The sequence below is a fragment of the Equus caballus genome, chromosome 5 (assembly GCF_041296265.1).
Source record: "Equus caballus isolate H_3958 breed thoroughbred chromosome 5, TB-T2T, whole genome shotgun sequence".
Taxonomy (NCBI): domain Eukaryota; kingdom Metazoa; phylum Chordata; class Mammalia; order Perissodactyla; family Equidae; genus Equus; species Equus caballus.
The window spans coordinates 47486715-47558803 of NC_091688.1; positions in this window are offsets into that span (position 1 = coordinate 47486715).

The following is a 72089-nucleotide window of genomic DNA, read 5'->3' on the forward strand; positions in this document are numbered from 1 at the left end:
CTCACCCGGAGCTCCCCACCGCGTCCTGCAGCACTGGAGAGCAACCCGAGCGGACTAGAAAAGGCGGATGGGGGAAGGGCAGCGTGGAATTTGGCCATCTTTGACAGAAACGAATTGGGAGCTGCCGAAGGAGGGGGTCTTTCCCTTATACTTCGATCCCGGCCTAGTCCTCAGTCTTCAAGGGTACCACCTCACACCTCCAGGATGCAGTTCCACGCTGCCTCATCCCTTCTCCGGTCCCTTGTCTTCACCCCTCAATCTCTGCACTGTCTTTGCTGTTGCCAGCTTTCTCCCTCCCAAGGGAGCAGGCCCCTCTCGGGGTTGCACTCTCCTGCACCCTCTCCAAAGCAGATTCTCGCCAGGGTCCTGCAGACGCGGTGACCTGTGCAGGGTTTCCCCTTCCTTACCAGGCCCAGCCCAGCCACGCGCACGCATCGCTACCTAGTGCCCATAGAGGACCTTCTGCCCAGATCCTCGAATCGCTTCACAACCTCTTTTTAATCTCAGTATCGCTCCCCTGATTTCAGAAGGCCTCTGCTTTAGAGAGCTCAAAGCCCAGGCATCCCGGCAGGGTCCCCTGTGAAGTGAGAGGGTAACCCATTAGATTGCACTTTTTCTCAGAAGGAAAAATGACGGCATCATGGTGAGCGCATGTTGCTGAATAAAGCTCAAGATTCTAGCTACTCCTGTTTTATCTTTGTGGCCCTCGTTGCTGCCGTGACCAAGTGTTATTACAGACCCGTCTGTTCCACAGCCCTCCCCAGAACACACTGTTGTTACATCTCTGCGTTTGTGCTTTGTAGAGTTTTGATCTAAGATGTTTCTGCAACTATGTGCACTGGCCCCGCAGCTTTTCTGAATCAGTTAAGTGAAGACTCCCTATGTTACAATGTACTTCGTATTCTCCCCGAAGATTAGTTGGAGGCAAAAGGGCCAAGAGAAGTAGATAAATTTTCTTCTGCTTTTGCTTCCATCACCCATGGTTTTAACCAGGATACTTATTTCTGTGTCAGTTTCCTGTCTATAAAATAGGAAACCTTCCTTGGGGCAATCTTTTAACGAATGGCTCTGGTTGTAAAGAATGGTACAAGAGAGCCCTAAATGATAAAGCTTTCAAAACCATTTAAAACTCTTGACTGGTCATATGAGTTTCTATACCATGCCTCCCCAGCTTAGATCCTATAAAGAACTGTTTTTTCGTCGGAAAATGTTTTCTCTTTGTCTTTCATTATGACTGAGGATATGAATAAAGAAAAAAGACAATAGTAGGTATAAATAATATAAATCTAAGATCAATTGAAGGATTCTAAATGGGAACTAATTAAAATAAAATGCTTTTTTGTCGAGTTTTGACAATAGAATATTTGATGTAACATAGGTAATGACCTCTGTAAAAGAAGACATGAGGAAAAAGTCAGGTATGGACATACAAAAAGACAACTAAACCCAGGAATTTGAAAGAAACACTTGAGATTGCTAATGTAGGTGGAAAGAAAGGATTCACAGACCATATCTATAAGAGAAAACCACCATTAAAATAAGCTGTGGGCTGGGCTGGTCCAGACCACATCACCTCTACTCACAAAGCCCAAAAAACAAGCTCATTATAACGATAATACACATATAAAAAAGTCTTAACCAGGGTCTGGCCCCATGGCCGAGTGGTTAAGTTCATGCGCTCCGCTGCAGCGGCCCAGGGTTTCGCCAGTTTGGATCCTGGGCGCAGACATGGCACTGCTGGTCAGGCCATGTGGAGGCAGCGTCCCACATGCCACAACTAGAAGGACCCACAACTAAGATATATAACTATGTACTGGGGGGATTTGGGGAGATAAAGCAGGAAAAAAAAAAGTCAACCATTTTACTAGGTATTACACCCTCACTCAACTGTAGTGTCAAAGTTCAAAATTATTTACTGAACCAGAAGAAAATGTAAATGAATATTAAATGCATAACACTCGGGTAAAAGAGCATTAATGTTGAGAATTTAAGTATGCTAAAAGTCATGACATCTAAAGGTTAGAGTCTCCATAGTAATGTTAATTTAGCTACATTCCACATGGGATAGAAATGCGCTTTAAAATATTATTTATTCTATCAAATAGTTTATTTTGCTAGAATTTTTGTCCTCTGAATTTTCCAACTTCCATGCATTTCCATCTCACTTGAGAAGAATTCTATCTATTTTGCTGTATAAGAGTCTAGCACACTGTATATACATAAAAACTAGTGGATAATGATGAAATCATTTTTAAAAGCATCCTATAAATAAAAGTTTCAAACTGTTTATGCTCTAGAAATTCTTAACATAAATCTTTTTTTAAAATGCAAATGGTAAAATTGTTAAAAAGAAAGGCTTTTGAGACTAAAGAGACCTGGGTTTAATTTTGTTGCTTTCTGAAATTTGCTTCTCATAAATGATAATAAGCATTCACTGTGATGCTAACATGAATGATACAAAGTTGGCTTCTTAGTTCTTCAACTAATCACAACATCTGTTATTTAAATTTGCCTCCAGTCTTTTCTACCTGGAAACTCCTCTTTCAAATGCTTTTGTTCCCTCAGCTCTTGATAAACTCATACCTAAATTTTAGCTTTGGAAGGAACCCCCTCCTATTTTATAGATGAGAATTCTAAGACAGAGAAGTTTAATGACTTGCCAAGATTATGTCCATTTTTAGGGACTAGAATTTAAACCCAACACTCTACAGCACTGTTCTAATTTCCAAGGATTGTTCATTCCTAACTATTTATCATTGTGGGAGAGAACATGAGGTTCTACCTCAGGAATGATGAAATCAAGACTCGAAAAGTTTGAGGCCACTCAGCCAGCCAGTGCTAGGGTTTTAAGAGGCCCTAACAAATTCTTGCCTTAGTTAAAGCCCTCAGTTTGTCCACGATTTCCTGCTGTTTAAACTGTTTCTTACCAATTCATCTACCTCACTGTCCAAACCAAAACTGGTGAATTTCAACCCCAAAGGAATACTACCAAGAGAGTCATATATGACTGAAAATGAAGGATTAGAATGGGATGGCATCTTGACTCCGGTGGTGCCATGCCCAATGCTGTAATAAAATAGCCAGGAAACGATTTCTTCTTTCAGTTGCCCATGAAGGAGAAACAAATCTCCCTACCCCATCTTTCACCAGTCCATTTAAGTCAATGGGGAGTCCCAGAGTTTCATCCCTGCCAGGAAAATTTAGGGCTAAGTGTCTCTTTTGTAAGGAAGAAATCAATATTCCCACCTCCTTCCTTCCTGTAGCTTCACCTGGGGCCATTGGCACTCTGATATGAGCTTGGGTCTTGTTCTGTCACCATATATCTGCTTTCCATAATCTGGGAATTAGAGGCACCCTATATATGAAAGCTCTGACAGATCTGTGATGTGACATGCAGATCCTTTGAGAAGGTACCACCAATGCTTTCCTTTTATTTTCACATTCAAACCTACATGGTTGTGCCTCCTACATTCAATGTCTGCCTTCTGAAAGTCAACTTTTGTGACTTTCAGCCTGCTATTTCCTGAACCCTAAATGATGGATGTATAAATGCTGATCCCTGCTCCAGTTTTCCAAGGTAACCATAGTCCATCATGGCTTAACAAGAAACAACCTAAGTACTCCATGTGCTCTAACCATTTCTCCCCAAATCTCTTGATCTTCATGCCAGTTCTTCACATCTGTCCTTATAGTCCCATGTCCCTTTTCCTTTTCACTTTCCACTAATTCACTATTTCATTTCTTACTCTTCACCTCTTTCCCAAAATAATTTTGTGTATTTCGACTACTTCATTTCATTTTCTTTTCCTAGACTTTTCTCTAAGAATTTTGCCCTTCAGATACACTTATTTTATTTTTCCTGGGTTCTGCCTTCACTGCTGGACTCTTCCCACTTCCCACAATCAATCTCTTTCCAGCTTCTCTGGAATTGCTACCCAACCACCGCAGTTTTGACCTCATCTCCATGGTTTGCATCCAGGTTGCTCTCACTAGCCACATTACCTTTTTGGAATCCTTGATCACCTATCATTCCAGCCATGGAAATTCCTAATGCTGAGATGTACCCACATTTCTTTGTTTCCACTCCTGGGCTCCAGACATTACTGGAAAAAAACAAGAAACCAAGAAAATGGATCCCAACTAAAATTCAGTTGTGGAAACTTCAACTGAATTTATTACTTTTTACTTGGCAATCCTTTTATGTATCCTCACTGCCTCCTATATCATTTCCCACAGCAATTATTCCAAATTTTATCCACTACTTCTCCTACATTGCAAGATCAACCTTGTAAGCTCATCTCACCTCTGAAGGGTTTTGCTGTTATCTCTCTTCCATTTACGTATCCTTTGTTTTAGGATCTTCAGTAAAATCTCTCTTACACTAATACTCTTTTTTTCCCTTTCTTTTTATTCCCAATTTATCCAAAAGGTAACCTACATTTTCTGCCACAATTCATTTTCCTCCTCTGTAATTAACCCAACCATTCTACCAAAATTCTCTCTCCAATATGGCCAAACCTATTTGCCAAACCCATCCAATGAATACCCTTTCCTTCCTGAAGCTCTTATAGACTTTGAATTTCAAGATATGATGATATTCTGGTTTTGTCTTCTCTCCTCCCCCAATTTTATTGCGACATAATTGACATATAACATTGAATGAGTTTATAGTCTACAACCTAATGATTTGATATATGTATATATTGCAAAATGATTGTCACACTAAGTTTAGTTAACATCCATCGCCTCACATAGTTACAATTTTTGGGTGTGTGTGATGAGAACTTTTAAGATCTACTCTCTTAGCAACATTCAAATATATAATATAGTATTGTTGACTATAGCCACTACGCTGTACATTATATCCCCAGAATCTATTTATCTTATAACTGGAAATTTGTACCTTTTGAACACCTTCACTCATTCCCCCCTACCCTCTACCCCTGCCACTGGTAACCACCAACCTGTTCTCTCTGTGAGTTTTGGTTTTTTAGATTCCACATACAACAAGATCACACAGTATTTGTCTTTCTTGTCTGACTTATTCACTTAGCATAATGCCCTCAAGTTTCATTCATGTTATTGCAAATGGCAGGATTTCTTTCTTTTTATAGGGTGAATAATGTTCCACTATATGTATATATAGTGTATATATATAAATATATATATATGTATGTATATCACATATACAGATCACATTTTCTTTATCCATTCATCTATTGATAGACACTTAGTTGTTTCCATGTCTTGGCTATTGGAAATAAGGCTGCAATGAATGTGGGGGTGCAGATATCACTTCAAGACAGCGAATTCCTTTCCTTCAGAGAGATACATAGAAGTCTGTCTTCTTTATTGATTTAATTCTTCCTGTTGTCTCCTAATAGTGAATGTTCCTAAAAGTCCTTGGATCTTTGATCTTTTTTCTCTCCAATTCTCCCTCAGGTATCTCTCTCATTCTCCTAACTTCAGCTATCACCTCTTTGCAGATGACCAACACATCTACAGGTTTACCTCAGGCCTCCTTGAGCTTAAATCCTGCATTTCTATGTACTCAGCTTGCTCATCTAGAAGTCAACTTAACATGTTAAAAAACAAATTCAGCATCTTTTAAAATTAAGTCTCACCTCTGAATTCACTGTCTTTCACTTAGGCTCAAAACTTTGGAGTAATCCTGACTCAAAATCTCCATCTGTCAATGTATCTTCTCAGTCACCAGTGTCCACAAATTTCTCCTTAAATCAATCTCATGTTTTCTGTCCCCAAGTTGGGACTGTTGTAATAGCCTCCAAATAGATATTCCTGCCTCTAGCCTCTCCCCTCATCAGTCAATTCCCCATGCTCTTTCCAGATAGACCTTTCTGAACAACCTGTTTACATACATTATAGGTCACGCAGTGCCTACTCCTTTCTAATCACTGAAGCCTACAGGGTCTTCTGGGGCCATATAGGGCCCTTCTGCCCCCAGATCTCAACAATGTGGTATAAGAGGAACAATATTGGCTTCAGAGTCACCTGGACCTGGGTTTGAATATTGGACCGCATTTTACTAGTCAAGTAACTTCAAACAAAAGGAAAAAAATTATTATGTTCTTTCTCATTTATTTCAGCAGTAGATGTTTATATCACCAGTTTTAGAACATAGCCTAGTTATGCAAACTTTTAATATCACCACCTTTCACTGTAGTTCCAAGGCTTCTCCTATATCCTGAGAGCAAAATCTTACATCTCTCTGCATTCTGCAGACATTGCCATATTTATTGAACATCTACTAAGGGCAGGGCATCTTAGGGGTAGACAATATAAATCAGATATCCAATTTTGTCCTCAAAATGTAATCAGACATATATGGAAGATTCATTCATTAAAAAAAAAGCAGCAGCAGCAGCTTGGTAAGTGCCTAATTTGTGTCAGGTATTGTGCAAAGTACTGAAGATTCAAATAAGTATAAGACATGTCCCCTGATGTTGGGGTCTGGGATCTATTTAATTAGGAATCCTGACAAGTAAACATTTATAATCAATTATAATAAGTGCTATGATATGAATAAATACCAGGTGTTTGGGACACACAGAAGAGAGGTATCTAATCCAGACAGGAGAGTCAGGAAATGCAATAAGACCTGAGCAGAATCTTAAAGAATGTATAGGAGTCAGCCAGGCAAAGGACTCAGCAATGTGCAAAGGCTCAGCTATGTGACAATGTATATAAATAACCACAATAGAAGACAGAAAGTAATAAATAAATGGCAGAGCAGAGGCAGAAAGTAAAATGGCAATCAGAGGAGATACATATTTGGGGGTTGGGTGAGGCAAGCAGAAACTGCTTCATGGAAGTGGAGGCATCTGAGGCAACCTGAGGGGGTCAGAGGTTAGGTTGATTCAGACTTGCAGTGGGGCCAGATGCTTCCTGTCTTCTCAGTGTTCTGTGCAGTGTCCTGTAGACAAAGGCACAACACCTTGTCTGCTGTGATGATTTAGACAATGATGATATCTAGGTTTGTCTCATGAAGTTGGCTCTTCCATTTTCCCAGAATGCTTACAAGGGGAGACATGATTCAACAGAGCCATTCCTGGGTGGAGGGGCTCTTGATCAGACTGCCTGGCTTTGAATCCCAGCTCTGCCATTAGAGGGCTGTGTGACATTAGAAAAATTACTCAGGGCCAGCCCGGTGGCATAGTGGTTAAGTTTGTGCACTGGCTTCAGCAGTCTGGGGTTTGCACCTTGGGATTCCGGGCATGGACCTAGCACTGTTTGTCAAGCCACACTGTGGTGGCATCCCACATGAAATAGAGGAAGATTTGCACATATGTTAGCTCAGAGATAATTTTCCTCAAGCAAAAAAGAGGAAGACTGGCAACAGATGTTAACTCAGGGCCAATCTTCCTCACGATAAATAAATAAACAAATAAGGTTAAAAAAAATTACTTAACTTCTCTAGGGTTCATTTTTTTCTACCATAAAGTGGAGTAATGATAATATCTTCCTCACAGGGTAGCATGAGGAGTAAATGAACAACTGCATGTAGACATGTAGGAATAGTGCCTAGCACATATTAAGGGCCCAATAAAAGTTGGTTATCATTATTACATTTGGTTTTCTCTGGATTATCCACAATGGGATTGGCCTTAGGAGAGATTTCAGGAGCACTGAAAAGGCCACCTCCCCAGTACTTCCATTATTTTCACACCAAATCTCACTCACTAGTATCGCTTCAACTTTCTTAACAGACTCCTTTAAATTCTGCCATTAGAAATTCATACCTTTGGATTTACGATGTCACCTCCCCAAGCCCTTGGGAAAGGTAATACAATAAAAGGTTAGGTCTGTTTTACTTTAATAATTAATCTGTCCAGACTGCTATCATCCTTAACTCCTAACTGTGCTGAGGGAATATTGTAGGGAAGAAAGAAAAGGCTAATTCTGAAGGTTAGAGAACCTCCCCAGAAATTCAAGCTAGAAGTAGATACTCAGAGGGCTTTCTGAGGGAAGTAGGTCCTCTAGGATTAGAGGAAGGGTGAGGTTGGAGAGAGATGCCAAGAAGTGATGAGGAAAACAAAATCAAGGCCATCTATGCAGCAAAGACAAGCTTTACTAACTTAACAAACAGTGCTGACCTGGATTTTGGGACTTTTCATCTACCGCCCCTTTCTCTACTCCGTGCTCTGCTTCTGAATAAATAATTTTGCTCAGGATCAGTCTTAATTCTTATCAAGGAAGAAGACTATACAGGTGATCGAGAATTTAAATTTCATAATGACTTTTACATGTTTGCTTTCTTAGCTATTGTTTATCAATCAAAACTTAATAAGCACCTAATACGCGTCTAGCGCCAAATTAAGGAGAGTGAGAATTTCATTAGAAGCTGAAGAAATAGTCCTTGTCAGGAATCTTATAGTCCAGTTGATGAAACAAAAATGAAGTTTAATAAGAATCCATTCTTAAATTGTATTAGAGACACAACACAAACTCTGGACTTCCAGAAAAAAAAGCAACCGGTAGAGTCTAGAGTAATGAGTGATAACTTGAAGGATCAGAAGCTGAACTGGGCCTTGAAGAATAGGATTTGGGCAGTTCCAGAAGAAGATGACCCAGGAGGGAGAGACAAGGAGCCAAGCCAGATCCTGAGAGGAGAATAGCAGATGTGTGGATGGAAAATGATAATAGTAAAGGTGATTACAAATCATCAGAGTGACAGCTGCCATTTACTGGGTATTTAGTATGTGCACATACCAAGTACTATTCTAAGTCCTATGTTTATATTGTCTCATTTAATACACACAGTGACCCATGAGGTATGAACTGTTCTCGTTTACAGTTGAGGGGCCAGCTGCTTCCAGGGGTAGGTAACTGTCCTAAAGTCATGCAGCTAAGTGGGAGCTGAGACTGAAACCCAAGTCAGTCTGAGGGGAAAGCTCTTAACCACCCCAGGCTACAGCGTCTCTTCAGTGCAGGTGTTGGGACGCAGTGGGGAACACAGGTGGTTAAGTAAGATGGGAATTCATTACACAGAACATAATTTAGAGAAAGCATACAAGAAGGATATACTGTGAGCCAAAAAAAAAAAAAGCCACAGTTTATTGAACACCACTCATGGAGCAGCCACCCTCCCTACAGTATTATCCTGAATGTGATCTATAATTATACCCACTTTACAGATGAGAAAACCAAAATGAAGAGGTTAAATAACTTGCCCAAGCCTTACAACTGTTCGATAGCACAGTCCAGATTTGAACACTAGGCTGGCAGCAATGCCTGTATTCTTGCTGCTGTCTTGCACTGCCTCTCTCTCTCCTTGAGCAAGGGGAAAACTGTAAAAGTAACACCGCTGCAATTTGCATGGTATTCTTCAAAGCATTTTCATATTCACAGCCACATCTGATCTTTATGATAACCATGTGATAGGTTTGGAAGATACCTCCACTATAATGAATAATAGTAATAGTCATAATAAACATTAAAATAGTCATATTAGCCAGCACTGATTGAGTGCTCTCCATACACCTGGCACTGTGCTAAGGACTTTGCATGGACTGTATGGTTGGCTTATAACAAATCTGCAAGATAGGTTCTATCATTATTCCTACCTTGCACATGAGGGAACTGGGGCTCAGAGAGGTTAAGTAACTTAACAAAGGAGGCTGGGCTCAGGTAAGTTACAGAGCTAATTCAAGGTCATGTGACAATGAGTAGGATTGCTGGTCTAGAGCACAGATTCCCTGGTTCTATGTCCATGCTGCCCTTTTCATGCTAATATTCTAACAATTAATCTGCAGCTACACGAAGGAAGATTTGACGAAAGAACTACAACTGGCAGGAGAGGAGCTGGAAGACTGCAGAAGTTTAGGTGTGAGATGACACAGACCCAGGTAGGGTAGCGGAAGGGGCAGTGAAGAGGCAGCAAATCCAGGCGCTCCCTGAGGGAGGCTATAGCGGCTCATTTCTACAGCATGTAAATATAAGAGGAAGAAAGAATAGCTTAAGTTTCATTTCTAGCCATCAAATTGGTGGAAAGTGGGGGTGTTGTAGTCAGAAATGGGAATGGTTCAAAAATGACACTGGTCCACAGTGAAATAACACTACACACCAACTAGGGATCGTTATATTTAAAACGACAGACAATATCAAGTGTTGTGAGAATGGGGAGAAACTGAAACTCTCATTCATTGCTGGTGGGCTGTAAAACGGTGCAGCCACCTTTGAAAACAGGTTTTCTTAAAAAGTTAAACATAAGTTTACCATATGAGCCAGCAATTCCATTCCTAAGAGAAATAAAAACATATGTCCACGCAAAGACTTGGATGTGAATGTTCTATGGCAGCATTATTCCTAAGAGTCAAAAAGTGGAAACAATCCAAATGTCCATCAACTGATGAATGGATAAATAAAATGTGGTATATCCATATAATGGAACATACTCAGCAATAAAAAGGAATGAAGCACTGCTACAAGCTATAACATCGAGGTACCTCAAAATCACTATGCTGAGTGAAAGACGCCAGACACAAAAGACTGCATATAGATTGCATAATTTCATTTACATGAAATGTCCAGAGAAGGCAAATCTAAAGAGATAAAAAGCAGATTAGTGTGGGTGGGAATGGGTATCGACTGCAAATGAGTATAAGGGGTCTTTTTGGGGTGAAGCAAATGTTCTAAAATTTGATTTTGGTGATGGTTACACAACACTGTAAATTTATAAAAACATCATTGAATCATACACTTAAAATGGGTGATTTCATGGTATGTAAATTATATCTCAATAAAGCTATTTTTTAGAAAGGTGAAGCTGGTTTGTGAAGGAAGAAAGAGTTAAGTTTTAGAATTATAGGTGACCCTTGAACACTGAAGTGAGGATGTCCCCCCAGGTGAAAGGGCAGGCTGGAGGTGCAGAGGTGAGAGCTGAAGCAATAAAAATTAATGAGCTCACCCAATGAAAAGGCACCCAAGAGAAAAGGAAGATGTTAAGGGCAAAACCTGGTATTGCTACCATTAGGGGCAGGGATTATGGTTGGCCTGGGCTAATGTGGTCTTTACTCTGGTAGCAACGTCTGGCTAATATTCAGATTTACTTGTATTCTTTAAGCATGAACCCACTGAGAGCAGAGGTATGTGCCCCACAGCAGGGCCAACAGCAGGGTAAATCTGTCTGGGGGAATATTGCCTCTAAGTGAAAAAAATACACAAGGATAACTGGGAATGGACTGAATATGTTCCCTGTATTTTGATGTTAAGAAGAGAACAGCACAAACACTTTTTCCCAAATTAGAAATAACTTCAGCATTAGGGAATGCAGTGTTTCAAGAGCAACGATATTTCACTTAGTCACTAACCACCAAGAAGGATGGATACTATGCTGGACCACCCCTGGGACTGGGCTCTTTGGCCCCAATACTGACTTCTGAATTTAGAAGGAGCCAGCACAGATTCTCAGGTAAATTCTGCAACTGCTTCCCCACCTCAGAAGTGGGATCTCTTCTTCTTCCTGAGCCCACCCTACCCCCACTCCACGCTTAGAACATTGAGGAGGTGACCCTCCCAGGCTAGGGACTAAAGTCCCCTCTCTCCCCCAAGGCCTAACAATCCTTTTTCTTTCTCCTTCTTTCATCACATTTCTACTGTAAATGAAGCAAATTTAGACTACTGTCCTTGGTTGTGAAAATAAAGGGTAAAAAAAAAAAAAGAATTTGGGACCCAAGCAGAGGCAGTGGAGGATAGAAAAACAGCAGAGGCAGTGGCAGTGGCAGATCCTGGCTTCAGTGGCTTCAGGACCACCCACCACATGATCTGGGGAAGTGGGGGTCAGCTAAGCAGTTTTAATCCGGGGTCCATGGTGGAGACTAAGGCTAGAATTTGGATGCAGGAAAAAATTGAGCTTTACTTTCACTAACTTCTAACTGAAATTTATCTTTTCCTTCAATTATGAATGTAGGCAACAGATCAAGGTATGAACAGTCCATGACTTTTTCACCAACAGAAGCACTGATATTTTCATATCACCCTCCAGTTGTGGCAGATATCCCAAACATCGCTTACACTCATCGCCACGACAAAAATCACAGTAGTTATTAGATCTGCCAGTGGACCTTTCTATCAATGCTCTAACAAAGAAGCACATGTATTACTATATCACAGATTTGATGCTTTTAATATTTTGATCATATTTCACTGACTATTTTTGTAATGCTATGTATTTGATGTGTTTAAAATCATTATTCTGCCTCACCAGACTGCCCAAGGGGGTCCTTACCATAAAAACGTTGGAGGACTCCTGGTCTGGAAAGACTTTCCCCAGTGCCCAACAAGCACCACCAAAATGAGCCCCCCTCCAAGGCCTGCAATCCCACCATCACAGAACACTTCCTTCGGGTTTTTAAGATTCCTATTAAAATGCAAATGCCCCTAGAGGAGAAGAACTTCGCCGAGTGTTATTAGTTAACCCCTTAAATGGGGCTGTTTAGCAGCTAGCTGAGCACAACACCCTACAATTCAATTAAACAAACATTTATTGAGCTCCTGCCACGGATAAGGAACCAGGCTTGGGGATAGAGAGCGAAATCCTCCGAGGTTGCTCCCCTGAAGGGTGCTTGCCTTCTAGTAGGAGGAATAAAACAAGCACAGCAAAGACGGGGGAAGAGAAATGCGAAGGGAGAAATGCAAAGAGCAAGATCGTCCTGGGGAAGGGAAGGCTCAGGAGGAAAGAGACTCCATGCGTGCATTCCAGAAGGAATGACCGAGTATCGCCTTTGTGCGAGGTCCTCAGAATGCAACCTTGGCCAAGTTCACTGCTTGGGGTTAAATTGAACAGTAAACCACGAAGTAAGCTACTGTCTTGAGTTCTCTATTAGGTATAAAGGGCCGAGGAAGCACAGAGGAGGGAGTGACTTAGCACCGGTGGGGGCGGGGGAGAGTCTAGAAAGACTGTTGGTTGTGATGAATGTGGCATGGAGGAAGTGACATATGAGCTGAGCCTAGTAGGATAAGTTTAAAAAAAAGAGAGAGAGATGGGGGAAGGGAGGAGGGGGAGGGGCACCGCATTCCTGGCAGAGGTATGTGTAAAGGGCCTTTTCTAAGATTGCATTTCAGTGGGAGCTTAGGGATAGTGGAGGAACCAGGCTGGAGATGGGACAGGAATTGTAAAGCGGGGCTGTACTGTGCGAAAGGACCTTAAATTTAATGCTGAGGAGTTTGCATCCTATCCTTTTGGAACAATCAGAAAAGGCTTCATGAAGGAGGAGATATTTGAGCTGGGACTTAAAGCATGAGAAAAATTTCAACAGGTGGAGATGGGGCCGGGAGGGAAGTGTTACAGGCTAAAGCAACAGCATAGCCAGGCAAAGAGGCTGGAAGCGTAAGGCTTAGTAAGAGCCGCGCAGCAGCGGCGCCGGGTCCGGAGCATCCGGCACCGGCGCACCTGAGGGCGGGGCGGGGCGGGGCGGGGCGGGGCGGGGCGGCGTGGTAACCGCGCAGGTGCCGGGCCGCAGAGCGGACCCGCCAAATCTGAACCTCCTGGGGGCGGGCGCTTGTTTACCGAGCTCCCCAGGTGATCTTGATGCGCAATGAAGTTCTTTAGTGGCTGAGGAGAAGAGAAGGCTAAAAAGGAAGGTGGGCTTTGAGTGAAGGGTAAGAATCTGCACTTGAGTTGAAAGGCAATGGGGAGCTCCTGAGAATAGACTCAGAGGGAGAGTGGTATTTATCAAAGCCGTGCTTAAGGAAGATGTACGGGACAGAAGAATTTAGGATGGACAGTGTGAGGACCCAGGTAAGGGCTATTACAGTAGTCCAAGTAGGGAGTAGTGCGGGCCTGAATTATGGCAGTGGCAGGGGGAAGAGGAAGGAAGGGACAAATGTAAAGACATTTGGGTGACAGAATCTACATGGGTCACTGGGCAACTGGAGTGGATGGAGGGGCTGAGTCACGGATGGCTCCAGGGATTTGAGCCGGGCAGGGAGGCAAACAACAGGGCCTGTGGAAGAAAAGAGGCGAGTGCGGCGCCTTTGTGAGGAAGGCGATGTGTTTAGATGTAAAGTGCAGGCAGAGTCAGAGGCCAAGAACAGTGAAGATTCTTATTTTGAGGGAGGACCCATTGTGGTTAGTGGAATACGGGATGAGGCACACCAAGTCTGGGAGGGGGCCGAGGAAGGCTGCAGGGGCTGCCTTTCTCACCATTTTGTTGAGGATTCCCTAACAAGGGGCCTGGGAACTCAGAGCTGTAAACCCAGGCAAGTCCCTTCTCTTTTCAGGAGCTCCGGTTTCCTCCTCCCTCGGTGGGAAAGCAGGTGATAATAAAACTTATCACCCACTCATCTCAGGGGAGTGCTGCGGAGAGCAACCAATATACATACAGAAATAAGTGTAAGGCACTCGGCGAGAACAAAGTGTGCTAGAAATGCTAAACAATAATAAATTCAGCCACCTCCTTCCCCATGATAGTAAACAATGTGTCTTTTTTTAAAAGCAGATGTGGTTAACCAGATGCTAACTTTGAGGCTGTCTATATAACCTCTAACAACAGGTGATTAAACCTAAACTCTTGATTTTCAAGCATTCCTTCATTAGAGAGTCTCCGAGTGACCCTGATACCTCCATCAAACCACGGCCTGGACTAGAAAGCAATTAATCAACATGAAAATTACTTTATCAACCCGCCTCCAATTCTTAGTATCAATGTGTGACTAATATCAGCATCCAAACTACAGGCAGTCCCCACCCTCTCCCTAAGCTGTACTCTTTGTCACACCCCTGAGGTCCCTCTCTTGGCAGAATGGTGCCATATAAAATATTCAGATCCTAGGTAGGATGTGTGCAGCATACACGGAAAAGAAGGCTGTCAGACAGAAAAACTAAAAGAAAAATAGCACTCCTAAAATGACAAAGATTGCAAATCCATTTCAAAGAAACACTTCTCTAATTATATGTTCCATGCATAGCAAATCTCTTAATAAATCCCACCACAATCTCCGCTCCCCTAAAGAGCAGACCTGATAGGTAATAACTCCCCTCCTCGGTGGTAAAATCCAATTTTCACACCTGGTAAATGAAATAACTCCACTGTGAACCAGGGTCGACTTGGGGTGAGCCGTTAACAGAAGGTTAGGGGCCATGCATCATGTAACAGCTCTTCTGGGAGCCCCTTCCAGAGATTTGCTCTTTTTATGCCAGTTGATACTATTCAGCCAGAAAACCTCCAACCTCCTAGGTTACAAATGCTAAAGCCCTTGTCCCCTGGAGTGGTTATGAATGAGTACTGTGGTTCACGGGTCACATACGTGCGAGGCCTGGCCCTGGCCTTTATCTCTTGTTTGGTGGGAAGATTCCTTACTATTTGTGTACTTTTAGGAGATAAGTTTATACTGCATTCCTGACAAATTGACCACAAGAAGGGGTGATGTTACTGAAATTTACAATTGTAAAGGAGTAATATGCCGGAGGAACAAAAGAATATAAGTCCAAAAATCCAGCCAGGCTCTGTATACTGTACAAGCCTAATCAAGAGCAACAAAGCAGACATCCACAAAGAATTGACAATGAAACACACATGCGTGCACACACACGTGCCATTAGAGAGAACTGGAGTGTGGGCCAGGAACACATCTCAGGATACGTAAGAATTTAGCAAAGGTGACATCACAGATAAGTAGGGAGAGGAAGGATTACTCAAGAAATAATGTTGGAATAATTGTTCTACTGTTTGGAAAAAATTTAAGAGCCTCATCTCACATCATACGATAAAAACTTCCCGAAGGATTACAGAGATAAATATAAAAATGAATCAGTTAAAAAAAAAAACTAGAAGAAAATATAGATGAATATTATTCTGACCTTGGGGACGGAGAAACATATTCTTAGAATAAAATCAAAGGAAAAAATAAATAATTTGATAGATTTCACTACATAAAAATGTAAAATTCTGTATGTAAAAAAAATCATAATACTAAAAGGCCAACAATCTAATGAAAACAAAACATTTCCAACAAATAGGATTTCAACAAATATGATTGAAAAGAAGTTAATATTCTTAGCATATAAAGAGCTCATACAAAGCAATATGAAAAATATAAATACCTGAGTTAAAATTTAACATTTCACACACAGAAAATTAATAGAAAAAAAATCACTTGAACTTGTGAAAACATTCATTCTAACTGGTAATCAAAGAAATAATAAGTAGATTATATTTTCTATGAAGGCCTGGCTCATGGTAAACACTTGGTAAATACTTGTTGACTTGTTCAAATTAACAAAGAATAAGAAAATCCAGTGTTCAGTATGTGGCCAAATGAACACTCTTATGTGCAACTTGTAGGATTACATACTAAAGCAGAGGTCAGAAAACTATTTCTGTAAAGGGCAGACAGTAAATATTTTTGGGTTTGGGAGCCATCCAGTCTGTTGCAACAGCTCAGCCCTGCCATTGTAGGGTGAAAGCAGCCACAGACAAGTATGCAAATGAATGAACATGACTGTGTTCCAAAAATACATTATTTATGGAAACTGAAATGTGAATTCCATATAACTTTAATGTGTTATGAAATATTCTTCTTCTTTTGATTTTTTCCCCACCCATTTAAACATGTAAAAACCATTCTTAGCTCATGGGCTGTACAAAAACAGACATGGCACAGCTTTGGCTCATGGGCTGTAGTTTGCCCTGTACTAGAGCAACATTTCTGGAAATCAGTTTGGCACCATAAGTTGAGAGGTTTTAAAAAGACCATACCTAGGCTTGTCACTATTAAAATAATCAGGCACAAATACTTTTTTAAATAAAAAATGAAAAGTTTATACTCTTTTCCCTAATTGCCCTATAAGCCCCTTTCTAGGAATTATTGATAAGAAAAAAGGAAATGAGGAAACTCAGCAGAAATTTATACAAAGAAGCATCTAAACATCCAGCAGAATGGGAATGGTTAAATAAACGATTCATTCATACAATGAAATATTATGCAGCCATAAATCTTTCCCAAGAAATAATTTATAATGTGAAAAATGCTCATGATGTGAAGTAATGTGAGAAAAGCTCGATGTAAAATGTATACACTGTCCTATCCTAATTTTGCAAAACATATATGTACATACAAATTATAGAGATAGAAACGTTTATGTACAAAGAGAAAAAACTGAAGGAAATGCAATATAATGTGACTAGTGCCCTGGATGCTGGGTTCACGGGTGATTAATTTTTTTGTTCTAGTTATCTACAATGAATAGTTATTACTTTTGTAATTAAGGAAATACACTCATATTATATTTAAAATAAAATAAACTGGAAAAAAAAAATCCAGAATCTGAAGTTCACACAGAATAGTGAGAGAAGAAAAGCCTTTCAAATACAACATAGATTTAAAATCTTGACAAAATCTACAATGAAAAACAGACCCAAGAAACTGAAAGTCACCAGGGTCTAAAATTCATGCAAAATCACCACAGGAGGAAAAAAGAGTTCTGATCAAAAGCAGCTGAGACCCGGAATCTACGACTGACCCTACACTGAACATGTCCAGAAAAAGACGCATGAGATTAAAGGGCTGCCTTAGGTGCTTGTGCACAGTATGGCTGGGGGGGCTCAGAGGGCTTCTTTTTCCTACCCTCCCAACACCCCCACCTTCCCCCAAACAATAAACCAAAACCAAGCCATGTCTCAAGCTTTAGAAGGACAGAATTTGACATTAATGCAGGCTTCTTTTGTTTTATTTGAGAGGTCTGGCTTCTCTCTTCCAAGTGTTAACAGAGCCATGGACACCTGAATCTACCTTTGGGCAGAGAGTGAGAGTGAGGGGAGTTAGGGCAGTTTAAAGAAATGAAGGTTCCCTCAAGCAAACTTCAACTCCTTCACAGTTTGGTCTAGAACTGACCTATATGCAATTAGCGTGTGGTTTATCTTTTGGGGCATTTACTGTATGTCAGTCAATATGCTACACCTTTATATCAGTCACTTCATTTAATTCTAAGAAGCCAATAAGGAGGACTGTTCCCAACATTATCTAAGAATTGTCATACTAGTCAACACAAACCAGATAAGGCCTAGAGGGGTCAAATAATTTGCCCAGGGTGATCTAGGTAATAACGAGTAGAGCCAGGTTTCAAATCTTACTTCCAAGTTTGTGGCACTACTGGCTGAAATATTTCTAAAACCAGATTTTAAGGAGAGGCAGGGTCGAGCACAAGCGTGACCATCAAACACACCTGACTGAGTTCAAGCTTCAAGATCATAGCGCAAGTTGATTTTTCTTAGCCTCAATTTTCTCACCTATAAAAATGCGAATAATAAAATCCATCTTTCAGAACTTTTGGAAGTTCAGAGATTATATAAGGAAAATCCCTGTCACATAGCAAGTCCTCATGTTGCTATTAGGAGAACACAACTACTAATAATTTCCTTTGCTAACTCAAAGCTTAGTCAGAAGGTCTCATCCAGGAAAACAAAGGAGAATTAAAGTCAAGTAGAGAAATTGTTTAGGTCACTTGGGAAAATGCTTTTCCTTCTCTTCATTTCCCAGAGAGCTTTAATTCTTTGCTCTTCTATTTAAGATAAGGGAAGCATGTTTAGGACAACAGGTTTGGAAATAAGGGTAATTTATGGCATGTTTATGCTTTAAAAATCAAGTCTAAACTCTTTTAAGTCCACAAACCACTGTGTATGGTACTTTTCTAGAACGGTAGGAGCAGTAAACATATTCCTATAGGAAGACTCAGTCTCACGGAGCCTAGGAGATGAGCCAAAGGAGAATCGTCTACCCACAAAGAGGAAGGTGGTAACATCCTTCACTTCCTTTGCGGTTTTAATCTAAACCACAACTCCTCCCTTTTAGTTAGAAGTCTTTTCTTTACATGCATTCAGACGTGCGTTAGCTTTCTTCCCCCTAATATGTCACTCCCTTCTCTGCCACATTGAAAAATATCGTATGCTTCTCTTCCTCCAAAGAAGCTTCTCCAGCACACGGGAATGATTTTGAGCTGCTCTCACAACTCATCTATTCTATCCATAGCTGCCTGCATGAGAGTCTGTTCCCAGAAACTCCAGAGTTCTTCCAATACCCAGGCCTGTGGCTTGGAGGCAGGGAGGATGAATAAATGTACTGTACATCACTTAGGCAAAAGAGGAAAAGCTTTCTGCTCTGAAATGAATGAGAATGAGAACATCAGGGTTTCCAGTGGGAGACAATTGGAGGGAGTATAATGTCTTGTTTTGTTTTTCTTTTTCTTTTTAAGAGAGCAGAAAGAAGAATGAATGAAAGGGAAAATAAATGTAATGCTCAAGCCAAGGAAAGGAAAATCAGAAAATATCCCAAAAGCAGTAGGTTCAGGAAGGTGGGCAGACTGCTGTCTCCTCACTGCTGCTGTGGTTCCCGAGTTAATATTTGCCAGACTTAGCATTCCTGTGAGTGCCGTTGGGATAATGGGCCCCACTCAGCATCACGTGAGTTCTCCATCTCAGCCGAGGGACAGGATTTCAACCATATCACACACAGCTCTCATTACTTGTAAGGAAATGATCTTACGGAGGAAAGCAGCACAAACTATAAACATATTTACTTAAAAAGGCAAAGCTGTTAGGTGTACCCCTCTACTTCGTGACTAGTACAGTGTGCTCTTAGCTGCTGATATCCGAGTCCAGAAGAGCATTTCCCAGGGTGGATCCATGAGCCCCTTCAGGCCATGGGCTATGATATAAGAGGGGCACTCTTGGGTTTAACTGTCCTGCCAGAAGGGGTAGAACAGCAGTCATTTTCTAAGGAAGAATTTAAGCACCATCTACGTCAAGCAGTGTGTCTATTCCATATTGCAGCAAAAGGAAATTCTTTGCCTTTGAGAAGTTTACAATCTTGTTAGGGACCCACTGTGTCAAAAACCAAAATTCTAAGGCTAGAATCATTTGATCCATCTTCACCCTTTCCGTCCCTCCTTCTAGATTAAACAATAACAACATTGAAACCTAGGGAGGTTGAATAACTCTCCTTGGTCACTCAACTAGTAAATTGGCAGAGATAGAACCCAAGTTTTCTGACTCCAAGTCAGGGTACCTTTCCCTTATACTTCACTTACACTTCAAAAGGAATAACTAGAACAAATAGCTACGCAAGTTAATATGATACAAACAATTTGTACACAAGTATTATGGAATGCACATTAAGGGAATGCAAAGTCTGAATTGAGTTAGTCCAGAAAGGTTTCTGTGGAGGAAGGTCTGAAGGGTAGGATGGGTAGGAATTGTCAGAAATTCAGTTCAGGGGCTGGCCCTGTGGTGGAGTGGTTAAGTTCACGTGCTCCACTTCGGCAGCCCCGGGTTTCGCTGGTTCAGATCCTGGGTGCGGACATGGCACCATTCATCAGGCCGTGCTAAGGTGGCATCCCACATGCCACAACTAGAAGGACCCACAACTAAAAATATACAACTATGTTCTGGGGGGCTTTGGGGAGAAAAAGGAAAAAATAAAATCTTAAAAAAAAAGAAATTCAGTTCAATCCAACAACAATTTTCTGAATACCTAACATGTACAAAGCACTTGGCATAGACAGCAGAAAGCCCAACAAGATGGATATCACTTGGTCCCTGTCCTGAAACACAGCAGTACTAACTAAATTTATTAATGGCGCAAGGGGAATAACTGAAGTAAGTCACATAGATGGTTATTAGGCAGCAGGAGGAAAAAGGCAGATTCCTGGAAATATTCTGATGGCAAAGAAAAGCTAGCCAGGAGCCATGAGAGGATGTGCCTTGAGAAGGAGAACTCAAATTGTACTAAGGTCTCACAGAGGGGTAGGTTTTCTAAATTTAAGCTAGGTAAAAGGGAAGCAATCAATTAAGCTATATTTCAAAAATATTTAGAGTTTGTCTTTACAGGTATAATGTTTTGATTCATCATATTGATCATAGCCACATTCATTCAAAGCTTGATATCATGACGACGTTAAACAAAACCCACAAAAAAAGACAATTGGTAGAAAAACTTTGGAAGCACCACTCCAAAGCTCATACTGGTAAAATGCCAAAGGCGAAAGGAGTCTTAGAGATCAATTGCTCCATTTCATTATAAATGGAAAGATCAAGATCTAGAGAAACAAAGCAAAAACTTACCTTTCCAGAAAGAAAAGCAAAAAGACTTGGCTCTCCAAACTAGAGCCTCTTTGTTCCTGTTCTATTGCTTATATTTTCTAAGCCAAAAATTGGGACACAAACTACAAGTGCATTTACAGATATAATGGAACAGAATATTTAAAATAATGACAAAGTTTATTGTGGTCCAGAATATTCCACTGCATTGGTCCTTTTGTTCACCAGAGGTATGTTTCAGAAGAGAATCACACTCTGCTCAGAGTCATGAGAGCCTTCCACAGTCATAAAAGAAGCATCAGAGTCTATTGCCATCCAAGGGGAGCCCTTGATGAAAAGAAAAGCCACAGGGACTATAGGCAAGTCTTTGATAAACAAAATGAGATGATGAATAACTTAAGACTATCAATTCCCAGGGCACCAGGTTTTCTACAGAGCCTAGCATGTGCCGGGCTCAATAAATTCTAAATATAAACTATGGTAAGCTGACGATGACCTTGGCTAGTGCACTCTGTGGACATCATAAGATACTCAGACTGCAACTATTTTAACCTGGTTTATCTGTTACTTGTACAAATGCAAATCCAATTATTTTAGTATCATGGTTAGATCATTTCTGGTTATTCAAAAGCTAAAAAAAATATTCCCAGATATTAGTGTAATAACTGCAGGAAGCTTTGTGGATTTTTCTTACACTAAAATAGTCATCCAAGATATGCATCAAGCCCTGTCCACACAAAATAATGCAGTGATGATATCCTTTATATAAATAGACGTTTCTCTTTTGATGATACTAGATTTGCATGAATTCATCCTCACTTTCTCACCTAACCCCTGTAGTGACAGAGACCAGCAGTAAGTTGTTCGGTGAGTGGATCCCATAACTCTGCCTCATTATGCCGGTATTGAATAAACAGCTGTAGAGGAATATCATCCTCAGAGTTAGTCAGAACAGAAACCCCAGGAAGATTCAGGACTCATACTTGATCATGTCATTACTGTTGTAAGTCAAGCAGCATTTCTCACTCATTAGAACCACATTTCAAATTTCAATATAGCACCATGATGTTTAGTAATAGTTTCATGAGAAAATAGACTTACAGAGCTTGTGCTTTTGGTTTCTATGTATTGAATTTCTCATTCTCACTTCCTGTCTTTACCCAGCCAGACTAGGAAGTGAGCTAATTCATCTTTATGATTCAATGTGTACTATGGTGTTTTATCAAGAAATTATACCTTTTAGAACGTATATATTTGCATATGCATAGAATATCTCCAGAAAGATGTATGCAAAACTGGTTATCTCTGAAGTGGCTGGGGATGAGGCAAAGTGGAAGACAGCATTTTCATTTATACTTTTTGTGAATTTTATACTTCATGTTAAGTATTATCCACTCACTTAAAAATTTTTTTTAATGAATAAACAAATATCCTTGTTGAGCTTCTTAATCCCTAAATATGTTGCAGCAATGACCAAGATTAAATAGCAGTTGATTTTTGAAGTTTTAAAGGCATTGGCTCCATTCTGATCTAGCCTGCCTCTTATTCCTCCACAATGCATCATGTGGCACATTTTCTTTTAAACATCCAGCAAAATTGATTTGAGAAAACAATTCCTAAGAATTTTGTGTCACAGTTCAAAATAACTGGACATTCTTGGGTTGTGCCAAAACCATAGCTGGGAATCAATGAAACACAGATTCGGAGAGTTCTAGTTACATTTTAAAAAATTTGCAGAATCTAATCATATATACATACACATAAATTCTATCTGGTTTACTCCAATTCTCTTGGGCTTATTAGATTCAATTACCAATTATTTGAGTATGGGCAAAAATCTCTAAATTGTAGCATAGATTGAAGCACTAAATAGATAAATATGGTGAATGGTTAAGGGATCTATTACAAAATTGTAAAACAGCATTTTGAAATAAGAGGAAAGAAAATCTATTCCCATCCCTCCCCAAAAATACATATTCCTTATACTTGTACTACCTAGAAACTTAACTTTGGAATTTTAAACACTAAAAAAAGGAAGCATGGTGCAATGGAAAACACACAGACTACAGAACCACACCGAGCTGAGTTTGAGTCACTCAACCTATTAACTGGGTGACTTCTGACAATTCATTTAGCTCTTATTTGTTAAACACCTGCTACACTGCTGGCACTTAGCTAGGTGCTGGGCACGAGGCATAGTGTAGTGAACAAGGCAGAAATGAGTTTATCATTTGGTGGGGAAGATGGACAATAAAATTCTAATAAAGTGCGTGAGGGAAAATGACAAGGAGCTATGTGAGGAACTAACCTGGCTTAGGGGTCAGAGTGGTCTTTTGGAGGAGTATCATTCAAGGTGAGACCTGAAGGATGACCTGGAGTTAGCCTGGTGGGGCAACTCCTTCATCTTCAGGTCATTGTCGGTAAAATAGGGATTAAAATAGCTATTGCAGAAGTTTTCTCTGAAGATTTAATTTGTTTTGATATTTGAAGCATTTAGTGCAGGATCTGACACACAGTAAATGCTCAATAAATGATAGCTATTATTATTTGTTCTTTTTGTACAGTCTCCCCTGGATCATATATGAGGCAGCCCTCAAAAGTATAAAACTTACAAAATGACCCTTCAGCCAAATGCTTATGTTCTTCTGCACAAGCTACACGGGAGTGGAAGGGATGAGCAGACCAAGTACACATCCTCTCAGCAGGAATACCCTCGGCTCAGGGCTGCACACTCCCCATGACCATGAAGGCAGGTCCCCAAATCTTTTTTGTCACAGGGTTAGCATGTTATATGAGTCAGATATAAAGTCCTGGGCCCCTCAAAGGCTGCTGGGTCTCCCTGTTTAATCAGACATGAAACAAATCGCGTGCTGCGGCAGAGGCATACAAACACGCTTTAATTACAATATTGTAACACCAATTAGAGATCTATCTAATCGAGGACTCGGCACTTCCTGCTCGGATATTACTCCCATGTTGGGATAATTACTGCTAATTAAGCTTGGAACTAATTAGGCTAAATGATCTCATTTATACCAACAAAGATGACTTCTAGGAGTTCATAAGAAAAACTAGGGTGATTTTATCATTCCTGGACTATTTGGCATTTCACACTGGAAATAAAACACCATCCCCTGCCATCAAGGTGCACAGATAGTTTATGCCTCTGGAATTCTGGTCCCAGATGGCAGTTCTTCATTTGTCTACACAGATTCTCCTATACGGTGAAACAAATTTGGTGAAAACACTGTCCACTCAGATCTTACTGTGTCCTTCCACGAATGACAATCACAGTCTCATGAAAAGGCAGCACTGAGAGCAGTGACAGCGGTAAAGGGCGACCACTCACAGCGTTGTTCAGAGTCCCCTTTGCCTTGTACTGACGTTTAATATACCTCAATATTCTTCCCACAGTCTTCCCAGCATGGAGTAAGGCGTGGGTTTGCGGGTCAGTGACACAGACCTGGGTTTGGGTAAATTATTTACTCACCCTAAGCCTCACTTTTCCATCTCTAGCATAGGGATAATAATGATGTCATGTAGTGTTTCCGTGAAGATTAAGAAGATAACACATATGGAATGCAGGGTAGTACTCAGCACATAGCAGCCATCAATTAGTAATAGGGATTTTTTTCTCCTTCAAGGCACCATAATACTCACTTCTGAACTAAGCCCACATTTACCTGTCTTGCCACTCTTTCCTGGCATCGTGCTGTAGTAGCAGAAAAAAGCACATGACAGGGAGTTAGGAAACCTAGTTATTTTCAGGTTTATCTCTTGCTGTGTGACTTGAGCAAGTCACTTCTTCCTGGAAAAGAACGACATTTGCTGCGTGAACTGAGCCAGGCGCCGTGTTGACTGTTTTACATGAATTTTCTGACTTAACCTTTACAGCAATGCAGAGATGAGGAAACTGAGACCTAAATGAATGAGTAATTTTCAAAAACAGAAACAAAAAGCCCTCACTACTATTAAAGGAGGAGGTCGGGAACTGAGCCCAGGTCTCACTCCAGAGCTTACCCTCTGAATCACTGTCACACTGAATCGACTTTTTTTCCCTTTCCCATTTGTAACTGAAGGAACTGGAGAGACATCTCCAAGGTCCCTTTTGGTTCTGAGAATCTGTGGTTCTGACCCGTGGGGCGAGCCTCTCAACCATCTTCTTAGCCAGCAATATTCATCAAATACGAAGCCTTTGTTGCATCTCTAATACATGCTCCATCCTAGGGAGAATAAGATGCTCCCCGTCAACACAAACACCTTACGAACTTATATGCATTAGACTACCTCTCTTAGATTTCCTATGTTGTGACAAATATTTGTCCCGATCAGAATGATGTATCGTAACTCTTTTCACAATGATGGAAATAACTTCCATCTTGTGGAAAATCCTCACTTACACTGTCTTCTCTGGGCTCTAGCACTTGGGTTTTATTATTATCTTTTTTTCTGAGAAAAAAGTTGTAGGACTCATTGGTTCTTTCATCCTCAGAGTCTAACAAGAGACTCCATAAATGTATGGGCACACACACACACACACACGCACACAGATATTCTTTGCTGGAATATTCCATCAGAGGGAAACAAAAACCAATAAACCCAGCCCAAGCTTCTGTTCTTAAATATTACAGAAGATTGAAACCTTCAACCTGTGGACCTTTTCCTCTAGAGAGGTATTAAAGGAATCACAATGCAATACTGGCTGGCCACCTATGGTCAGCTCAGGTCAAGAGGTTCCTCAGCCACCTGAGCTACAGCGTATCCCAGAAGTGATTTCTATCAATGCCAGAAGAGGCTGGATTGCAAACACATTGGTCCCTTGCCTCTTAGGGTCCTTTGCAGCAAAAGTCTGCTCTAAACCTGGCCTCTAGTCTATCCCCCATTAGAATAGAAACTCCAGGAGGACAGAATTATTTTGTACGGTGTTTCATCTTCAGTATCATAAACAGGGCTAGCATATAGCAGATGTTGAATATGTATGTGGAGCAAATTAATAGAGCACTGGATCCCAGTGCAGGAGTTTGGGGCAAAACCAAGGAAACTTATACACTTCTTCAGACATGCAGAGGGCTGGAAAGGTGCATCCTTCCTTGTTTTTGGCGCATGCTTCCTGTGGCATCTCCTCAGGAGGTAACCCCCTCAGCAGTTCGGGCTGTTCTTTGATTTCTCTGTGGGAGGGCTGGCCATAGCCACGCCCTATGGCAAAGGCAGTCCCTGGGTCTGATTCCCATCACTCCAAGGTCTCTCTGTGGAGGAAAATGGGAGTGGGATGCAGGGAAGAGGGTGCTTTTTCACCTGTTGAGGAAGAACCCAGGGACCTCAACGTCACCCTGGGGAGGGGCTGGTGGTAAACTCTGCCCCAACGTCCAGATCACTGATCTCCTCCCAATCCAGGTGTTGATGGAAATGAGGGTCTCTGTCTGTAGCTAACTGTTTGAAGACTGAATAACACTGAAAACCCTACCTCTGTCTGAAATACACTGCTCAGGGGCAGTGTCAAGTTGGTCTGTCACCTGCAGGATGGGAGCATCAGTGATGGTTGGTCGGAAAGCACAAGGAGAAGGAAGGAACGATGGATTTGGAATAAAAAACTCAGGTCTGAGACCAGGCAGCTTCGCTTTCTTTCTATGTAAAATGGGGATAATAAGAACAATCCTCCCCACCTCAGAGTTGTAAGGACCCAAAGCGATAATGAATGTCACAACCACCTGCACACTGCAAATGCCATATAACAGTGAGTTATTACCTCTCGCCCACTAATTGTCTCTAATTGTAATGGGACATGCCTAGGAATGTTTGTGACCCACTATGTCCTCAGGGGCACCTAGGTGGGTCCCATGTTACAGTCTGGTGGAGGGGAGTGCACAGGCAGGTTCCCTGAGACCAAATGCAAGTCTGTCTTTGCCAGGGATTGGTTCCGGCTACTCGTCTGGCAGGATGGCTCAAGAGCTTTAGCCCTAAGCAGCGCATAACACACATATGGTCTTCCTGGCCTCCATCCCTTACTTTGCTGGGGGTGGATTTACAGGGATGTAGACCTATGAGAGCTAAGGAGTCCCTCCTCGTTTTCTATGGGTCACAAGAATTGGTTGCTTACCATTCCTAAGAGCATGGGCAGCCCTGGCAAGTGAGGGCCTCAGGGAAAGGCCTTGGTCACAGGGAACCCTGCTTTGACACATTAGAGAAGCACGCTTTTAAGGAGTCGTGAAAGAGAGTAGGAACCTGCCTCTTAATACAGGCCTTAAAATATAACAGGAGATTAATTTAAGAAGAAGAAAAACAAATAAATATATTAATGAATAAATAAGTCTTTTGGCAAAATGAAGAAACCTTTTATAAGAGGAATCTTTGTGCCGTTCTCCTGATTCTCACTTTGTCTTTGTGTGAATACAGAATTTCAATATATCATTTTGGTTTCCTTACTACAGCTGAGATAACTCGGCTTCCTGTGCTGCTAGGGCCTGCCAGACAGAGAGGTGAGGGCCTCTGTGGCCAGGGTGGTGAGGGAAATATTCTGAATTCCCAAATCACAGCATAGCAGGTCTAAGGGAGAATTTGGGTAAGTCAACCATCCCCTTCATTGGACAGATGAGAAAATTATAGCTCAGAAAGTTTCTACGATGTGCCTAAGTCCACACAACTATGCCCCTCTGAAGACAGCATGTTGGGATATTTGCCTCAGAAAACATACCAGCTTTCCTCATCCGAGGCAAAAGAAAAACAAAAATGTTTTATATTTGTTGCTTTAGGTGAAAAAAAGTCAATGAAGTTGCCAAAACACAAGGCCTCTCATTTAAAGGCGTCAGAGAAGTGGCTCAGTGAATACGGGACTCTGAGCAATCCAAGACTGACTCCTACAAATGACAGAGCTACTGGGAAGTCGCCCAAGGCCCTGGTGTCAAGGAGCCCATGTCTTGTCTATTCTTTTCCCCTCATTTGGCCAGGCTAAGCCCCAAAGGGACTGATGTTTTCAGGACTGTGTATGTCCATTCAGTCACCTTTAAGGAATATGCCTGTCCCTGAAAATATTATCCACTGTTATCTCAAGTATCTGTTAAAAAGAATAGGATCATACATTTCAGGGCTGAAGGGCTAGAATCTCCCTAGTGAGAACCTCACCTAAAGGCCCAGCTTTAAAACAGGTCTTCCTAAAAAGTCCTTAAAGCTAATCTTCCTTGGTGGTATGAAAGAGGTTCTCCTTTGAAGCTGGGAGTCTGATTTACATTTCTCCTCTGCATTCAAGCTTTTGCTTATTTATTTACTCATCCATTCAACTGGCACTTACTGGGTTCCTATTCTGAGCCACATAGTAGGGTAGCTGTGGGTAGATAGTATCCCTGCAAAGGAGTAATTACTCTCCAGTAATGACCCACATCTCTACCCCTTGAAGACTAGGTTATCTACCACCCTTCTTACACGAGAAATGTTTTCCTGTATTGGGGGGTGAAGAGGAGCAAATTCATAACTGCTTGGTTTAATGCATCTGATCTTCTTCGGGCAAAAGTCACATGCCACCCAACTAGAGTTAAAGTGAAGGAGGTAGGTAGGCAGGCAGATCAGGGAGCAGAACGGGCAGAACTACAGACGGAGAAAGGGTTCCAGAAGCTTCTGGACAGTAAAGCAAATGTCAAATATGAAAAAGTCTTGTTCATTTATTCATTCAATAAATATGTGTTGAGCGTCTGCCAGGTGCCAGGCACTGTACTAGGGGTGGGGTGATCAGATTAAATAAGGGAACAACCTGAAACTCAAGGAGCTCAGGATTTAGAGGAGGAAACATGAACACATACAAAATTATGATGAGATGAAATAAGTCCTAAAAGAAGTATGTCCACAGTGATAGACGGAGAAAGAAAATGCTGACTTGGGAGACATTTTTAAGGTGGAGTCAACAGATTCTCATAACTATTTGGATGTGGAAGGTAAGGGAGAAAAAGAATTCAATGAGTACAAGGTTTATAGCATAAGAGACTGGATGAAAGGTGGTATTATTTAACTAGGAAAAGGAATACAGGAGGAGATTCAGACTTTTTAGATGAAAGAGTTTTGTTTTCTTCAAGGTGCCCATGGAAGATCAAGGTTAAGGATCCATGGGTAGTTGAAAATGTGTCTGGAATTTAGGTGAGAAATCAGTCAATAATGCTGTATTGGAGGTGAGTGGGAAAGGGATAGGATGAGGAAGAGAAGCAAAAGTTAGAGACTATAAATATATAAGAATTTGAAAACAGGATCCCTGCCCCTAAGAAGATGATAATGCAAAGCTCCCACCAGCCCCACTTCATAGAACCTGCTTTCACCCAGGTCACAAATGGCTTCAAATTGTCAAATGCAGAAGGCACTTTCCAGCCTGCATCTTCCCTGACTCTGTGTGGGATTTGCACTATGGACTCCTCGGTGCCTCCTGCGGTGCTCTCTCTGGCGTGGCTTCTGTGATACCACTTTTCTAATTCTCTCAATTCTCGCTTTTCTTCAGCTTTCATCTACCTTTTCGTTAAGCATCAGGGATGCCCAGAGTTTCATCCCAAGACTTCTCTTTTCATTCAACATGCTCTTCCTGGGTGATTTTCCTCAGTTCCGATTGCTACTTACAAACAGATGGCTCTCAAACCAATATCTCTAGCCCAGACATCCTGTTGAACACAATAGTTGGCATATAGAAAGTACACAATAAAATTTTGTCTGCTGAAACGAACTGAGCTCTAGCCGGATTTTTCCAACCACGAGCTCCATTATACATAGCCATCAGGATGTCCCAGAGTCACCAGATTCAACACAAACAGAGCTAATCTTCTCCTGTGGCTGATCCTCCTTTTTTAACCTTATTTTTATTTTTTTCATTCAGGAAATGGTACCTTTAATACCCAGGTGCCTAAGCCAGAAACCAGAATCATCCTAGACTCCCTCACTCCCACATTGTCTTGCAGATTCTACTTCCAAAATGTTTTAAATACACCCCTTCCTCCTCATTCTCACTGTCAGTGGCCCTCACCACCTCTCTCCTGTTTCACTGTGACAGCCTGTTAGTTAACATCTATGTCTCGGGTCTTGCCTTATTCCAAAGTACTGTCAGAATCATCTTACAGGGTAAAGTTCAAATTCCTTGTCACGGGACAGATGCTTCCTCTTCTGGCCCCTTGATCATTTCCTTCTACTCTCCCCAAAGAGAATCCTTTTCAAGAAAATAATTATTTACTAAGGAGGCTTGGTTCTGAAATGGCTCCACGACCTTGCGTGTTCTGTTCCCTCTTACTGGGTGCCCTTCTTCCACTTGCCTCCCTTCCCCATTTGATCACCCAGAAGACTCCTCTAGAAACTGTCAAGCTCAGTCTGAGAGTTTTCTTCTTCCCCTGCTCCCCCAGCCACACGGTGGTCACTTTCCCTCCTCTAGGCTTCTATTAATAATTTTTGCCACTTTATATTGGACTATTTATTCAAAACTACATGACACAGTATGCTCCCTGCAGGAAAGACATTTATCCTAGGATTTCTAGGGATCCCTAGATCTGACACAGTGGTAGGTACTCAGGGAATGACTGAATAGGTAAACAAATGAATGAGAATGGTGGGAGAAACAGGATAGACATATAAAAAAGCCATGGGATAAAAACATAAGCATGTATACAATGATACACATAAAGAAATGCACCTCTTCTTGGAATGCCCTCTGCTCAGGGCCTAGACAGAAGGTGGCCTTTTTTCAAAGATGTCCTCAAGTCTAATTATTTCACTTACTATGTCTTTTAGGAAGATCTGTGGGAAAGAGGGAAGCAGGTAAGAGAAGACTGCTAATCGTCCTCTTGAATTTGCCCTCCTATTCCATCTGATCCTTTTCTATATTTGGAAAAAAGTAAAAGCCTCCCCCTCAGGTAAGTGTATAGAAATCACAGACTATTAATTAATTTGTTGGATCCAAGTGAAATGACTAAGAAACTGGTTTGTTTTTGCTTTTTTTTTCCAACAGCCTTTCTAGTTCAGCACTACCCAGTTAAGAAATGTAATAAGAGCAGGGATTTAAGCATTCAGTTAGAAATTGGACCACATGGTATATTGTGATTCCTTAAAACTCTGAAACTGTGATTCCTGAAGCCCAGCATTCTAGCTTGCGTGGGTCAACAGGGCATTTGTTAAGAAGAATTTGCTCTCTTAGGATTTAAAGCCTCTCAAGGCTGTGGAACTACATCTCTTTTGAGATAATTTGACCACAGTTTTGCCCTGAAGCACTTCAATCCTATGACAGAGCCCAAGTGGGAGAAGTAACATGAGCAGAACTTTCTTGGGATGAGTGGGTAGCTTGGATGTCTAGAAAGATCAGGCATTGGCTACAGAGGTAGGTGGGCTCGTTAGCATATCTAAAGCTTGATATGCAAGGGCTTCCATAAGAAAAGAGCATGCTTTGTCAAGGAGAGTGTGCTGGGTTTGCTAGTGTTTGTGTGTGCAAGTGAGTTGCAGGGCAGTATGCATGCAATTTGAAAGTGCGAATATTAGAGCTGAAATGGAACATAAAATTGGAAGTAGATAGCCAGCAGTTGAGCGGAAAGGCAGTCAGACCTGCTGGGTCACTAGCAATGCCACCTTCAAAGTAGATAAGGGGATCTCTGCATTAGGAGGAGAGATTGGTTCCTGAGATTGGGGTGGGGGTGGGGGTCCTAGGACAAGAACGGATTTAGGCTTCATTATGCAGAACACTACTTGCTTTCACTTCTTATGAGCTTGTTATTTCCTCATATATTTTCCTTCATCGCAGTTTGGCATTATTCTCAATGGAGGGTCAGTTATATGCCAAGTTTGATGCTTTAAAAAAACATTGATTTTTGTACCATTAATTGTTGAGTAATTAAAAAAATCTGATTTTTAAAAAATGAAATATTTTCTCCTTGCTTTTACTTGACTCAAAAATAAATGAATGGGTTCCATTTTGGTTTTCCCTCCTAAATTTCCCTTAGGCGTACACCAAGTATGTGTGAAATGTCAAAACTCAAAATAAGTTATCTATGATTGTGAAAAGCAGGCCAGAGTAGAATTCTCTTCCTAAATTTACTGATGACATTACTATTGTAATAGAATCATGTTAAGGAGACTTAAAAAAAATCTCTTCTAAAAGACTTAGTTTGATTTCCTAGTTTCTGTACAGTCCATGAATTCACTCTTACAAGAAATCATTATCAAAGCCAATGGGTTTATAAAATCTACTTGTTGGAGTTGTACATGTGTGCAGGAGACAGAGGGTTGGGATGGGGTTGCTTTCCTAGAAAACAAGAGAGGAAAACAGGATACAATATCCCTTCATTAAGTCAAATAACACTGCAAACAGATAATGCTAATATTGGAGCAGAACTCTCTTCCCTTCGTTGAAGAGGTTCTTGTCCCCCGCCACCCAGAATCTATTCTCCACAGGGTCTAATTCAACCTCTCTTTCCAGCTTCCACGTAAGATTAATTAATAAAAGATGCCTCATGCAATAACTGCACACATCCAGAATCCTACTACGATTAGCTTCTATCTAGCATCCACCTCCATACCTCCCACATGGGAGATCTTAAATGTAAAGAAATACAGTTTCTAAATCCATGCTTGGAAGACAAAAGCCAATGAAGCTTTCACTTTCACAGCCCCCTTTCAAGGTCCTGTACCTAAACAATTTTGAATATTCTTTTCTTCAAGAGGTCCCCCAACTGAATAAGCTTCAGGTTCCACAAAACCTGGACCTACCTCTGCCTATACATATATTTTGTCCTCAAGCACCCAGCTAACCTCTTTCCTGGTAAGATCCCAATGGCCATTTCACCTGAAGAATGGACTCCACAGTCACTCGGTCCCCACACATATATGGAGGGATAGAGCAACCACACAGTGCAGGTTTTCTGGCCCTTCCTACTTCAAAGCTACCCTGTTGGCTCTAGAAATACTTTTTATACCAACCAGATCCTTTATCTTAATGATAAATTTTAAAAATATGCACACCCCCAAACCTTTTCAACTGTTAATACACTGGGCCCTTGATTGTAGGCTCTCAATGAAGATTAATCAAAGAGATAAGAATTTTAAAAAACAGTAGTTTTGGGTTCTAACAACTTGGGAATTGCAAGTGTGTGTTGTTATCTAGGAAAGGGCTGGCAGCTGGTGAGAGGATAGAGGTGGAAATGGGTGGAGCTGGAGGGAAGGGAATTAAACATCTACTGGGCACCTACTATGTACCAAGAGCTGTTTAGCATTTTATGTCTATATTGCATGAAACCCTGGGGAACAACAATCCCTATTCTAAATTCCCTAGCAGTTTGCTTAAAGATCCAATATTTCATGATCTAAGTGAGGCCAATCTTAGGGAATTTGGGCTTGTCTAGGAAATTTATTCAAATTCTGAATCACGGAATACTCTGGTTTTCAAGGCAGCCAGCTTTCTAGGGCACTTGTAACTTAACAGAGGCAGCTGTGGAAGGGGTGCTCTCCAGTTTTCATTGTCTTCAATGTGACATAGTGAGGGCTCACAGCAGAACCTGGCCAGGCAGGAGGAAGGATGCCCAATGACAATAGCACATGACTTAGAAATTCTGTCTCAGGCATATTTCCTTCTGAAATGGATAGTATTAGCAGCCCTGCAAGAGGAATATAAACCTACTGTGTTACTCATGTGTTCATAGTCACATGGTGAAAAGAGCAATGGAAATCCATTGAGGAGTTGCATGGGCTCAAGCAAGTGATCTCACCTCTTTGGGGCTTAAATTTTCTCATGTATAAAATTAGGAAGTTGGAATAGACAATGCTAACATTCTTTCCATTTTTCATATTCTGTTATAGGCATTGGCAAGTACATTGGGTCTCAATTTTCCTCATTTGAAGAATAGCTATCCTGGTTTTATTGTAGCTACAGGATTACAAGAAAACATGGAAAAATGGAACTCAAGAAAATCAACAACAGTGTTATCCAAAAGAACTTCCTGCAAAGATGGAAATGTTCTCTATCTGCACTGTCCACTATGGTAGCCATTAGCTACATGTGGCTATTAAGTACTTGAAATGATTCTAATGTGACTGAAAAACTAAAATTTTAATCTTATTTAATTTTAATTCATTTAAATTTAAATGACCAGATGTGGATACTGGCTACCACACTGGATAGGGCAGATATCAAGTTCACTTAAGCCAGAACTGTAAGTATAAAGATAAAAGAATAAGGGAGTGGTTTGAAATTGTTTCAGCTGAAAAATAAAGGAAGGCATGGGTTTAATTTAGGCAATTTATAAATAGATCACTATTATTATTTTAGACCTTTTAAAAAGAAGGATGGACTCTCATTTTGTAATGATGGCAACGATAATAGTACCTTACAATTATATATAACTTTATGTTCTCCAAAATTCTTTCATGGCTATAATTTGATCCTGACAACAGCCCTGTGAGGTAGAAGACAGGTGATATTATCTCATTTTACAGATGAAGAAATTGAGACCCGGAAGCTTGCCCAAGCTCACAGACTTCAAGCAGTAATGTAGTAATTCGAATCAATCACGTCAGGCTTCATTTCTCCACTTTCTTTCACAGACAGTACAACCTCCAACCCTTCCTCTTGCTTAACGTCGTGTAAGTGATAACGAATTATACAACACTCCTAAATATGGTAAGAATAGGACAAGTGAGGAAAAGCGAGGGACTCGATACTCCACTAACTAGATAGTCAAACCTGAAACCTGAAAGAATCAAGAGTTAGTTGAATCTTTGATGAGAAAAAGGAGTGAAAAATTAAGTCCCACTATGTGCCAGGTGTTTTACAAATTGTACTTGACAAAACAATTCTATGAGACAGCATTCTCAGTAGCATTTTACTGTCGAGAAAGTTACTAGCTTGAGATCACACACCTATCGAGTGGCACAACCGAGATTCTGTTTTACTGCTTTACAAGGTTTTGAAATGGATTAAATGAGATAATGCATGAAGATGCTTAACACAGTGCCTGGCACAAGTGCTTAGTGAACGGTAGTTATTAATATTTTACATCATTCCTAAGGCACTGCAGACTCTGTGGGCAATTCCAAACAGGAATTCCAAAAGCTACTGCAGATGAGGTAGCATTTTTGCTAAAGTCTAGCAAATCTCCAGAGGACAAAAAAGACACTCACTTGGACACTGTAGGTTAAGTTGTAGACCAGGTTTAGGATCAGCGATTAAGGCAAAAGGAGTGAAGTGATGCCTTTGCTCAAAAAGGCCCAGGAGCGGTAATACTTTGCTGACTTTTAATCTCCTGTAAGACAGATATCAAACCTGGCCCTCTCTTGAGCTCTAATCCTACATCTCCAAGTCGTTGCCCATTTCTGCCTGAATGTTACACCTGCGTGAAAAGCCAACATTCCCCAAAGAGAACCCATTCATTCATTCAACAACTATTTATGAAGTACGTCATATGTGCTAGGCTTGGTTCTAATAATCGGGGTACAGCTATGAATGAGACACACTTTTAGAGCTTACTCTTGGTAGAGGGGAACAGATACAAACAAGGTAAACAAATAAGATCAATTCAGATTATGGTAAGTGCTGTGAAGAATGAAAAGTGGGATGATGTGATAAAGAGTGGCTGTGGGCATGGGGTATGGTAATTGATGGGTTAAGAAAGGGATCTCTGAGGGCTGGTGCGGTGGTATAGCAGTTAAATTCACATGTTCAGCTTCGGTGGCTCAGGGTTTGCTGGTTTGGATCACGGGTGTGGACATGGCACCGCTTGGCTAGCCATGCTGTGGAAGGCACCCCACATATAAAGTAGAGAAAGATGGGCATGGATGTTAGCTCAGGGCCAGTCTTCCTCAGCAAAAAAGAGGAGGATTGGTGGCAGATGTTAGCTCGGGGCTAATCTTCCTCAAAAAAAAAAAAAAAAATTCAAGAAAGAACAAAAAAGAAAGGGCTCTCTGAGACCAGACTGACAAGAAAGGGCCAGTTGTACAAGGATCTGAGGGCAGAGTGTTCTGGGCAGAGGGTACAGCAAATGCAAAGGCCCAAAGGCAGAAGTGAAGTTGGTGCATTTGAGGAACCAAAAGAAAGCCAGTGTGGCTAAAGCCAAACCAGAGGAGAGGGCTAAGAGAGGAGGTTAGAATAGAGTAGGGGCCAGATCGTGTAGAGCTTACTGTAGGTCGGGTAAGGAGTTTGGATTTTATTCTAAATGTATCGGAAAGCCATTTGGATATTATTAAGCAGGGGAGCAATGAGATCTGACTTGCTTTTTAAAAAGATTACGCCTCTAATTCTGCCATCCCTTTGCCCAAACATGTAAGTGTAAGTACACAAGTGCACGCAGCCCATTTCTATTAAGAGCATCATCATTTTGCCACTTATCTGTCATGCGTGAGTCTCTCCCCACCCCCATTTAATCTGTTGCCAAATCCTATCTAGTCTGCCTCTAATGTTTCTGACGCTCAGTCCCTCCTTTGCATTTCCACTGCCATCACCCTCATTTAAGTCTTCACCTCTTCTCACGGGAGTTACTTCAGGAGCTCTCTAACTGGTCTTCCACACTCCTGTCTCTCCCTTCCATCCCACATACCACTGCCAGATAAATCTTCCAAAAGTAAAGGTCTGCTTATGTCACTTTTCTGCTCAAGAACATTCAATGGTTCCCCACTGCCCAAGAAACTAAATTGTCATTTTCTAACCCAGCGTTTAATATCCTTCACTATGTATCCTCAACTGCTCTTCTCTCATGCTTGCCTGCATTTATCCTATGCTTTGGGTAAACTGGTCTACTTGCTTTTCTCAGAACACATCTTGCTTTTATTTACGCTGTTTTCTGGGTCTGCGTTGATGCCTCCTCCAACTACACCTGTGGAGAGCCCATACGGTTCAGTCCCTGGGGTCAAATGACGCCATCTCCACGATGCTTTCTCTGCTCTGTCTGACTAGATGTGACCCTCCCACAGGATTCAGTCTGAACATTTTTAAAGCATTTATTATACTGTTCTTTGTATTACAGTTATCTGTGTACATGTCTTACTCCTTTACTAAATTATTAGCTCCTTGAGGACGATGGCTGAATCTTATTCATTTTTTATGCTTGTTAGTCCCTAGCAGAGAACACAGTGTGCAGGAGGTGCTTGATAAATATTTGCTGAAGGAATGAATGAACAAATGAATGAACAGACAATTAGACCTAAAATTTATCTTTAGGCGGCATTGCTCAATAAGATCATTTTAGAAAATGAGGAATACTCCTAAGAGGGAATAAGAAAGGCCTAGTCCTTTAATCTTCACCATGGCATTTAAGGACTCCCGGGAAACACAAAGAAGCATGGAAATAGGTTTCCATTGTTTTACATGGAATGGACGTCAGAAAAAGTCACTTGGGAGTTGCTGGAAATTATGCACTGTGTTAACAGTGCCCTAGGACACAGATTCCGTGTCTGTGGCTCCCCACAGTCCTTCAGTCCCCAAGGTAGGTTTATGGGGAATAATGTAGAACCATTTCCCTTAGCAATTAATTTTGAGTTGAGCAGTTCCTTTTCAGAAAAAAAGATAAAAGTTTCAGCTAATTCCCTAATTCTTCACTGTACTATATTAGCATTCCAGAAAGACTGAATTAGTGTGCTGGGGTTTACCTCAATCAATTGTGTTGGTAAGTTCATTTATCTTAAGTGACTTTGCTTTGGAGTAAAAGTACTGAATGAACTTCCTCACTGAGCATAGGCTTCTGTTGATGTAGGAAATGGGTACAACCTTTGGTTGGGAAGCAAGAAGGCATCCTTTTCTCACTCGCTATCTTTTGCTTTGGCACTGACCTTGACTCTCTTTATGAACGAGGATAACGAGATGTCCCTGTTGTCATTTAAATTATACATATTGTTAATACATTGTTCAGTTGCAAACCATCTGTTATTAATTATGTCTGAGAATCATGAAGCTCGCATGAAGTAATGGTGCCTTGTTTTTACTACTTAATAGTTAAAAAGACTCCTCTAGACCCACCAAAGATCAGTTCCTCAGTGAGAGAGCAATGTGGCGATCGACACTTCCTCAGCATGGCTTACCTCACCCCGGACTGCCGGCCCTCATGAATCCCATCCATGCCCGTACACCTTCCTGCCTACCAACAAGCTGGGTACCAGTTGCGGTTTGAGTAGCAGGGCCGGTTCCCTGCATCATTTATGTTGTTTTTCTTTTCCTTTCTTTTTTAACTTTACAATAATAATTCATTCTGAAATATAGAGTTCTCAAAGCATGTCCTAAGGAATGGAGTGAAAGTAAGGCTTTCTAAGTCTGGTTTCTAGAATGTGTGCATAAGACTGTGTGTGTGTGTGTGTGTGTGTGTGTGACTTCATTACCAAGAGTCTAGGTAACTAGCTTTTACCAGCGTCTTAAAACCTCTGTTTTCTCTGGACCTAGGTCCTGGCCTTCAGGACCAACTACTGTTCCATTGCCCAGAGAGTGTAGGAAATAATCTTCTTTTTCAAACATTATTTTCGTATCTGTTTCTAAGAGAGGTCAATGGGAAGATAAGGGGGTGAGTCCTATCCTTAGAGAGAAGTGAGGTATCTACTCTCTTGCCGATGGTTCTCTGGGGGAAAGAGGAAGACAGTGCATTTCTATTATGACATTTGGCTCCTTAAGGTCAGAAGTACTGTAGTTCAGGAAAATGGGGTAAAAATGTCATCTCTGGATTTCAGCCAAGTAATTCACAATGGGTAGGGTCATGGTAGAGGAGCAGGGATGCAAAAACTTGGGTGCAAATCCTGATTCTGCTTCTAACTAACAGGTAATCCTGGGCAAGATACTTCACCTGTCTGAGACTCACTTTGCCTAACTGTAAGACAGGAACAATAATATCTGGTATGTAGAGGTTTTGCACAGGTAAAATGGGATGGCATATGCAAAGCCTGACATCCTTATGGACCAGATAGAGAATTATGGGGACATGACAGAAGTGGTGGATTGGCAACTGAACAACTAAAAGATTTCCTGTGACCTCCCAAAGGCCTGTGTTTGACCTTGTCCTGCTCAATCTGTACAGTAATAATTTAGTTAAAGCTATAGAAAACATTTTTTAACATCTCATTTGTAGATGTTACAAAATTGGTAGAGACAACTATCAAATGCAAAAAACAAAACCTCAAAGTAAGAAATCCTCAAAGTGTTAATTCTAACAAAATGAATTTTAAAGTCCAGGTTGTGTTAAAAAAAAAAGAAAGCATGTATTAAAGAAAAAAAAGAGAAAGAAGGAGAGTAAAGAAAGAGAAGGAATGGGGGAAGGAGGAGTTTACATTTCCCTGATGAGGTGCTGGAAAAATCACATGTGCTCACAGGTTGTACCAAGAGAAGCAGGGTACCTAAAGTAAGGGAGGTGATAGTTCTCTATTCCATATGGAGCAAGATGATCGGTTCTGAATGCCTCTCTGTAAAACGAATACAGACAAACTAAAGCATATTCACTATTGCAGCCAGAGAGAGATTTCCATACCATGTCCTTTAAGGAACTCAGAATGTTAAACTTGGAGAAAAGAAGCATTAGAGGGACTCCCATAGTTATTTTCAAATATGGGAAGGGTCACATGGTGTTCAGACAGTGAAGCCAACTCTATGTCTCCACAGACAGAACTAGGACCAATGAGTAGATGAAAGCAAAGCTCACAAAAGATGCACCGAGCTGCAGGAGTGGCCCTGTCCTCCTGGTGCTTCTCTGAGGCTGTGTGGCTCCTTGAGGGAGTGTTATCATCAGGGGTTCGAGCACCAGACAGAGACTGGACCAGAGGAATTCAAATTTTCCTTCTACCCTTAAAAATCCACAGCTGTTATTAACTCCAGTTTTGCTCACGGTTTTCCCACCCAAGGAAAGATCTTTGGGAGATAAATCCAAAAGTAAATGCTTTTAATAGAATACAATGTTTTTATTATTTATTTTTAAATATCGCTAAGACCTGGGCAAGCACTGATTTCAATCAACAGCATAGTACTATGGAAAGGGCACTGGATTTGAAGACAGACTAATTTGGGTCAAACTCCAGCTGACGTTTACCTGCTAATTGACGTGAGGCAAATTACCTGACTTCTCTGAGATTCACTTTCTTCATCCAGCTATATTAATACTTAGTTTAAGGGTTGTTGGGAAAATTAAATGAGATACCATATCTCATTGATTCTAAGATGCATATTTTTCACATTTTAATAGCTCTGAAATCAAGACGAATTTTAACATTGATGGTATGCCATAGTTTAATTGGGAGTGTTTTTTTTTTCTTTCATAGTGGCACATAAAGGAATGTAGGTCTTACAAAAATCAATTTCAACTTATATTCAAAGGAATATGCTAACATATATTAAACACTTAGCATAATGACTGGCACACAATGAGTGCTCAGTACAATGTTAATTCCATTCTTCCTTTTCTAGACAACGCCTTCATTACCTCTTGAGGAACAGGGAGGTCCTCGAAAATTAATAATTGGAACTGACCCAATGATTCTTAATATGGAAAATTAATGAGAAGGTTCACACCAGATCCTATGGAGGGTTATTTCCATTCTACACACACACACACACACACACACACACACACACGTGCATTCTCTCTATAAAATATATATGTATATATATTCTTTCTCATCCCATTTCCAGTGGTCATGTAAACTTTCTGTAATTTTCCAGCTCTGCTTGCTCAGTGTATTTTGGTTCACACATTTATTGAGTGCAAGGCTAAATGGTTTTCCTGTTTTATCTTAGGAAAGAGGATATCTCTGCCATCACCAACACTACTCCATCTCCCAAACCAATGGCTTACCACAGAATGTCTTTGTCAAGTTTAATATCCTTCAGATCTGACTTCTTTCCTCTTCTGGTGCTTAATTCAAGATGCTTTACTTTGTCACAAGGAGCATATAATAAACTCAATGTTGCAAGGATAGAGCAGTAAGGGAAATTTTTTCTTGACCGAGCTGGCCCTGAACATAATCATCAGAGAGGCTTTTTGTAGTCAGATACCGTGGTTGTTAAGTGCGGATTTTTCCTCATGTAAGAACATATCTAATCCTTTATAAAATGTTATCAATCGTGTTGCCTCACTGTTATTGTGTATAAGTGAGTTACCCAGGTTTATTACATACTACACAAAATCCTTCTTTATAGCTGCCTTCCGTTTAACTATTTAATGGTATATATCATTATCTCTTACAGCAATATTAAAAATTCATTTGCTAGCTCTTTCTCCCTTTCCCTAATCCAACTTCAGGACAGTAGGTTGTTGCTTAGGACCCCCACCAGATGTGCAGAGGCAAAGCTGAGTTTTGTTTTTATTGGTGTGGTCATTTAGCTAGTTAGTGAATGTTTATTGAGGCTTAGGGAACCCATCACTGCACTAGGTTCTAGCTAGAATAACTAGAAAGATAAAGATAAAAGCTAGACCTTCAAGGCATTCATCTTTTAGGCCACGCATGGAACAGAAGCCACACTGAGCAGGGGCTCTCTTAAGTGATCACAGCTAGTAGTTGGCTGCTCTAGGATGCCTGCCTTCTGCTCCTCCCACCAGTGGGTTTGTCTGCTGACCAGAAGTCAGTGTGTTTGCTCCCAAACCTAATTATCATTGTAATTACACAATTTAACTAAACTTTCTTAAAGTAATGAAATATGAGTGCAAAAGAGAGAAGTTGTTTCTACAAGATCTCAGTTGAACGTTTGGGAAAGGCACATTAAAGTTAGTTACTAAAAAATGTGCTGTCAGCACAGGCGTGGGAGAGCCAACTGTAAAACATCATTAAATATGGGAGAATCTGATTGCCTCACAAAATGTCTTTGAGACCTTGCTCCACTTTGAAGAAACCAAGAGAAAATAATTGCAAAAGCCTCGGAAGTGTGACTTATACAAGAAGTAGGACGCAGAGCTCTAATGGGAGGCCCTAAACTCAAAAGACGAGGCCTTGGCCCTACATCAAAAACTTGAGAGATGTTTTAAGTTGAAATAAAGGCTTAAGGAATGATTCCATCATTTCATATGATTCCTGCTTTAACTAACTTGTTCAACCAAATCACCAACTATTACTTGAACTATTAATTGAATAGGGGTTGAGGGTTTCTACTGTTGTTAACATAATAATATATTAAGAGCTACAACACAGGGTACTAAGGCAGACAAGATGACTTCTTCCGGGGGAAGAGAAGGTTTAGGATGGGGCTCCATGGCAGAGGTGAGTTCTGAATTGGGTGCCAAAGGATAGAGCAGGAGTTCCTAGGAAACAAGGAAGGGCCATTTACTCCCCAGGGGAGGGATCAGTATAGTCACATAAGTCAGTTTTCTAGACTGTAAATCAACCCAGAGGCAAGATAGCATAGGTTTGACTCTATTCTGCCATTACTACATGTCCTTAAGCAAACTGTCTGTGCCTCAGTGTCTGCATCCAGAAGGCGAGGATAATTACAGTATGCATTTCAAAGGGCTACTGTGAAAATTACGGGAGGTGACCTTTAAATAATCACACGCATTAATAAAACATATGCAAAACTATCTTAAGGTTTTCTGGGACCAACGTAATAGGCATGCTGCGATGATTCTAGAGATGAAGGAAATGTTGCATACCTTTTCTAAAGTCTCCTGCCATGAACATAAGCAGTAGAAGAATCAGGAGAAGGGAAAGCGTGGAGTAAGCCCCGCAGGTGCTGCGAGCCATGTCTGTGGGCAAGTCAAATCGGAAAGCAGGCGCTCTTAACAACCAGCTCTCAACCTCATCCATCACAGCTCACCAACCACTTCCAATTAGCTCATTTAGTTCTCCCAACAAACTCATAAAATAAATATTACTACTGTCTCCATTTTACAGATGAGGGAACTGGGTCTCACAGGAGTTAAGCATCTCACTCAAGTTTGCACAGATGATAAACAGAAAGTAGGGACTAGAACCCTGGCTACCTTCTTCCAAATTCTGTGTGCTCCCCAGCGCACCCCAGGCGGCCTTTCTCAAGGGGCTTTTAGATTACAAACCTTGGGCTGCTGTCTTGTATTTGTGTGTCTAGCAAAACTTTTCATAGGACAGGACGCTGCAACTAATAGCTGAAATGAGGGCTGGAGATTATCAGGGATTTCAATTATCCTGCCTATCTCTGACCTCCATTACCAGGGATAATCAGAAGCTAGCTCTAGCAATTTTCTGAAAGTTTCATTAATTTCAAAGAAATTTATACAATGTCATTTTTGCCCCTTTATCCAAATTAAAATGTCCTTGTCTTTTCAGTTTTTCATTACAGGCAAATTCCTTGTATGTCTTGGAGACAGTCTGTTGTTTTTCTCTGGATCCTTTGTATTTCTGCTTTGTTTTCTTTGAAATGAAAAGATCCAATGCCGAATTTTGATTTTAAGGTGAAGTCATAACATCAATGTATATCATTAAAAAGTTTTATTGTAATTACAGAAATAGTCAATGCCAAATTATGTGCACCATATTATTTTCTGCATTATTCTTTATCCCATTCTCAAAGTTAATACAGCCTATTATATCTCATTCATTCTCCTGACTGCCACTGCACAGCGAGCAGATGTCTCCATTGAGCAGTCCACAATGAATCTGAGATCTTTTTCCTGAGCACTTACAAGTAGAGTAATTCAGAGCCCATCAGTGAGTATGAGCTGTTTCAATTGTTCCTTCCAGTGTACATTAGCTTGCACTTGTCTACATAAAATTTCAAAGAATCACAGATATATTAGAGATGGAAAAGACCAGTTAGTTTATCAAGCCTGCCCACTCTGCCAGCAAAAGCAAGCAAAAGAAATAATTCTATCAGTTCATGCTATTCAATGATGCTTGTTAATAATAATTACAATTCCTGTTTATATTACATGGTTTCTTTCACCCTAAAATCAGTTAAGACGCCTCTTTTTAAAAGCACTGTTTCTTTTCCAAAAGGAAACTGGGACTCAGACATCAATGTTATCATACCCAAAGCCAATCCAAGAATTCAAGAATTCAGTTCAGTTCAATAAACATCTCTGAGCACCAACCACTTGTAAGGCAGGGACCTGTTGGGTGTTTTGAGGGATACATAGGTGATTAGAACCTCAAGTCCTGCTCTCTTGTTTATCACCCATTAAGGGATTTGTGATAGTGAACACACGTAGCTAGTCTGATCATTCCAAGAAAAGTACAAGATAACATGGACACTGTGGGGCTGGAGAGATTCTTCAGGTTCTAGAAATCGAGAAAGACTGTGACAAAAGTGGCATTTGAGCCAAGCCACTTGAGCATAACGTCCATCGACAGAGTCTGGGAAAAGGGGATTCGAGCAAAAAACTGAACCAAACCAAAACAAGAGATCTTAGCTGGGTATGTACATTCTCACTGCAAATGGACAAAGTCCATATGCAGAAGAAGTCTGCTTGACCTCTTTAAACAGGATTAGGATGCAGAAGCTCAATTTAATTAACAACCTGAAGTAATCAGAACACATAGATTACCAATCGTGAATATACTTATGGGGACAAGATAGAATGTTTTAAATTAGGACTGTCTCAAAAAAGAAGTTCAGAAAGCCTGGTATTATGTGTAAGGAAAATTAGGAATTCTTAACTACAGAGTAAAATCTCCAATCAAAGTGTAAATGGATAAATGACCCACCTGCCAGTATCCTAGCACTACTCAACACCACGCTGTACAGCTGAGAGCTGAAACTGGTGTACCATTTGGCCACTTGAGGGATCTGTATGCCCTTATTGGATGGCTGGACAACTATAGATCCCCAGCCTGGGATGCGTAGATCCGAGGATTTCGTTTTCTGATTCCTTCAATAGAAATATGTGTAAGTGCAGACCAGGAAAATTCCTATATAGTCTTACGATTGGTAAGAGTAGATAATTCTCCACTTTTAGTCAAAAAACCTAATCTTTGAAAACAATATTATCTGTCAAGATATTACCTCAATAGTTAGCTACTTTATACAACCCTTTGCAAACCATTGGCATGAAGAAAAAGGAGACTATAGAAGGCTTCTGGTATTTCTGTATTTGTCCCCTCAAAGACCATCGCAAATGTCATCCCCTGCATGAAGCCTTCCACCACCATTCCCTCCACCACCAAATTAATTGTTCTCTCTCTCTCTCGACTATCACAGCTCTTTGATCCATTGCTATATGCTTTATAATTAGTTGTGTGAGCATCTATCTCCCTCCACCAGAATGAAAGCACCTGAAGAGGAGGGATACAGCCTGATTCATCTTGCATTCCCACAATGCCAAGCTCATTTTTCATTGCCTGACACACAATAGATATTCAACACATGTTTGTTAAATCATTTCTTCAGGTCTAAGAGACCTTATTTGACATATTTTAATTATTTAAAAACTTTTCCCCTTTGTACCTTTTCCAAAATTTGCCCTGTCTGTCTAATCATGGCACCCAGATTCAGATGCAACATAAGTGTATGTGTGCCTACCATTATCCTTCATTCAATCAGCACGTAACTCATAGTGAACTGCAGAAGTACTGCCCTAAAGAAGACCTGAATCTTGACTCAGTCACGTCCACATTCATCAACTACGTGACTTTGGAAAACTCTGGAGTCAGACTGACCCAAGTTCAGATAGACTTACACACAAGCTCTGACTGTCACTTACTACTTGTATGATCTTGGGCAAGTTAGACCTCAGTTTCCTCAACAATGAGATGAAGACATTAATAGTGCCTATCTTAGTTTAAAGAAGACAAAACACAAAAGGGTTTAACTCAGCTTTGCACACAGCAAATACTCAAGCATTATTTTGTACCCTCATTCATAAAGTAGAAATAATAATACAAGTCCTTTAGGATTGCTGTAAGGAGAAAAAGATATAACAAGCAAAATTTTGCTCAGCACATTGTGCCAGAATATTTGCTACAATTGACTGAGCACTTCCTACATCCTAGGTAATGTGCACCAGTCACTTTAAACATATTATGCCATCTAATTTAATTCTTATAATAAGCTATTGAAATAATAATCATTATCCCTATTTTACATATGAGTAAGTTGAGTTTCAGAGAGAGTAAAAAACTAGCCCAAGGTCACACCACTAGTTCATGACAGATTGTTCCAGAAGCTAAAAATAAGAGGGATCAAGTACAGAATAGTGAAGCAGAGGAAGAAAATACAGGAGGAAAGCACAGGCAGAAACTCCCTAAGGTTAGTATTCCTATTTATCCTCACTGTGGTCCCCAATTCCATGATTATGCTTGCTTTCTTTTCTGCTGAGAAAGATTTGCCTGGGGTTAGCATCTGTTGCCAATCTTCCTCTTTTTGCTTGAGGAGGATCCATTCTGAGCTCACATCCATGCCAATCTTCCTCTATTTTGTATGTGGGTCACCACCACAACATGGCCGTCGATGAGTTGCATAGGTCCATGTCTAGGAACTGAACCGGGGCCTCTGAAGTGGAGAGTGCCAAACTTAACCCCTAGCCCATGGGGCTGGCCCCATGCTTGCTTTATAAACTAGCCTCTGAGATCCATGTCAATATATTCTCACTTTTACTATTCACCTACTGTTGCATTTTAATAAATGTATGAAATGATGTCACTCATCTAAGAACTAACTCTAATACCCTTCCGTCTCCCAATTTCTTTTCCTAGTTAAAAACTTGCTATTTTGTTCCCATGGTCTTCTTATCTCAGCTGTGCTAATTGTTATCTATGAAACATTTTAATTTTTAATAATCAGGTTATCCTTAATTTCTTAGACTTATATCAGATATGTTAAACACATTTGTTGCCAGCTACGTGGAAGGAAGATGGCCCTTCTTAGTTCCTACTAAAAGGCAATCTAGTTTTATATCAAATGACAAACCCTCTGCCCCTGCCCACCTCCCTTTGCCACAGCATCTTGGACTAGAGGTGTGCATCTGACCATTGGGCAACTTCAATCATAGGCTGGTTAGGGATCTATAAGACACAACAGTGAAAAGATGAGTTGGGTTAATTGGACTCTTTCTTGGGAATCTGAATTAGAGAATCCTGAGAGAATGAACCAATTATCAGGGAAAACTACAAATGGAAGAATATAAGGAAAGAAGCCATGAGGAAGAAGCCCTGAAGGACAGAGGGTGGAGAGGGTAGAGTTCAGAAAGTGGGGATCTTAGCAAGTCAAAGAAGCAACAATTAGGTGTAAGCAAAAGCTATGAGATTGAGAGAGGTTACTCAGAATACAGCTAGAATACTAAACCAGCAAGTAGCAAAAGGGGTCCCAGGGAAGCAAACACACAGTGAGAAGACAAGACTGATACAAGAAGAGGAGCGCGTCCCAAGAGCTGTGTCAGTAATGCTAAGGTCTCCAGTTCTGATTTCAGTTCCTTCTGGGAGCATCCTCACAACGAATGCCCCTTTTCTTGAGGAAACTTCAATCAGTCAGTTCTTTGCAACCAGAAGGCCTTTTCTAGAGGGTTCAGCACTTAACTTTTTTTTAGAAGATAAAAGTTAAATTGTATTGTCCCCTTCTTTGTTTCAGATGAGTCACAATTGCAGATCTCTGGAAGTCAGTCATTCACCCCACTATCCTCCGATTGTCCAGACTTCCTCAAAGCTCACTTTATTTTCTCCATTTCTGAGATAGAGACTTCTCCTCTTTAGCTACTACCTAAAATCTTCACCAACTCATTTATCAACCGTGTTTCTTTGACATAAAAAAATAAACTCTTAGGAAAGGGAACCACAAAGTCCAAAAGTGGGAAAAGTGACAAACGAGCTTTAGGGCAGAAAAGCTGGGCATAAGAAAACAGAGGATTCAGGGGTATACAAAATACTTCATTATGAATGTGTCATTTATTCTCTGCAAAGGTGGAGAAGAGTGAATGCCCTAATAGAAGAAATTTCCTTTTTTTTTAGTGTGGGACATAAGGTGATATAATTTAAGATTTTTACCTGTCATCCTTTTTGTATTTGGTTAAACATATTAGTAAGCTAGATTTCAATGTGAACTGTTTATTCATTCAGTAGCCTTTATTGATCACCTGTGCTGGGCATTAGGAGTACAAAAACTAAAGGCAGTCCAATCCCTGAGGGGGCCACAGCCCAGAGCAGGAGGCAGACAATTCCAGCACAGTGTGATAAGGGCCACATCAGTCTATGTCCTGCCCAGGAGGTGGTGGAGCAGAGACAGGGTAGTTTGGATCTAAGAAGCTTCCCAGAAGAAAAGCCCAGGATAAGCCTTGAAGGAGCAGTATGAGTTGGCTTGGAAGAGACAAGGCAGAAGGCTGTTTCAGACAGAGGTCGCAGCCTGGGCACTGGCATAGGAGCTAAAATCCCGCATTCTTCAGACTATGGTTGCCTTAAACACCCCAGTAAGTCCTGGACTTCCATAGAATAAACCACCAATCCAGCATGCTTAGAGAAAGTATGCCCTTGACCTACATTCAAAAAGTCCTTTGTCCATAGACACTCAGCAAAATTTTTCTCCTCAAAAATACACTAGCTACACAAGCCCCAAGGAGAATAGAAAGTCCAACATATCTAATATTAGACAAGATAAAGGTACCTCAAGATTCACAAATTTCTTTTCTGAGCAAATGATGGCTTGGCTTCTTTCAATTGCCATTACTGTTAATTTTGAGTTTGTGAATTTACTTTTCAAGAAAAAGTGATTATGTTTTCAGGGAAATTACTAAAGCTCTCCAAAGCCTTAGATTAGAGGCATTTTGAATCTTTAGGTGAATAACATAAAAATACTTTTGATAATTAAAAATACTTTAGATTATTAAAAATTAGATTGGCCCCAACGATATATAGAGTACACTTTTCTTTGCCTTTATAGTACAGCATTCATCAATAACCAAATATTTCACATATTTCTACAGAACATATTTTTACATTCTATAAAGCTTGCTAGGATACCATTTCACAAACCCATTCCTGTTTTTCCATCTCTAAAGTCAATAATAACATTTCTCTTATGTATCTACTTCTTAGGATTGTTATGAAGTTAAGCAAGATATCCAATATTAGGAATTTTAAGCAACCAAGAATAAAGGAAGAAGATAAGTCAAAAAATTATTGTATATGGTCTTCAAAATTCCCTTCCCCAGTTAGAAACTAATTATATCTTACATACTACTGTTTTTTTTCAGTTAGAAATAAGACCACTTCAAAGAGTCAGTGGTTTACTAATCACCAAAGCAGCCTTAAACTGGTCTCCTTTGCTACAAGCAAGATGATAATCCTAAAACATGGTAGAAGGACTTACTCTGGGGCTCTAAAAATTGCATTGAGTAACCATATAAAATTTTTAAATTATATCTTTTCAAAGTTTAACCAGTTTCAAATGACTAGTGCTTGGAATTACTCATAGAAAGCATGATTAATGAAAACATCATTCACTCTCTACCTCTCTGTCCCACTCTTGGCCACATTTCAGAAGCAATTTATTACTCACATCCTAAAGGTGTATGTAATATATACCGTCATATCAGCAAGTCTTTAGCAATGTCTTTCAGAGTTGCATATCATAAAGATTGTCAATAGTCCTGTCATCCCCAAAAGCACAGTGTTACACACACAGCATGTATCATCAGCACTACAGTTGCTTAAGCTGGCCCCTGCCTCCTCGACACAATATGTAAGCATAATGCGAAAAGGAACAGGACAATTTCTATGAAAAAGCAGTGAAAACAGTGAAGCTAAGAGATGTGCCTACTGCCCCTCCATTTTAAATTCATACTTATTACACAGGAAGACATGCATTCAAAATAGCCTGTTCTTTTGAAAATGCTTCTTCAGTCTCCTTGCACACGAGCCTGCACGCTGACTGGCAAATTCTCTTAAAATCCATAAATTAAAATCCCACTTTTTCCTATTGTGCTTTTCACTTCAAAATGTCAATGTAGTTTGCATGGATGTATAGGAATGAATCCCATATATCCACAAAACCCATATTTCCCCTTTGGGAACCATAGTTCCTGAATTGAGTCTCATATAAAGTGACCAAAAGACCAGAATCATGGAAGATCCTATTCACAGAATCAGAGAAATACTTAATAACACAGATGGAAGGAAACTTAGAGATGATTTAGTCCAATGCCCCCATTCTCAGAGAGGTCCAGAGAAATAGAATGGGGAGCCAAAACCAAAACCTAGTCCAACGTACTTTGTAAAACACATCATTATTAAATCAGAAGTGGAGATCCCTCTTTTTATGATCAACACACTAGTCTTTAAAAAAAGGAGCCAAACTAAGGCTATTTTAATGCCATGTCAAGACAGTACCTGTGGCCTGAATATCATGATGATTGCCTCACTTCTTTGCTTCCCATCTCTTGAAGAGATTCAGACCAACAGGGAGATTTAATCAGCTGACCATCTCGCCCCTTATTTTCTGTGAGTCCTTGGATGAGTTGCATAACCTTACTCAAATACAACAGAAGGATAACAATATTGCTTAATTCACAGGGCTATTACAAGAGAGGACTAAGCAGATATTTTAAAGTGCACTAAAATGTCAAGGCTTAAAAGAAACGGAGAAAATTTCCATTTTACATCTTCTATTTATGTCTCTTGGGGGGAAAGCCCACAAAATTCCCTTTAAGAGAACTACATACAAAAGCAATATTTGTAACCAAAAAGTTTGGGGGCTGTCCTGCATGTTTGTTGTTAGTCAGACTAGAGGCTCTAACATTTTTATTTACACACAGTACCCGTACATCGCACTTTTTAAATGTCATCACAGTCTTCATTTTTACACCCCCAGAGTTAAGGATGACCTGGATCACTGCCGTCTGGCTCCCCAGTTCTGTTAATCTTCCCCCAACTAGATCCTTCTTTTATTCACTTCTTAACTCCCCACTCAGATTATTCCTCTCTCTGGATTACTCTTCCAAGGCCGACTCAGATTGCCTCCCCCAGAGGCAGCTCCCCAGTGAGTAACACATGGGGGAGGGGGAGTGTGTCGGAAATGATCAAAGACTTGCAAATGAAGTCATACTGCTCACAGGAGAAGCAATGGCCACAGGTGCCAAATGTGGACAACCATGGCAAGCTCTGGATAGGGTGTTGCTACAGTGTTGGCTGTCTGCTTCACTGTCTACTGTGTAACAGTAATGGGGGCATAGAAATCACTCTTTTTTACTCATCACATGATTTAACCACACAACTTGTGTGGGTTCCCAAAGTATAGGCACCAAACCTATGATTTAGGTGTGGGTGGGCATGTCTGTCTTCTTTTTAAATTACCAAATTAATCTAAAAAAAAAAAAAAGATGGATTGATGACACTGAAGACGACATTCCTCTGTGTACTAGAGAAGGACACAATGTAGAAAATGGTGATACAAGCTAACACAAATTTGCATCCAAGGAAATGACTGGCATTTCAACCATTTAGCCTCTCCAAGCAAGACAAATGAGGGGTGTGGGGGAAGATGCTCCTACCTTTGACCTCATCAAACCAGTAAGATTTTAATAACCCAACCAAAATGGTACCTATTGAAGAGGTTTTTAAAGTTTTTTCCCTTTATAGATATGTGTCCTTGTTGGGAGGGATGGGAAAAGCCATTTTGTTACACTATTGTCTTTAGAATTCTAAGATGACAGTGATAATGGTGGAGTTTCCTGCAGCTAAGAGCTTAGTATCAACTGGAAGAACTACAGAATAAGTAAAGTGAGACAAGAGCCCACTAACCACATGTTGTCTCCTCCAATACCCATTAGGGTTTAACGGAGGCTATAGCCAGTTAATGATTGTCATAGGCTGGCCCACAATGAGTGTGAAGTTATTTAGTAGTACAAGTGTAAAGGGTTAGCAGGTACTATTTGTGTCTCTGTTGTATTGTGTGGAAAGATAGAGAGAGGGAAACAGAGAGAGGAAGAGAGAATTTTCTACCGTCTCCGGAAAAGCTGAACTGTGTGCGTAGGAGTGCCACCAGTGGAATAGGAGTTGGCTAGGGCAAGAACTCAGCCACAAGGAGAAAAAGACAGCCTAGTTACAAACTTTGGGTCAATAACTTATACAACTTCATGCCCTGCATTATAATACAGTAGGCCCTCCGTATCTGTGGACGTGGAATCAGTGGAAAATGAGGGCTGACTGAGAGACTTGAGCATCAGCAGATTCTGGCATCCTCGTGTGGTCCTGGAACCAATCCCCTGCGGATACTGAGAGACTGTATCTGCATGCTGTTCAATGTATATTAACAATATTAGGATTACTAATTTGTTTAACTATGTGGTTAATGTTGATTATACCAAGACTACAAGTTCCCCGAGAGTGAGGCCCATCTGCCTTGTTCTTTCCTATGTCCTCAGTGCCCAGCAAGGTGCGTGGTGCATAGTAAATGCCCCTAAAATATTGGTTGAAAAAACAAATAAAGATATGAATGAATTCATGCAAATTCATGTCGCAGACTGTGCTTGCCATATTTGTGCCATGTGCCACAAACAGGGCTGAGTGTGCTGCTGTAATCCAGCACAGCAAGCGGAACTCCAAAGGATTCCTGTCTTTGGCTGGCCCCGGTGCTGCCCGGTGCAAAATCAAGTGTGAAGACCAGGTTGGAGTGGCTAGCAAGATGATCCTCAGGGCACTCTGACTCAAGGGTGTGGTCCGGATGCTACCACAGCTTCACGGAACCCCCTCAGATCATTGATTGAGAGTCCTCATTTAAAACTCGATGAATAACCTTTCTTTTCTCTTGCAGTTCTGAAATTCTAACATTTAAGGAAGCTATCTGGGCCCTGAAATCTTGCCAGAGACAAACCATGGTAAGATCTTCTGCTGACAAAGTAGAAAACAATTAAGTTTTAAAATATGAAGTTCAGTTCTATTTCAACGAAATATTATATAGGGTGGGGGGTGCTTCTTGGCAGATCCAGGCCAAGCAACATCTTTCCTCCATCCTTTCCTCACCCCAGAGGTCAGGTTCTCCAGGCTTCTATGGGAAGGACATAAATATTCTCAACCAGGGCTGGCGCTTTTCTTCAATTTCTAGCTATCACGGGGAGTCAGTCTGATAAACATTTGCAGTTAGGATGGAAGCAGGCACAGCCTCCCAGACTTTTACAGATTTTTTTGGACAAGTAGCAGAGTCAGGAAAACCTAGAATTAGGTAAGAAAGCAAAATTCCCCCAGAGAATTCAAAAAGCTACAACTGAGAGCCTTGAAACAATCACTGTAAGAACAGAAGAAAGGAAATCCACAATTCAAGAAAACAAGCAGACATTTTTCTCTTTTAAAAAATTTTAAAGATGAATATTAGGCACTGATTTCAGCTCTCTACTCCCATCTCTCAAGATGTCACTTTAAAACGCAAAAGGTTTTATCCACAAAACCGCCAGTGAGTAAACAGCCTTCACATTCTTACCCTCACACACACAGTAAGATATTTACTCTCTGATAAACAGCAATTGTAAATAAATCTCATTTAATCTCTAAAAGCCACAATAAAAATCTTTAACCTCCAAGGTAGAGTTTACGGCTGTGCCTGCATGCACTGCCAAGCACCAGAAAATACAAGGTCTTGAATAAACTACTATAACAGGAGGCACATTTTCTCTCAAGCATCTTACATTGACCTTTTTTTAAAAAAAATATGTACAAGGGAGGAGGAAAGGGGAAAACCCAACCCCTCCCACCCCATTCTCTGTACAAATCGGCCAATAAATCTAAAGAAAAGACACAAGAGAAAAGGACAGAAGCCAACAGGTGGAAAAAGGCTTTTTGTTTCCTTAGAAATGCTCAGACACTTGATCTGTGCTCCCGGCTCTATTTGTCTCAGGGTGTCTTTAATGATGGTTTTATTATCATGATGATGATGATCAAGAATAACGATAACACTTGTACTTTGTGATTCCACAGCATTTCTAGCTTGAAGACTTCTCCATGCATTTTAGACATAGCGATCTGTTCTGTTTCGCCAAATCTCAGGGAGGCATGCAGCATCCCCGGTCAGCTCTCTGGATTTTACAGATGGGGAAACTGAGGCACAGAGCACCCCACAACTCCTTTACAGTATCTATCACCAGAGAAATCCCTGAGCCTGGAAAAGTTTCTGGATGGTCTTGCGGCAGAGTTCTCGTGCTCTCCCTTCTTGCCTGCCATGCCTCTCTTCCTCCGAGAGTCTGGGCTCCGGTGATAAGGACGGGGGTACCTCCTCTTCACGACGAGGCACGCCAGGGCCGTGTGTGGGAAGTCCACACACACACCCACACATACACACACAGACCCACCGCACACTCGCACACACAAAGCTCGATGCAATCTCTGCAGGCACTCGGCAGAGCCCGGACCAGCCCTTGCTCAGCCTGAGAATGCACAGCTCCGAGCTCGCAAGGCCTCCCAGGGCTCCGCGCTGGGCTGCTCTGGACGAGGGCTCTGCCTTTCTCTCCCTCTCTTTCAGGCTTCTCTCTCTCTCTCGCTCTTTTTTCCCTCACACCCTCTACCCTCACACCTTCCTCCCACCCTCTCCAGCCACCCTTTCTCCCCCACCAACCCAGAGGCACAGATCGTGTTACTGGGGTTCCCTAGAAAGAGGGGCCATCCCCAGCCCTGAGCGCCTTGAAAGACTTCCAGGGGCAAGGCAAGAGCTCCAATCGCAGGACCCCAGCGCTCCTCCTGAGCAGCGCAGGAATGAGACCCCCACTTCCAGGCACGGCGAGCAAGCCTGCCACAGAAGAAGGAATTGTTAGGGCTCTTACCTTTTTTATGAGGAGAAATTCTGGAGAATCATTTCAGAAACTGAGGGGGGAAAGTGAATGAAGACAAAAAAGACCCTTTTCCTGCAATCCCTGGCCTCCTGGTATCAAGACACTAGGACAACATCAAAGCAACTTAGGGGGAACACTTTAGGGGCCTATTGTCTGCTCTGGTCTGATCTGTTTTTCTTCTGACTCCCCCCTTGCTGCGGTGACACTTGGTACGGCCCAGGCATTCATGCCAAGTAGCTTTCACACATGGAAGCTTGTCTCAAGCAATTGCTGACAAGCCACAAACAAGACATTCTCCCTCCCTTCTCCGCGCCCCCCCCCCGCTCCTCCCCCCTCCACCTTTCCCTCCTCCCCCCTTGTCTCCCCTCCTCCTTTCTTCTGAATGCAAACTAAAACTCTCCAGTGACAGGCAGGCTTGCAGGCTTGGCCTAGCTGCGCACGCAGACACTCACACACACACACACACACACACACACACTCACACATACACACACACTCTCTCTCTCTCTCTCTCTCTCTCTCTCTCTCTCTCTCTCTCTCTGGCTCACACGCAAGCAGCTCAGCTAGTTGCTGCTGCACTGGTGGAGTTAAGAGACAGGAAAAAGCCTAGGCTGAGTTGGGGGCAGGGAGAGAAAGAGAGAGGGAGAGCGGGAGAGCCGCCTCCCCGTGTCCTGCCAAAATGGCAGAAGAGAGGTGAGCCCTTTGGAGAAACAGCAGTGGCCACACACGTGTGCACACATACACACACGGGGAGGCAGTCTGAGCTCCAGGAGGAGTGAAAGAAATGACTCCACCGAGGAGAAAACGATGTCCCATCGGCTTGAGATTGGGGGAGTGGAGAGCTGAGAGAGTGGGTGGACCCAGTACCAGGGTTTCTGTTGAATGTTTAGATGGTTTTCTTCTTTAGAGTAGAGAAAAATTTGTTCCCTAGGGATCTAGTCTTTGTTCACTGCATAACTGAGCATAGACCTGAGGTACTAGTTAAAATAAAACCCTGAAATGTGTAAATGTGCGAGTAAATTTAACTGTGGGTTCAACTTGTACCCAGCAGATTTTTAAAGTGGATCTTTTTTTTTCTTTAGCAGAAACCCTAGAGAGCAGTAGCAAGGAGAGTAGTAACAAGTAGTGTAAACTCTGAGAGCTGTGAAGTGTGATGCTGAAGTTACTGATTGCCAGGCTGCTGGAATTTATGGAGGGTGGGCATTGCGGGCTTGAGGGGGAAGGGTGAGTCTCTGTGAGCTGTTTTCTAGGAATGAGGGGGGAATGAGGTAGGATAATGAATATGGCAAGAAGCAAGCAGGAATTTGATTGGTGTGGAGGGAGGAGGAAGGTGGGAGTGCAAAGGAGGGAAGAGAAAGAGAAAAAAACACACTGCATTAAAAAGGAAGAAGAAAAATGGAAGCCCAGAGATTGAAACATGCAGAGTACATGAGATGGCAAAGGAAGGCATGAAATGTGAGCAAAACGGAGCACAAAGGATGTGCAAATTTGCAGATGGCATGAATCAGGAGGACCAATTGAGATCAAGAAGAACGACAGGATGATTATATGACACTGATATTTTTAGCATGTGGTGGAGTCCCAGACCTAACAGGTCTCCTCTGCCTGGGCCAGGATGGTTACCCCTCTATGAGCAGGATCCGAAGAAGCTCAGCTCCTGACTGGAGCTAAACCAGATCTGTATTTCTGTGTGAAAGTTGCTTGTACTCTCTTCCTCAGAATCTTCCCCTACGAAATGGAAATCATGTGAACACACATCACTCACTCCTTCATGGGGGTGCAATAAGGAATAAATTATGACTTTTTATATTTAATATGAGCTAAATGACTTGTCACTTCCTAAAACTCACATCAAGACCCACCCTTGTTCCTGCTACCTCTTCCCCTTACTTTGCCTCTCTGGGGCTGATCCCTAGAATTGTCTGCCCTGACTCTCATTAATGATAGCGATGGTAGTCATAATGTAATAATAATTACTTCTGATTGAATACTTACTTGATTCTCAGCATTTTCCCGAGCATTTATATCATGAAGTCATTTCTATTAAGACCATCTCCATTTACAGATGATACAAAATGAGACACGGAGAGGTTAGATAACTTGCCTGAGGTCACACAGCAAGAAAGGCAAAGCGGAAATTAATTCTGTGTGATTCCAAAAGACCCAGCATTTACTCACCACTTTATGCCCTCCGACATGAGTAGCTCAAGTTCTCCATGGCGTCCCAAGTCCAGTCAGCCATACAATCTCACTGTCTCTTTCTGCACCCCAGGGCTGGGTTTGGATCCTCTCACTGTGAGCCTGGGGAACTTCTGACCTCCCCTTAACTGGCTACTGACTCACCGTCCACTTGGAAGTGGTGGTGACTCACTACACACAATGAGGCCTCCTGGGCAAGAATTGCCTAAAGGGTCAACTTAACCTTTCACGACTGCAGGATTTACAGATCGCCAGGCAATGGAGAAAGCAGCTGAGACCAGCAGAGCTTCCCTTCCCTAAAAAAATTTAAAAAGCAAACTTTATTTATTTTTTTAAAGATTTTACTTATTTATTTTTTCATTTTTCTCCCCAAAGCGCCCTGGTACATAGTTGTATATTCTTCGTTGTGGGTCCTTCTAGTTGTGGCATGTGGGACGCTGACTCAGTGTGGTTTGATGAGCAGTGCCATGTCCGTGCCCAGGATTCGAACCAACGAAATACTGGGCTGCCTGCAGCGGAGCATGTGAACTTAACCACTGGGCCACGGGGTCAGCCCCTAAAAAGCAAACTTTAAAAATACCTACAGGTTGTTGATGATAGTGATGATGATGACAACTGCTAACGTTTATTAAGCACATCCATATATTAGACAACCCCATATAGTATAAACTATTATTGCTCCCATTTTCTAGATGAAGAAGCAGGGAGGCACAGAGGCTCAGTAATGTGCTGAGTTCACTCAGCCAAGAAGTGCTGGCTGAGATGTGGCCCCAGGCAGCCTGCCTCTCCAGAGACCATGCTCTCGACCACTGTGCTGTACCGCTGACTGAAAAGAGGGCTTCCAATGATCAGAGGGGAAATCTAAATGCTCGGTGAGAAAAGAAGAGAGAGGCAATAATAATCCTAACATTTTCACATGTATTATTTAATCTCATGACATCACCCATGAGTAGCTAACGAAGAAGAAAGGATTGTACCGGGGCCCCCAAACATCCCCAGTTCTCCAATTCCTCCACAGTCCCACTCAGGAGAGGACAGAGAATCCCCAGCCTCTTGGTCAGAACGCGTTGTAGGAACACCAGGTCAGGCTGTCTCACCTCCTGCACTGATGGTTCCCACCTGCCGACTCCAAAGCAAAGAAAGAGAATCCAAGTGGGTAAGCGAACACGGCCAAGGCATGAGTGTTTCTAAGTTTATTTTACAAGACTTCTGAATGCTGCGCGTGGAGTGTAGAAGAAAATGCCCTAGATTCTTGGGCAGAAGACCTGGATTCTAGTGTCAGTTCTACCACTCACCAGTATGTGAGCCAGGCCAAGCTGGCTGAGCCTTGTTTCCTCAATTATAAAATGAGCTAATGACATAATGACTAACCCTCTCCAGCACTGAAATGTTATCATGCTAGTAATTGTCTAGTTGATCAGGAAAAGATTAGAAGCCAAGGTAGCTGATGAGATGTGTTTGGGTGTGTGTGTGCAGGAGAGGGTGGTGGCGTAAAGGGATAGAGCAAAAAAGATTTTCATTGGGCTGGTCTACCCATATTATGGTACAGCTCTTCCAAAATGTCTTCCACGTAATAGCTGTTTTTCACTTCGTTTTGTTTCACTGCTAGAATTTCCACCAATTACAAATTCACTTGCATTGTTAACATTTTTTTAATGCAAACACCCCTAGAGAGGATAAGGAAAATCAGCCTCTCACACTTTAGTGTATTATTTAGTGTATTATTTAGTGTATTATTTCATTAGGCTACTTTCCCCCAAATGCCTAGTTTGTATCAAATAGCCATTTAGATTAGAGGGTGATGTGGAAAGACTGGGAGAGGCAGGAAGATAGTTTTAGAATTTAGAAGTCTCTTTGATGTAAGGCAGGCCTGATTTGGGGGTGACATAGCAAGAGAAGACGATAGCTAGGAGATGGCACCAACTGAGAAGACGAGGAAATACTAAAGTCACATAGTTTCAAATTTTATCTGAGGCAAGCCTGGAATTAAAGGAAGGAGGGGACCCTTGCTTCATCTTCTTTAACACTCTCTCTCCTCTTTTCTCTGCATCTGGCACATATTCATGACAGTTTCCTCTGGGGTCATGATGGGGCTTAAGTCCCATTTAAAACATGGTCTTTATGAGAGAAAAATGCTCAACTTTCATAACATCCAACTTACAAATTAACCTTAAAGAAAACCCAGCCCATTCAGAATGTGATATCTATGTGCCTGTATATATTTAACTGTGGGGAAAAACGCGGGAGGTCAGACAAAAGAGGCTTCTTTCTCCTCCACATTTCTGGCAAGTGAATTGTCTGACATAAGGGAGAGAATCAAGCAGAAAATTAAGAAACAAGTTTCAAGATCTACCAAAATAAAGCAAGAATTTAGAGGGAGGCAAGATTAGAACTCACCTGCTCTGAAAATAGCCACCTCTTCTAATGGTAAATTAAATAAATGATATAAAGCTATAGCGCCCTCCCAAAGATTAAAAGGCAGAGTGAATTTACTGGATTATGGAATTAAAAGATCTGAGTTCTGATATCAGTGTACTTCTAAACTAAATGACCTTGGCCAAGTCTTTAACTTTTCTGAGCCACAGTTCTATGATACTTCACATGATATCATGATGTAATGAAGTACTGTGTCAATGAGCTTTATAAAGAGTAAAGTGCGGGGGCTGGCCCCGTGGCCGAGTGGTTAAGTTCGCGCGCTTCGCTGCAGGCGGCCCAGTGTTTCGTTGGTTCGAATCCTGGGCGCGGACATGGCACTGCTCATCAAGCCACGCTGAGGCAGCGTCCCACATACCACAACTAGAAGAACCCACAACGAGAAATATACAACTATGTACTGGGGGGCTTTGGGGAGAAGAAGGAAAAAATAAAATCTTTAAAAAAAAAAAAAAAGAGTAAAGTGCTATACAAATTTTGACTGGTAACACGTAGTAAGAATAACAGCACTACGGGCCAGGCATGCTCTTCACAGGCATTATCTCATTTAGTTTTCACAACTCACCCTGTCCGAAGAGGACTACTACAGGATGACAATGTCATGTGGCGTTTGTGTACTTGCTCTCGAGAGCCTGACAGACACGCACTGTGATTTTGGACAAATTTCTCAACCTTTCTGAGTTTCAGTTTCTTCATTTGTAAAATGAGGATATTAATAGTACCTTCCTCATGGGATTATTTTGAGGATGAAATGAGATAATGAATGCATGTGACACAATTAGCACAGTGCCCAGCACATGAAAAGTAATCAACAAGTGTTAGATGTTATATTTGTTCTCAGTTTACTTGGTGAGATTAAGTGCTTGGCTCGGGGTCACACAGCTTGTAAATATATGCAGCCCAAACCTGGTTCTGTTTGACCCAAAGCCCTTGCTCTTGCCTGCTGCTTTGTTTTATCTGTCTTCCTGTTGATTTTTCTGAACCATAGATAAGTGAAAGGACATACTAATTGCATCATCATTTGTTTTGCCTTTATTAGTTTCCCACTTGAACTGTTAGTCTATAAACATAAACACTCATGGAAAATATTTTCCATAGAGAACATCTTAGAGGAACGCTATTATTATTTGAAAATACTACTTGAAAAGATCCTTCAAAGTAACCCATAGTAGAGTTCTAGCATCCTAGAAAAGCATGGTGACAAATTCATGTTTTAGAACTTAAAAATTGTTAGTTTAAATTTCATCTTCTTCTCTTCTCAGCTAAGCTTCAGGTCAGTAAAGAGCATTGAGTTGCCAAAAGCTACAGTGTAGAACAAAGGAGCAGCCAGGTAGGTGATCCACAAACTGTAACATGCTTCCCCCCAAAACTTTAAGAGATGAGTAGAAAATTGAAAACTATAATTTTTACAGGCAAAAGAATGTTTAAGGAACACAATTAACTTAAAAAATATGTATTAACAAGAGATTACCATTATTGAACTCCAGGGAGAGATGGCAGGTAAAAATAGACCATCAGTGTAGTGAGGAACATAAATTCTCCTCTCCTTCACAATAAACGAATACAGCTTCTTCATTCTTTTAAACTACAATAGATCTGAAGAGTGGACTCACATGTGGGTAGGCTGAGAGGATAACCATTCTGGAACTGGTCAACAGATTAAATGCCCCAAGGTCTTAACACACCATTTTTTTAAGCATAGTTATTTTAACTTTTTCTTTTTCCAGGCAGCTTTCTGAAAAAGCTCTAATTGTTGTGAAAGTCCCATGAATGCTTTTAAAGGATCCTGATTAAATGATAAAGGATAGTCAGAGATTTGCTTGAATTCCTATGTATTTGATTCATATTTATAATTGTTATTTAAGTGGGTTAACTAATAATAAATTGGACTTCTATGCATTTCATGAGGAGACATGGCACCTACGTATGTGCGCCCTCACGCACAATCCTTTTGGGAGAAAGATCAGCCTTCGTCTACATTGTTAGGAACACCAACAGTAAAAGTCTTAGAGTGTCTATTATAAACAAAGTATCTGTCTAGTAATATAACTAGCATTTTAGTGGGACAGAAAAGCTACTTTGTCCTGTCTCTCCTCCCTTCTAATCAGGATGTGGAAGACCCCGAGAAAGGCCCCAGGAATGATGTTAGCCAAGGCAAGGAAGGACAAAATAGAATACAGTGCATTGACTGTGCGCCGTGCCTGTGATGTCTCTTCCCTGAGAGCTGCTTCTGCATGAACCTTGTGGCTCATCAGAGTGGAAAGAAGCAGCAGAGCCACCAGTGGGAGCAACTGGTTTTGGTAAACAATGCGACAACTTCTCTCTCAAGGGAGCAGAGCAGAGGAGATGTAATAAACGATGGAGAGAAACTCTTCAGCCGATATGGAGACAGGCTCCGTCAGGAGAGGACTGCCTCTCCCAATTGACCTTGGCAGCTGCAGTGGCTGAGCTTCCCCGGCTTTGGATAATGGGCAGAGGGATTCAGGTATGATCTGGGACACCCAGCTGCTCCCCGGCCTGCTTAGGAACCAGTATAGAAAGCAGCTACCTAGGACAGTAGCCACTGCTAAGTAATTCTCTGCTCAAATCGGCCTTGAGTTCACTTTGAGCTGACTCGGAGAGGGGTACATCCAAAAGGATTTCTTACTAGCCTGGCTCCAGAGTTTGAGTTGTTCTGCCCTGCAGAGCTGGAAGGAGAAAATTGCTCTGAAACTATTATAGTTTCATTCATAGTACATCCGGACCTGAGGTTGTTTGACCTCTGAAAACCTGGAATGGAAATAATGCAATTATCTGAGCTAAAGACAGTTTAATAAAAAAAAATTACTGATGCCAGGAAAAGGAAATTTATCTTTTATGCCACATGTCTTTTGCCTAGCAATGTCATGTGTATCTTTCATAAAGATGAAAGATGCATTAAAGACTGAATAGAAGTTGGTGCTTTCAATTCAATTCAATAAACACTTATTATTACTTATTGTGTGCAAAACACTGTGCTAGGACTGTAGACCCCAAAATGTAAGACTGTGCCCCTGTTCTAAGGAAGCATGCCACCTAGATAGTGGAAAAGGGAGAGAGGCACACAAGTAACCACAACACAAGCCATTATGAGATAAATGAAGCCAGCAAGTATTACAGGCATTTTGAGGTGTCTGGCCAACACATTCCCTCCATTCTTGGAGAATAACCCCGGGACAACCCACTCAGATAAGCTTCAGCACTTAGGTTTATACCAGGCTACCAGTTCCCCTAGCCAATAAGATTCTCCCTCCCAGAAATTTAAAATTAGGACTCAAAGAAGCTAGTTAAGTCTCTATTACCTCTTGAGCTGAGAGGACTGCTGAGGGAAAAAAAAGTAATGAAATCAGCTTACTCAGAGAGTCCATGCAGCCTGAGAGAGAGAAAAGATCCTCGGTCGCCAGCTTTCCAAACCACGGTTCTAGCTCTGGTGGGGGCTTCCTGAATTTAAGTTCCTTAAAATGTTCCTGATTCTAAATAACACCCTCCTCCCTCCCCCAGACCAGTTCTAATGGGTTCCTTTTTCTTGCAGCCACATTGAGAGTGAAGCTAGGTAACTCAGCTCGACCCTTCTCAGTTGCTGAGCACTGTACTGCTTCTGGATGCAGTGAGGAAAATTGAACTCACAAGGAGTCTGAGGCCTGGTAGGGATTCTGGGGAAGGAAAAAGGATGGTGTGTCAGACTATAAAAGAAGTGCTAAGAGACTCTGAGGAGAGAACAGCATTTATTTCTTCAGGAGAACTTTGGAAATAATTCTCAGAGGATGTGGCATGTGATCTAAATCTTGGGTAGGTTTTTAACAGATTTGGTGGAATAATGCATTTCAAAAGCATTTCAAGCAGAGGAAAAGTACTTCCTACTGAGAAAGAGGAAAGTCATATTAAGATGTTACTTCTGTACTGCATGGCCTCTCTAATTTTCAACCAGGCTCCAGAAGGCAAGCTAGTTCGCTCCCTATGACCTGTGGGCCAAACCCAGCCCGTTGCATTTTTGTACAGTATAGCTTACAAGCTAAGATTGGTTTTTACATTTTAAAATAATGGTTGAAAAAAAATCAGGAGAAGAATAATTTTTCTTGACACGTGAAAACTATATGAAATTCAAACTTTGGTCTCCATAAATAAGGTTTTACTGGGACACAGTCACCCCCCTTCCTTCATATATTGTCTCCAATTGCTTTTGCACTACAGCCATGGACTGAAGCAGTTGCAACAGAACCCATATGGTCTGCAAAACCTAAACTATTTCTATCTGGCCCTTGCAGAAAAAGGTTGTTGAGCCATGCCCTATGATTCAGCCTCCAGAAGTTTCCTTTGAACACTTAGGATGAAGAGGTAGCCTTTGGAGAGGGTACAAAAACCAAAATGGTATATCAATGTGTACATTGTAGGAGCTGGCCCCGTGGCCAAGTGGTTAAGTTCATGTGCTCTGCTTTGGCGGCTCTGGGTCTGCCGGTTCAGATTCTGGGTGCAGACATACATGCCACTCATCAAGCCGTGCTCTGGTGGCATCCCACATAGAAGAACTAGAATGGCTTACAACTCGGATATACAACTATGTACTGTGGCTTTGGGGAGAAAAAGAAAAAAGAAGAAGATTGGCAACAGATGTTAGCTCAGGGCCAATCTTTCTCACCAAAAAGCATACCTTAAAAAAAAAAAGTACGTTGTAGGGTTGTTTTGAGAATCACGCATATTTGTCAACTGAAAAAAGAGATGTGAAATAGTATGTATATATTTTGGATCCCATATTATATACAGAGAGAGAGGGAAAAAAAACTTGAAAAAATATGCAGACAGCTATCAGTATTGATCACCTCTGAGATGTGGATTATAGGGAACTTTATTTACAAAACAGCAACAATAATAATAGCAACAACATCCACCTTTTATTGACTGCTTGCTAAGTGCCAAGCACTGTGCTCAGTGCTTTATGTATATATCATTTGATTTAAATTTCCCAAGAATCCTATGAAATAAGGACTATTATTGCCCTCATTTAACAAACAAGAAAACGGGCACAGAAGGGTTAATAACATGTCCAAGATCACACAGTTACTATCAGGAGAGCTGTAATGTAAACACAGGCAGGCTGAATCCAGCACACCACACTTGTGCTTCTTATGTTGTGCATTTCTTCTTAGAACTTTTCACGCTGACCATCTATTACTTTTGTAACCAGGAAAAACATATACTTTAAACATAAATAAATATATAAGCACATAGCAGGGTGCTTGAGCACATGGTAATGATGATGATGATTAGGAGGAGGAAGATGATGGTGACAACTTGCATTTCTTGACGTCTTCCTGTGCTCCAGGTTCTGGTACAATATACCAGGCACTTTGCATGCTAATTTAATTGAGGAGGCATTTAATAACTTGTTATTATTGCTGTTATTATTCCTATCACCATCAAGTGTTTCTCAGAGCCCCAGGTATGGGCTGGGCGGCTTGGGTCTGGGATGGAGCATAGCATCCCACGTCTCCATTCTAAGGGCTAGGAAGAAGCTGTTCTTAGTACTTCCCACACTTCCTTGCAATTTTAGGTGGTCGGAGAATGGATGATGTAGACAGGTAGACCAGATGGCTTCTGGGGTCAGGTGGAGACAGGTTCTAACTCTGGTTCCAGCACTTACTTCTTTGCTCTGTGACCTTGCTCTAGACCTTACATTGTCACAGTTGGACATATTCGTTCTGTTTTCCCAATTCCGCCTGTGTAGTAGGCCAATAGGTGTTTGAGGCCACTGGGAAGGCCCCGCTGCCCCACTGGCAGGCCTCCCATAGCCTGAGAGCCTCTCATGAAAGATTCATTTCTTTGAGTTAAAGCTTTGCCAAGGAGAGGTGACACATTAAGCCACTGACACTATGGCGATTTAATTTCATGGACTCATAGATGTTAGAGCTAGCTAGGAGTCACCTAGAGTCTAAAGCCTCCTTGTTCCTGCATTGAAACCCGTTCTTTCAATGGGTTGAGAGGGGAGTGGTGTCCCTGCTCCTGTCTAAGCTAATTCTTCTCCCTGTGCTCTGGATCCCACCCTCCCTCCTTCTCAAAGGCCTCTCTCTATCCGTTCTACCTTCTCTTTCCATCCCATTGCCCCTCCCCGCCTCCTGGCTTCTTTCCATCAGTATTTAAGTAAGCTTGTTTTGCTCATCTTAAAAAATATAACAAAAAGCTTTCTGGGCCTTGTACCCCTCTCTAGCTACTGCCTTGCCTCATTTCTCTCCTTCTCAACCAAACTTCCTATAACAATTGCCTATAAATTCTGAGAAGCAGATGAGAGAAATTTTCAGGGCAGAAATAGGTTTTTTGAGGCTTGGTTCAGCCTGGAGGAAGAGAGTGAGTGGCACAGAAATTGGGTGAGGAAAGAAGGAGAGGTAAGTAGGAGACAAAGTTTGTGGACAAACTGCCTATTTCATATTTTTACCTCAAATCAATACTAACCCTTCACATCAATTAATAAATTCTATTGGGTTTGGGTCCCTGCCCTGAGTGTGCCAGCTAGATACTGTGGGGGGATACAGACAAGTACTTACCACATCACTTTAAATTTTTCACAATTTCATCTGGGAGGCAGGATAATTACACTCAATTAAGGTATTAATATAGGGCAATGCATGATTAAGGCTAAATGAATATCGATCAGTGGCCCTCAGACCATGGCATTAACATTGCTTGGGAATTTGTTAGCAATGTAAATTCTCAGGCCCCACCCCAGGACTACTGAATCAGAACCTGGGGGTCTCAGCAATCTGTGTTTTAAAATACCTTTGAGGTGATTCTGATGCAGGCTAGAGTTTGAGAACCATTGGTGTGGGCAATAGGGACCACTGGGGCTGGAAGTTCAGGTCAAACTCATGGGGCATTTGGCATTGAAATTTGATTCTTATCAATGAGGTAGAGTGAAGTGTAGAGGTTAACTCAGAAGGATGAACCAGGTGAGTGAAAGTCTAGGGGTCGGAACTCACAAACTATGAAAAGGGTGGAGGGAGAGAGTGCTGTGGGGGCAGAAGGAGGGGAAGGATGAGGGACCAGGAGCGGTAGCCTGGCTGAAGTGGAGGTTCCTGCAGAGGATGAGGGTGGGCCAGGGAGCCTTGTATACCAGCTATCCTGTGGAGAAATAGAAGTCTCTTCTGGTTCTCTCTATAGAGAGGGCTCCACCTACCACATCTCATTTCTTTCTCTCCTTTACCTTCACAGGCGTTCTCTTCCAGCCTCTCATCTCCAGAAGCAAGGATCATCCCTCTCCTTTGATCTTGCTGCTCTGATCCAGGATGGTGTCTCTTTCCCTGCCTCCGCCATCAGTACGTCCTCCTTCCTCCTCCGAATCCACCTCCTCACTCCTGCTACAGATGAGAAATTATAAACCACTCCTTTGAAAAGCTGTTCCTAGAGAGGCTACATGATTGGAACAAGTTCCTATTCAAAGCATCAGGGGAGCTACACCTGCCTCTTAGATTCTGACAGTGTGTACCAGCCTCATTCAGCGTGAATCGGAGGACGGGTGCGGATGTTCAGCTTTAACTGAACCTCAACAGTTAAGTTACCCAGGGGCCCTGCGGAGGGCTGATGTGGTGTGGTTGGAAGCAGCTCTCTGTGGGAAGTCCCTTCGGAAGCCCAGAGGAATGCTTTAAGGCGTCGGCCTTGTTTCCCAGAGGGATCTCCTCTCAAGATAGAGCCTCCAAATGCACCTTTCAGCTCTGATGTGTAGAGCACCTTATTCCTGGAGAGCAGCTTGATGTTGTGTGATGTGCAGTGAGTGATGAATGCACAAGGGGTTTTTTCTTTCAAAGGTTTTCATCAGAAGATCAAGGTTTTAAGCCTGAACTCTTCTATTTGCTATTAGATTTTGTCTAATCTGTTTAACTTCTTTCTGTTGCCTTATCTGTAAAATGGGGAAAATGACATCAACTGACAGAGTCACTGTGAGGATCAAATGAGAGGTCAAAGTGCATTATAAATGATACAGTCCTGTACACACCCCATTACAGCTGTGATCTCTTACCTGGTCTCCCAGTTCCTCTGTCCTCTCCTCACTCTACTAGACCCTGTCCAATGTTGCGAACTGGTTTTCCCAAAATATGATTTTTATTATGTGGCAGGATAACAGTTCAAGATCTTAATTAATATCTCCCAACCACTTCATCTCCTAACATTTCTCTTCATCCTATGCCTTTCAGTCACCAGATAGTACGAGGGACAAGACAAACAAAGAGACAAGCTTATACACCCTCCAGACCAAGAGAGACCTCGCAGTCCTGACAAGGAGCACATGGCTGGGACCCTCATGGAGCAGGCCTGCAGACCTTAGGACTGAAGATGTATCAGGGGTCCTAGCATGGAGGGTGACAAGCTGAGGACCAGCTCTCTTCCCCAACACTGACTAAGCCCCACAGAACTCGGTCTCTGCCCTGAGCATGGGGGTGCTGACCGATCCTTCCTGAGGTGTTCCTTTCACCACAGAGTGGAATGGGGGCTAGAATTAAAGTTCTGTTTTAGTTCTTGTCTTGGATATTTTAGTTTGGGGCTTGACTTTTGAAAACCTGTTACTGACCGTGTTGCTTCCCTAATCAAAAGGGCTCAGTGACTCCTTTCTGTCTTCAAACTCAAGTTCATTTGTTGTCATCCAGGCTCTCTACAGTGTAATCAGCCCTACCCGTCCTCTCTATTCTGTCAGATTTCCCAGTCTCTTCTCCAGGCCAGACCTGGCTCCCGAGCTCTTGCTGGGTCTATCCCACTATCCAGTAGGGTGTCCAACACCATGTCCCACAGCTTCTTCAACTCATTATCTCTACACCCACCTTCTTTACTTCCTATTTTCCTCTCACTGCTGATGGCCCCACAAGAAACGGCAGTTATCAGAGCAGAAGCCTGGGAGTCATTTTAATCCTTTCCTTCAATCTATACATCTTTTTTTTTTTTTTTTTGAGGAAGATGAGCCCTGAGCTAACATCTGCCACCAATCCTCCTCTTTTGGCTGAGGAAGACTGGCCCTGAGCTAACATCTGTGCCCATCTTCCTCTACTTTACATGTGGGACACCTGCCACAGCAGGGCTTTATAAGTGGTGCATATGTCCATGCCTGGGATCTGACCTGGCGAACTCCAGGCCACCAAAGTGGAGGGTGCAAACTTAACCACTATGTCACCGGGCTGGCCAAACACATCTAATCCATCACAACACTCAGCAGAGCCTATTTCCTAAATATTTTTCGACTCGGTCTCTTTGTCTACATTCCCAGCCCCACTGCTTTGGTTCTGGCCTCATTATCTTTTATTCTGACCATGCCATCCCTTCCCAGGCCTTCCCTGTCTCTCCCACACTGCAGCCAGAGGGGCCACAGAAGATAGGGATTGAGAGTTTGAAAACTTAGAAACAGAAAATCCTGTTTCTGCTCCTTCCTACTTGCGTGAACTTGGGCAAATTTGTGCCTTCCTCTGGAGATGATAAAGGTTATTGTGAGGTTGAAGTTTATAAACCACAGTTGGCCCTAAATAATGTAAGACATTGTTATCATTATCTTTCTGAAATGTAAGTGTGCTATGTCATTTCCCGTGAAACCTTTCACTGATTGCCCAGTCCTCTGAATAAAGCCCAAATTCCGTAGAACGTCCTCTAAGTGCCTTTAAGATCTGATCTCTATTGTCTATCTTATTTCCCATCACTCATCATCTGCCCGTATACACTAGCCTCCAGTGTGCTTCCTAAAGAGCTTTTGCAGATGCTGTTCCTTGGGCCTGCAGTGCCTGGGCTCCCTTGTCACCCACTGAGTCCTCATCTCATTACCCAGGGGAATGACACCCTTCTGCATGCTACTTTACACATACCTCAATAGTTACTCTGCTCCCCATTAGACTACCAACTGGTTGAGGGAAGGAATGGTGTCTTTTTCATCTTCCAGGCACATAACAGATATTTCCAAAAAGAGTTTGCTTAATGCATTGATGAACCAATAAAATAAAAGCCATGTTCATCCCTGCTTTTGTGAATTTCCTCCTAGTGTCTTCCTGCTTGGCATGCTACTCCTACCCCCATTTGTTTAGACTATACCAAGCCTTCATATCTAATCAAGTCCCCCCATCCTCAGAAAGCCACACGAGACTGTTCAACTGGACACCCCTGATAATGCTAACACCAAGCAAGCTCCTTAAGCATGATCATGTTCTGCCCTGTATTGCACCTTTTCGCACACAGGTTGTCACTGGTTCCTTATGAAGGTACAGGTTCCTTGAGGGCAGGCATAGAGCATCCTGAGCTCCCTGTCCTTTATGACCTTTAGCACAGTGGGGGCTCGCTGGGGTCTATTAAATAATGAGTCGATAATGAATGTACGCAAGACCAAACAAATGAATTGATGTCTCCCCTGCATTAACTTATCTTAGCAGTTAACTGTTTTGTCCATTTGAGGATATATTCATATAAGATCTTGGTTTTTTGTCTAATGTCTTCTTTCTGCAAGAGATTGTAAGCCCAAGAGCAAAGGCTGCCTTATACTGCTTTTCTGTTTCCCACAATTCTGATCGGAGTGCTAAAAAAATAGCCAAATTTCATAAATACTTCTTGAAGAATTGAACCAGTCCCTCTGACTAGTAATGGAAGTAACAAACTGTACAGAAGAAGAAATTGGTCTGGTGAATTACAAGTGCTACCCAGTGTCTGTGCTTCTTCATGTCACTGTTTTTCTCCTGTTCTGTTCTTGTTCAAATCTGTTTCTCTAGCCTGTGGCTAAACGTTACAACCAGCTCAGTTCCCACTACTCTCATCCTACTCAATTCTAGTAGTAGTTTTCCTGGGGATGCTTCCTCGGTTAATGTCTGCCAGCACCTTCCCCTATTCTAAATTGATCCTGAAGATGAACCCTTGGCCTTATCATCAGACTGCAGGCCTGGTGAGATCAGAATGATTTTCTTATAACAATAACAATAATAATAGCTATCGATTAGTGAGAGGTTGCAGTGTGGCAGGTGATGAGCTAACCGCTTAAAATATTTTTGTATCTGATTACATTTCATCATAAGAGAACTGAATAGTTCAGGAGTATATAGAATAAAATATGAAATGTTGGACATTTTTCTGGATTTTATGAATCCTCATAACTATAATAATAGCTAGCAAATATACAGCCAGGCACTATTTTATACTGTTCACATATATTAACTTGTTTTAAGCTGCACAACAACCCCTTGAGGTAGATATACTTTTTTTCCTTTTTTTGCTGAGGAAGATTCGCCCTGAGCTCACATTCCATTGCCAGTCCTCCTCTTTTTTTTTTGCTTTATGAAGATTAGCCCTAAACTAACATCTGTGCTAATCTTCCCCTGTTTTGTATGTGGGTCACCACTGCCACTGCATGACTGATGAGTGGTGTAGGTCCACACCCGGGATCTGAACCTGGGCCGCTGAAGCGGAGCCCAGGAACTTAACCACTACACCCTGGGGCTGGCCCTAGATATATTCTTATTATCTCTATTTTACAGATGAGCAAACTGAGGTACAGAGAGGCATAGAGAGAGTCAATAACCTGCCGAAGTTACAATGGTAGAAGTGGTTGAGTCTGAATTCAGATTAAGGGAGTCTGGTTTCAGTGTCCACAGTCTTTATTACTATGTTTTATAGCTTATGGACTAGTGCCAACATTATTCCCATTTTATAGGTTTATTTATTCATTCAGCAAATATATATTGCCAGGTACCCTATGAGGCTCTAGGCATATCAGAGTGAATAAGGCAAAGTCCCTGGCCTCATGGAGTTTTCATTCTAGATGAGGAAATGGAGGCTGGGAAATCCTTGTTGAGTGAGCATTGTTTAGCCTGTATACAACAGCGCTGGCATCCCCTGGGTCTGACTCCAAGGCCAAGGTTCTGAACCCTAGGCCAATCTGCTTTCCTGAACAGATTCCATATCAGAGATCCCAGAAAACCTTGCCGAGATTACCAGAGGTGGTCAACTTGTGGAGACACTGAAGTATACTGAAGATGGCACTTACTGATGCCATCTTCCATCTTTCCTTTCCCACTCTCCTCTCTCTCTTCTTTTCCTTATCACTTTCCTGCACCTTCAAGTGCATAGAGGTAGAATTTAGCTCTGATGGGGGCTGTCAGGTCCACAGAGATCGCTGAGGAGAACAAGCCTACCGTCACCAACACTGACCCCAGGCATTGCTTTTCTCATCTTAAACTACCTTAACTCTTTTTCATATCACCAGAAACACTATTTAGTAATCCTCCTCTCTTTAGTCTCCCCGACAATCTTCCCACCCCCACCTCCCCCAAAAAATCAAGACCGTCACAGTTCTTGAAGTTCTGTCTAACCGCAATCTCTCATACGATGTGCTAGTCCTCTGGTCTGAGTCAGTCTGCCTGAGTCATCAGGATGGTTGACATCCCAGCACATCTTTCCTTTTCACTGAGTTAAATCACCCTTCTCCTCTAGGCATTCAGCCTAGATCTGTTTCTCAAACTCATATCCCTGTGAGATCCCCTCCAAGTTCTTACTATCATGCTTCACTTGTGAGGCACAAAACTCAACATGGTTGACATTCAGAAAGAAGCAGGCCTATTGCCAAGATCAGAGAAGCTAGTGTGATGGCCCTCTGAGCACGCTTTCTGTTAAGGACATTGTGGGGCTGAGTGGTCTGGAGAGCCTGGCTGTCTGCAGCCCGAGCCAGTACTGATTTGGTGATGGGCTGGGGGTCCTGGGAAGATCCCAGCCTCTCTTCCTGAGTGCTGCTATCCAGGGACTTAGAGAGGGAGGTACGTACAGGAGTCCCTCAAAGGCTGTTGTAGGC